Below are 72,089 nucleotides of genomic sequence, written 5' to 3' on the forward strand. Positions count from 1 at the left end.
ACTCTATAGAGGCCTACACCTACTCTTGAAATCTGATAAAATGCCAGAGAGAGAGAGAGAGAGAGAGGGGACACCACGACCTTGACAATCATATAAGTATTCCATAATTATTTTGATAAATGGATCTGAATAATTTTTCTTTTCGGATTTCATCACTCGTCATATTCATCACTAGGCGCGTTAAGCAGCTTCAGATAGTCCATGACACGAAAACCATAAACGCTTCATTATCCACCTCAATCATGAAGCACGCGCAGTAATGCTGGTGGAAGCGCCGCAGTGTAGCACTTCTGACTCTCGCCTTGTAATCAGAGGGTCGTGTGTTCGAATCCCACCATGGCCTAGCACCCTTGTGAAGCGCTTTGAACAGTCGTAGATTGATAAAGCGCTATATAAATGCCAATTATTATTATCATTATCATTAAGGGTTCCTTTTAAACAGTAATAGATTCAGCGTCAATGGATGGGAATTTAATACCTACTCATTATTATACTTCTACAATGCAAATTTTAAAGGACAAATATAAGAACATCACAAAATTTATTGTTATCTCATACGCAATATCAATAAATATATTTTGTACATTATCTATAAGTCTGTCCTTCAATATAAATATTATATTCATACAAATTTCTATAACTAACAGCTGGACAAAATATACCTTGATATTTTAAAGACATGACCCCTGTCTGACCTTTCGGCGATACCAAAAGCGTGATATTTCAGTACTATCACTTGTTAAAATGAATTTACTTATAAGCATCGGTCCGGATATGAGCCAATCTATGGTAATTGCAGCTTGAACTCTAGACACAATCCGATTTGGTAATGGGATAAATTACCCGCATTGTCTCCCTCGGCAATTTCGTATGATCGACCATCACATTTCACTTTAAAACCCCTTAGGATGCTTAAAATTTGAAAATCGATATCTGTATTTCTCTTCCAAAAACCGTTTCTCATATAAATTCACTTTAATCTATAGGCCTAGACGTTGGTTTGTTATTAAATTCCCGCCATCAAATTTGGATTCATTAAATCCGTCGCCTGGTGGAAGCGATTACATTATTTCGCTCAGGGATTCCGTTACGGCGTCGCAGGTGGTTGCCCGCGGTTAAGGCGTCACGACGACACTGTCAAAGTATCCAGTTACTCTGGTATGTTGAAGAAAAATTGTCAGAGAGCTTCACGAGAGAATAAAGGAAAGTGAAGGTGAGAAAGAAGAATTAATGGTCCTATTTCGATGAAGTTCAGTGCATATGACAGGTGTATGGCCACCTACGCAGGGGGCATGAAAACAACCTTCGTATATTTGCACCATTCATTATTCTAACATACAGAATAACGTGTCGTGCGCATTCGTTATCGAACCATCTTCCCAGTTTTACTACAATATTCACTTTATATGCGGATTGATTCAATCTCATATAAGATTCCTGTATATCTAAATATGCACTCGAGACATACAAATTAAATGGTGTATCGAATTGAACAAGGACAGGGTGCCATTTTTGTCGATTAAACTTTGATCTTGTTAGCTTTTGTTGATGTTGTCCAGAATCATACACCGGCAACAGCGTCAACAATCAACATCATAGGGACCAGTCGAAGGGCAGAGATGAAGAGGCCATGCATCTTGTTGCATTTCAGACAGAAAAGAACAGTTTACAAATGAAAATTAAGCTTTCGCTACACACAGGTATAGAGGCAGAGATGTATCATTTTACAAACTCAAATTCTGTGTTGGAGCCTTGTTAAACGTCTTAATTCTTGCCCTCAAAAACCTACATTAACATGAAAACTTTCTAGATGTCCAATGTGAATTGGTTAGCTTTGCAATAGTCTAAATCAATTACAACAACGTACAAAATGAAACCAAGAACAGATAGATGTTCGGACGATGAATTATTACGTCATTAAACACCTTGGTAAAAAGGATGCAGGGCATGCGTACTGTGAAAGTAGACCACAACCCTCTTGACTACCTCGTTCCCTACAGACATGACTAAGAGATGCAGACTCACATCCTTGCATTAATACTAACCTCAAGACAATATAGGTAGTATCTAGGATGGTGGTAACAAGTTAAAGTGCATTCCTCTCTTAGTTCTGCATCTATGTTAACAGTATCTTTGGGCTGTAACCATGATCGATAAAGCCAGATGAGATAGTCTCACCCAACAAGACCTCATTAAAATGATAGAATACACACTTCACAATATTACAAAAAAAATTACCAGTATTGAAATCAGAAATCATAATGTCAGTGTCGGCCGTATTCACAATTTTAGGACGTAATCAAAATATGTCTGGGTTGAGAAAGAATGAACTTTTTATTCAGGTTATTACTTAACATCTTCGTATTAAGGATTGACGTATAGGTTTGAGGTATATCATTAACGCCCATGGATGTAGAAACCCCATTTTATGTTTTCCCTTGTAGCGATATTGATCTATTTACCAATTGGTGCATGTCATTTCAAGAGAGGTCGACAGCCTGGCATGTGGGTGGAATTTCCTTTTCTAACCAAACATCACGTCTACCACGATAAAGGCCCTCAAAATCCCGACCTCGAATGCTTTCTTTCTAGCGATTATTTGGCGAGGAATGGACTAGAGTCTTATTTCATATTAATGCCACAATGCCAGGATTAAAGGGGAATCCAGCCTTGGCCATCGAATGTTGTGTTGGGAAGGGGAAAAATGAATTAAACAGAATGGTGAAAGTTTGAAAGAAATCGGACAAGCAATAAGAAAGTTATAGCTGCTTTAAAATTGAGATCACTAATACCATGTAGATATCAAATTGGCAACTGGGTAAGTAAATTATGACAAGGGGCAAGGACAACTTTCCCATAGGCCATGTACTTTATTATCAGGGATTTGTGGTTTTCTCCTAATTACCCATTCCCCTGGGGCAGTAATCTAAATATAACCAAGGTAGTATATTGTTTAATGTCCTCATGAAAGAAAAATACAATTTCAAATCAAACTTTTGGGGAAAATGACATTTTAGCCATAATATGTATTGAAGTACACGGAAGAGTAGTCCCTGCCTTACATCACTATGACACCACATAAGCGGCCAATTTGAAGTCTCCATAGGTATAGTGATTACCAATATTTACAAATTTTAAAAATTAATAACTTTCTTGTTATTTGTCCAATATTGTTCAAACTTTCACCTATCAACTTGTCTGATTTTTCTTTTTCTTATAAAAACAAATTTTTATTTGTTTGGGTTGGATTCCCCTTCAAGCTCATAACATCAAAAAATCTAAGCAGAGTCCCTTGGATTGCTTTATATAATGCTCGAATTAAACTGCCCCAATAAAGACACTTAATTCAGCCTTATTTTCTATCAGATTTATCGCCAAGGTTGGGGGGTTACAGAAGAAGAAGAAGAAGAAAAAGAAGAAGAAAATAAGAAGAAGAAGAAAAAGGAAAAGAATAAGAAGAAGAAGAGGAGGAGGAGAAAGGTAAAGAAAAGGAAAGGAACTTTAAAACAAAATCAACAGGCGAAAAAAATAAAGAAAAAAAAGTTAAGAGGGTGAGCAAGAGGCTATGCCGAAATGACCTTGCACACCTACCTCATGAAAAAATAAAAGAAAACAAATGAAAGCAAAATAAATAAATAAATAAATTAAAACACAAATATGAGCTCAAAGAAGGAACAGCCTCGTCCTCATTCTGCTTACTACGCCCTGTAATTTAAAATAGGCAGAGACTATGAAGGAAAGTAATGGAAAGAAAGATACATTGTAGAAGTGAGGGAAGAAAGAAGGGAAAAGAGAATGAAGAGAAAATTAAAAAAATAGCAATGAAAAAGGAAATAGTTTGCAAAGAAGAGAGCGTGAATAGAGAAAAATCATCATGTGCTTTTATTTGTGAATCAAAGTGCCTAAAAGCCATTGGTTCCTCATAATACCAAGCAAGCATTAATAATAGATTAGGAGGGACAAGGCAGATCTGAAATGGTATAGCAAAATAAAAAGAGGAAATGAGGGAGGAACGGGGAAAATAAGAAAAGGAAGGCCGGGATAAAGCAAAGAAAAAGAAAATAAGAAAGAAAAGGAGGCAGAAAAGTGGAGAAAACGAGAGGTTAAAAATAACATATACAAAGTAAAAAGTAAACTACATCAAAATAAAAAAAAAATCTGCTAGCGTTTCCTATCCAAAATTAGTTACATGACTTAGGATGTTACACACTTAAAATGAAAGCCATGTCATATTCTTGTCTGATAGGTTAGCTCGCGCATATAAAATTCGATACAAGAAACGACATGTAACGCGGGTATGAGAGAAAGAGAAAGAAAGAGTATTAAGAAATGGCGTCATGTGTCAATAACAACGCATTCTTTGATTATGGGGGCGAAGTGCCTCTGGTGGTATTCATAGATATGGGAAGCAATCAAAATATTGATTACAGAATTCCTTCAACGTGACCTCCTCCTAACTAGAATCTCGGAAGATGTGATATTAGAATAGTCAATTGTCAACATATAAGTTTGTACTGCAGTGCCCTACCACCCAATCATTTACCCGAATTTAAACAAAAATCATCAACCAATTAAAGTAGAAAAAAAAATCGCGAAAAAAGAATTTAATTCTCGTTACCAATAATACGTTTAATCATGTTTTCCTTGTTGATACATGGATGTGTCTTTTAACTTCACGGTTGACACTTGAATTGTTATGTGCATAAATTGACAAGATTGGTTTACGGATACAACTTAGTTTTACGGCATGTAGTGATTATTGCCTTGGAAATTGTTGTTTTGCTGATATCACGAAGTACAATAAAGGTACACCTTCGCCAGAGGCAAACGAGATTTATTTCATAGTTCATTTCAAATAAATTCCAAGAGAGTCTTAGTTGTTGTGCTTTACCTGTCCTACTTTCTGATTTTGTTTTTGACCCAGTAACAATGCGAACCTTAGCTCCCAGTAAAAGTGTGGAAGGCCCAAAGAGGCTCCCCCCCGAAAAAAAAATCTTTGAAGTTTGCACTACTACACTATATTCATGAGGCTCTTCTATTATACTATGAATGAATATTCATGAGGCTGCTTCTATAGGCCTATACGTTTAATATACTTTGTTTTGTCCATTGTGAAGGTGAACGACTGAAATGAGAAGAACAATGAACTCGTACACCATCCTTCATTGTCAGTTTGGAGTGTTGATTGACTAAAGAGAGTGTTCAATCCACTTCAAATTGACAATAATGCGTGTCCCATGTTTAGTTTATATACCCCATTCATACTCACGTAATTCGTGTCGCCTCTCAAGTCCAGTCGAAGTTCAATTGCAACATTTCACTTTTTATTGAGAAAGACTACATTTTCAGGTCATCATTATTATGAAATGCCTGACATTCAATTATGTCCACCATTTTGAGTTGGATATTTTAATGAAAATCTATATGTATTGCGGGTGTAAAGTTTGTGGTCGTTGCATTTCTTCTTTGACTAGGGGCCCGTTGCAGAAAGAGTTGCGTTTAAACGCAAGACAAAAAATCAATCGCAAGTCCCAAATACGCACTGTTGATTGGTTGAAATTCAAGTTGCGCATGATTTTTAGAGTTGCGATTGATTGCAACTCTTTCTGCAACGGGCCTGTGCAGATACGCGAGTGCGCAGACAATAGGCACTATGCAGACTTAGGACACCTTACCATAATATTTTCCCCCATGAAAGTAGCTGCTCGCTTTATTTTGTGAAGGGCACTAATTCATGGATCCAAGCGGACAGTCAAATTTGTTTAATGCGCTTACCACATGCAGTTACGTCCTTCCAAACCATACGCAGAGATGTTCCAACCAGATACCCGCCCGCATGCGCGTTTCCGTTTTACACCCTGGCGAAGGCATTTTCCGGAAAAGTAGCCAAAAAGCGACTAGTGAAGAGTCTACACACGTCCCTGGTTGCATGCAGCGTGCGACACAGGCGAGTCCACCACCGCATGCAATTTGCACAGTAACTGATCAGAGCACAGAGTTCCTCGGCACTTCATGTACAGAGAGAGCGGCATGCTTTTGCAGTTGCGTTGTTTATGATAGTTTTTTTCTTTCTAAAAATAAAGTGACTAAATGAATAGAATGACAGACAAAATCAAAATAAACAGATACTTATAATGGAAAGACAAATTGAAGTTTGATGGATTGATACACTTAGAAGCTGCCGAAAGATAGATGTAGAAGACTGATAAATAGATAGAGACAAGAGAGACAGATAGATAGATAGAAAGAGTCAAAGAGAGAGAAAGAGGGAGAGATGGATGGATAGATAGAGAGAGGGGGAGAGACATAGAGGTCGATATAAAGAGGGAGAGGAGGAGAGAGAGAAAGAGACAGAGATGTTATATATAGAAATATGGACGAACAAAGAGAAAGAGAGAATAAAATACAGACAGATGCTAGAGAGGGAGAGAGATAGAGAATTTGAGAGACAGATAGACAGATGTTAGATAGATAGAAAGATAAAGAATGAGAGAGACAGAGAAGATAGACAAATTAACAGATAGATAGATACATAGATATATATATAGATAGAGAGAAATAGAGAAAGAGAGACAGAGGATTTGAGAGATAGATAGATGAGAGATAGATAGATGTTAGATAGATAAAGAGGGAGAGAGACAAAGAATATTTACAAATTAACAGATAGATAGATACTGTATACAAAATTAGATGGATGGGGGAGAGAACTTGAGAGATGGAGATATGTTATAGATATATGGACGGAAAAAGAGAAAAAGACAGACAGATGGATGGATAGAGGGAGGGAGAGAGAGAGAGAGAATTTGAGAGATTAATAGATGTTAGATAGATAAAAAAATCAGAGAAACAGAGAAGATTAACCGATTTCATAGATAGATAGATAAATAGATAGAAGAAAGACAGACAGATGGATAGAGAGAGAGAGAGAGCTGGAGAATTTGATAGATAGATGTCAGATAGATCAAGAATGAGAGAGAAGAGCGACAAATTAACAGATAGATACTGTAGTTACATAGGTAGGTAGAGAGAGAGAAATAGAGAAAGACAGACAGATGGATGGATAGATAGAGAGAGATAGAGAATTTGAGATAGATAGATGTTAGATACAGAATGAGAGAGACAGAGAAGATTATTAGATAGATAGATAGATAGATAGATAGATACTGCAGTTACATAGATAGATAGAGATAGAATTTGAGAGATAGATATATAGACAGATAGAAAGACAGACATCAGCAAACCGGCAAGGCAAGTGATCAAGGCAAACATTCGTATTGAACCTGGAAAGTATAAGCTCAGGTATGTTCTGCGGATAACTTCGGTTCGGACTCGACTTTGGATCGCGCGCCCAGCTGATAATGTAAACAAACGTAGACGTAGACTCTTCACTAGTCGCTTTTTGGCTACTTTTCCGGAAAATGCCTTCGCCAGGGTGTAAAACGGAAACGCGCTGCCCGCACAATACATACATACACACACCCACCCACATATAGAGTATACAAAATATTTATATATCAGGCTTTGAAAGAATGTATAGAAATTATTTTCCGAGGTTGGACTCGCAATTACTATTTTTCCCGAGGGAAAATAGGTATATTGCCTGTCCAACCAAGGATTGATATTAATTCCCACTATGCTATCGAAGGAAACGCCTGATATTTTTGTTTTATATCCCTCTTTATCTTTTAGACCTAGTCTTTGCTGATGTCTAGACCAATTCTAAGGTTGCCGGACATAGTCCTACAATGTAGGCCTGTCGAGCTTATGCTAACCAGTTCCTGAGTAGGCTGCGCGCCGCCTTTACCCGACTGCAGCTATTTGGAGGTCCGCTGCGCAGTTGCACTCAAGATGTAAATTGTGAACGCGCAGGGTAAGTTATTATAGTCTTAAGTATCGGATCTTGATTCACTTTGTTAGGTATAATTTGAATAATACTGTATGAATGGCCGTCATGGAATTACATTTTCTGCATGATAACCTAGAACCAATTCCACACTTTTTTCAGATTGTTGGTAAGTAACTTGAAAGAGAGCTTGTATTAAATTTTGTTTATTTATTTTCGCGGATATCGCGATCGCTACAGTTTTGGAGATTCGTTGTCAGGGAGCACGCGCAGTTCAACATTGAGAGACATATCGAGCACGAACATGCGCAGTTCTCCCCTTGAAAGTATATCGAAAAATACCGAGCTAGAAGAAAACTATACGGAGCTTTTTGCAGCGATGTGCTTTTCTATTGAAATCTTACCTTGTCACATGATCGCGAATTGACCAATCCTTTATCTAGAATACTCATGAATATTCATAAGGAAATTAATATAAAAATAACCACATACGAGCTCAGTGATACACATGGGGGAGATAGAGCTAGCATGTGTAATGGAAAATAAAATGTAAACTTATCATAAATTGAATCAATTATTAAATACCTTTCAACTCATCACATGACCAGAATGTTTGTATGAATAATAATGATAATGATGATGATAATAATATTAATAATAATACTAATATTAATAATAATTATGCATGTGATAAATCGAAATTGTAATCATAAGCTACAGATAGAGAGAAAAAAATTCCTTACCAGTTTTTGGAATGGATGCCCTCAAGAAAGCATTTCCTTTCAGGTTGAGCTCTGTGGGATAATTATTTCTTTACACCAACTTGAACTCTTCAGCTGACGTCAACCACTTCAACATCGTTCTTTTTATCTCACCCTTAATGTGTCGCAACACGCGATTCTATACGCTTTATGGAATATCCTAACCATTTTCCATTGAAGACACTATTTTTGCGCGGTGGGGCTCTATGGAAGCAACATACTTGGGGCCCCGAAGTATATATTATAATGTGCTTGAATGCAGCCGGGTAACACATCTATGTCGTGCATGGATGACCAGTCATCAAGTGCACTTGTATTTTAATATAACATCTTAAGATGGGTATTTCTACAATCTATTCAGGCAACAAACATTTCAGCTTAATGAAGAATGTGTTTACGATCATAGGCAATATAGTGTGCAATCTGAATATTTGCATAAATAACACAGGTATATACAAAATCAACATTATATCAAGATAACTGATTATATTAACACATCTACTATGCTTAAACTTACAAATTTCATACATCTAGAAAAAAAAATACAAATTTAGACTGTATGCCGAAATAAGCAACTTCCGCAAGCTGTAATGAACATGTAGCATACTAATATCTTTTATATGGATTTTTTGGCCTCAATGATATTCATAATCAATAACCAATGTATTATAATATGCTTTGAGACATGAATTGGAAATAACAACATCGAATCAATCATCCGGAATAAGTCGTTCGTTTTGAGCTACTAAAGCTCATGATCAAAATAACAAATGTACTTTCAACTTACTAGTGATTTGACTAAGTATGGTCCTCTTTTACGGTCCGTCTTTATAGTTGCATTCGATCGGTGAAAATTACTCCAATTAATCAAATTTTGGGTAAATATGAAGTAATTCACTTTCAGATTTCAGATTCAGATTTTATTTCCAACAGAAATAGCAAATATACAAATCATTTTCATACATTTTAACAAATATTTACAATACATTAATGATAATAACATTTAAAAAAATACAAAATATTTTATAGAAAAAATTATAATACTTTGGAAAGAAAAGTATCTGTGGAAATGAATTTTTCAGCTATATTACATGTATATGTTTAAGATGATATGAGAGCAATTTCCCAAATGAAACCACATGGTGTCTTTCCTTCTCTATTTATGACCATCTGAGGCAGTGTAATTGTTTTTCTGGAGACAACGATATTAACTAAGTAATTTAACGAGTATAATCATCGTGAACAGAAATGGTGGAGATTAGGGCTATTAACGAAGTGGTAAATTAATATCGCATTTCTTGCTTATATCTTATTGTGTTCTTAGATTTTCTTTCCAAATGTATACATTTATATATATATATATATATATATATATACATATATATATACATTTTTTAGTTAGTTTGATCTTGTCACTCAAATTTCTTTCAATCTCCTAAATTATAGCACTCTTGAGAAATATTTCATCACCTATTGATCTCGGCATTCTTTGATTAAATAAATCAACTTTGTTGGTTTATTATCTTGTTAAACTTGAAAGGCATTTACGTTCAATTGTGTTACTATAAAGTATGGGTAAAAAAGGAGTGCAGATTACGAACGTGTTTAGCTTAATTACTCATTTGAGTCATCCAGTATGTCAGAATATAATCATGGCCCTGAATATAAATATAATACACTATTTAGTATGTTAACTGTCGTTTAAGTGCCAAAATTAACTGATGAACTGTAAGCAACATTTAGTTAAACAGATCGTTGTTATAATGATGTCAATAAATGTCGAACAAATAGTTGACTCAAATTACATTTATTTATTCAATAATTCTAGAATTTACTCAGTAATTTGATTTAGTAAAATGATCTTAGGAAAATAAGAATTTCCACTTAAAGGGATGCTCCGGGCTAAAAATATTTATATCTAAATAAGTAGAGTAAAATTCACAGAGCAAAATGCAAAAAAAGATCATCAAAATCTAATGACAAATAGCGAAGTTACATGGCATTTTAAGGATTTGCATTATTCCATTGAAACCGTTCTAGGCATGTCTCCATGGATATTCAATGAGCAAACTGATGATGTCATATCCTCACTTGTTCTTTTTATTTCATTATATGAAATAAGATTTATTCATTTTTTTTCCTTAACCATAAATATTAGAATAGCAACTGATTAAGTGCATATATATATATATACATACATACATACATACATATATATATATATATATATATATATATATATATATATATATATATATATATATATATATATATATATATTGCTGCAACCTTTTTCATTACAAGGGAGGCATATATCTACATGTATAAAAATGAAAGTGGGGATGTGACATCATCAGCCAATCTAATGAATGACAATGTGCATATAACTGTTTTCACAATATATTGCTAAACTTTAAAATTCAATAACTTTGCTATTTGTCATCAGACTTTAATGAAACTTTTACTATTTCGCTTTATATCTATTTAGATATAAATATTTTCAGCCAGGAGCATCCCTTTAAATTCAGTCAAATTCTATTCACGGTATTTTGTCTTACAGTGCAAATTTAATGTCAACCACATTTCGTTGCTATACATCACATATTACGAGTGCATGGTGTTTTGAATGAAATAAATTTGACTTCTGAATAAAGCTATAGAAATAATATATAACCGGAACTGTTCCGTTTTGTGGTATATGCTTAATAACACACGGTGCATCGATTATTCATTTATTTTCTTACCAATTTTTAGGCGAATAAATAACATTCTGGCCTCGAGAAATAGATTTTAAAATTTATATTGCTCGTCTTTATTTTGTTTGTTTGTTTAATTTATTTCAATACGGGATATTAAAAAAACCTGCCAAATCAGCTGTTTTGATATTTATCAGCAAGTTAGTATATACAAATCAAAACCACAAAACAGAAATACAACAGAAAGTAAGTTAAACATAAACATAATGACAAAATAAAACATACATAAACAAGTAATTAAATACAAATGAAGAGTTTGGTTGCAAAAGGGGCTAGGTCCACTTTGGACCATTCCGAGAAAAATCATATTTTTATTCTCCCTTAATGCAATATTCTTATGAGAAACTAATTTGTCATGATGTACTACTCTATCATGTGAACATAAAATTATATATTAAAAACTATACATGTCTTAATTTTTTCTATATATGTTAAAAAAATTATCATTGTGGAACTAGCCCCTTTTGCAAGCAACCTGAAATGAATCCAATATCTTCTGAATAAAAAAGTTAATATTCTTTGCTATTTTTGCTAACATTTTAATGTGAATTTCAAATTGTCTTTAATATAATCAGAGCGACATAAAATCTATAGGTTTTAAGATAGAAAACCAAAAAAAATATTAAAAATGGACCTAACCCCTTTTGACAAATGAGCTCTTCGGAAGAGTTTGGTTGCAAAAGGATTAGGTCCACTAAAAAAAATATATATATTGCAATATTCTTATGCGAAACTAAATTTTCATGATACCCTAGACCATGTGAACATAATATTGGGTATAGAAGAAATCTACCAGTCTTTTATTTCTAATATTCTTTAAAAAAAAATCATTTGTGGATCTAACCTCTTTTGCAACCAAACTGAAATGGACCTAACCCCTTTTGCAATTTTTGTTCAATTTTAATGGGAATTTGAACTTGTCCGTGAAATCGACAATCTACATCAACATTAAATGAAGATCTTCGAGATAACATGGTTTGAGTCCGTGGTTTGATATACCCATGCATGATTATTTGTTCTTTTGTTATGTGTTTGCTTGTGCAGATGTGTGTTCATGTTAATGTTGATGATGTTTGGAACCATAATCATATCATGTAGGGTATCATTTTAAAGATATGCATTGTGTAAAATTGAGAGTTGGGAGAAATTAATGGCTAAACCCAGATTTCCAAACTTTTTTTGAGGAGTTTATATAGAAATCGTACAATATAAGGGTAAAATAATTATCAATGGTTATGGACATGCTTGATTTTGGGTACTGCATGGGTGGTTGGTTGGGATGGGATATGAATATTGTTTGACTTAAATACAAAATCACTTGCAGAATGAAACTTGTAAGGAAAGTAGGCCTTTCTTACTGTCCAGACATTTTATTTACACCTTTTGCTCATCATGTTAATTGCTCTTGATTTGCTATTTATTGTAACGTGCAGTTGAGTATATAAAGAAAGAGAAATTGCGCTATACATAATTATGTCTTCTTGTTTAACACTGACGTGGATGGTTGTTAGGCTTATTATTGACTTAGATGGCTGTTTGACCCTGAATATAGGTGGATCATTGTATTGCAATTGAAGAGTTGTTTGGATTGCTTGTTGAGAAAGATGGATTGACTGTTAAGCTGTTTATCTAGAGCTGTTGGTTTGTCCCACCAGTTCAACGCTAACATATATTGCGCTATTTATAACGATATTTATAACGATATTTCCGATGGATATAATAAAGATTTATAAAATTCACTAATTTATTCTAGAAATTTTTCCTTGTGCTCAATCTAAACGAAGCTTAGAATATTCAGAGCCCTTTAATTCATGAAAAACTGCACATGATTGCCTAATGCAAGATGAGTAGTGTTAAATACAACAGATTTTCAATGAAAAAGAAACTGACAATTTGTATCGTCAATGTATGCTGGAAAGATTGTTGGGAAGGCTTCATAAAGATCTATAGCCATTGATATTTACTGATGAATAAACTCACAACAAATCCGATACAACCATTTAAGAAGCGTATGCATGCCATTTTTAGTGAAAATCACTGACAGTTCACTTTCTCATGTTCAAGAAATGCTTCAAGGTCTGATTATTCATCTGGTCGTAATGTGAAAGTAGGATGGAGAAAACGCAATTTTTCATCGCATTCGTCACGTTACTGGGGATTGGTTACACTGCCTATTTTCTCAGACAGACCCAAAGGCTGCCGCCATCCGCGTAATATGTAATGAACGGTTCTTTGACGTCAAAGTGTTGTCAATGTGAACTTTTGAAACACACCTGCTCGTTCCACGAACACGATGCCCAGCACTCAACAGATTGGACTTTAATGAATAATGTGCTTCGCTACAATAAAGTTCGCTTACATAATCTGCTCAATGCGCCAATGCATTGATTGTACTCAGTAAATGATTGATTTTTAGTCAAGTTCATATTCGTGAGTTTTCGCCCCATTTTCGCATATCGACGCAGAATGAATTAAAAAAAACACAGTAAAAGTATTGAAAATGCCCGTCAAATGACAATGAACAACAGGGAGGTATTTGTCGAAAACTAGTGAACCGGGACAGACGTTCTTCCCAGTTTCGGAGCTTACGAATAATTACAAAAATGTAGTTTTCCCTCAATCCAGGGGCCGTTTCATAAAGTTGTTCTTAAGTTAAGAGTGACTTTAAGAAAGAGTTTTAAGAATGACTGGTGATCATTTTCTGTGGGAAATGATTTTCATCATTAAATGCTAATTGGTGGTTATTTAGCGCGTAAGAAAGGTTCACCAGTCGTTCTTAAAATAGCTGATAATTTACGAAAAGCTTTTTGCAACATCCACCAGGACGAAACTGCTCTCTTGATTTACTAATTTTCGACAAATACTTCTTGGTTGCTCATTGTCATGAAGGGCATTTGGCAATACAATTTTCATGTTCTCGGAAGCGGTGCGAAGTCACCACGCAGTCGCTTTCAGGTTGCATGGGCCTAATCACAACTAGCAGGCCATAGATATTCATTCGAGCCAACCCATTGCTCAATTTTTGAATTTGATATGCTGATTGACAAAAATGAATGAATATGACTGACAATCTAACACTGATTCTAGGGAGGGCACACTTACTTTTTCCAAATTGGAAAGATATATCACCACTATTGTGGTGAAAACTATATTTTTACTGGCGGAAGAATTAGGGTCATTTTACTCTCTCAAGTGATGAATTTGGTCCCGTCAGGTGTAGTCTTCATAAATGCTGATTTATTTTTAAAATGATCCGGTCGAGGTACACTTTTCTGGTCAGATATGGAATGTCAGACATTTATCCTATCCACTGGTAGTATACATTCAACCCTCGAATTTCCTCCTTATTTTTTATGAATTCTTTTTAAGTGCCACTTTTACACACGAGTCTATGGGAAATGAATTAGGCGTGTGAGCATTCAGAAAATATTTTTTTCAAAAGCCCTTCAATGACAAAACAACCTTTGTCTAAATCGATTAATCAAAACAGTGCAGTGTCATCCTGTTCTCTGGACAAACTACATATTTGCCTTTTTTTTCGTCCGGTCCGAATCTTCGGACGAACTGCTGTCACGGTCAACCATCTTTCGACAAAAAACTTCTCAGCTTTCGAATATGATTTGGCTTGAATTTCCATAGAAATTTGTGCATTAAATTGTAGAAAGTATCTGTGCAGTGATTGCGAAAATAATGATAATAAACACCAATAGTAAACTATTCCGAGGCGCAGAGGGATGGGGGATTACAAAAAATTCAAAACAAAAAAAAATTAAAATATTTAACAAAAGTAAGAAGAAAACAGAAAGGATTTTAAATACTTGTTAAATGCTTCGAGCGATTCGATTGTTTAATACGTAAATGTAGATCATAAAAGTTGCTGAGGAAATCAGCTAAGTGTAAATAAAATGGCAGACGCTCTGAGGGTATTACTTCTACCTGTTTATCCGCAACCGATGGATTATTTGATTAAATAGCGTGCTTCAATTCGTGAATCGTACTTCACCTACATTAATGAAATCCTCATATCCCTTAAACAAATTCAACCAACGGATATGAAGGCTGTGGAGAAAGATTGCATGAAGTTGATAAGCCAAAGTGTTATTCAAATAAATGAGCAAATAATGTTATTTTCACATCGATTTGTAAGATAGGACGGCGCCATGAAATGAATTTTAAATGCTTTGGAATCGTGTATTTGGTCTTAAATTTAGGTTTGGGGCGTGGTTAAGGCTTAAAGGGTGAATGTATAAAACTTAACAGGGTTTTAGGTAATTGATCCAGATGTGTGAGAATATAGTTACTCTCTTTTTTGCAAGATTTTTTAGAATTATTTTGTAATTTTCTTTAAACATTTCAGGTTTCACAATTTTAATCTCCTTCATCCTGATCATCATTTATCACATGTTTTTAATGATTTCAAGTCATGGATAGCTGAATAAACAGAAAAATATTCATAAGCAAACGCAACCTGAGACCCGTAACACATCCATAAATTCTGCTTCGGCATATGGAATAAAATAATCACAAAATCAGTAAAAAAAAATATTATTATCATAACCTAATCACAAATACAATAGCCAAAACGACCAAACGAATATCATTGTAAAGCTTATTATAGAATCTCTTCTTTCATCTGAAATTACTTAAATTATTTCTTATTCACGCAAGAGTCAGCAAAAAACAATTTGAAGAGGGGATACCAAAATGTCACTTGGCGGGCTGTATCTCGGTTTCAAAAAGAAAATCACATTTTACAAAGTTCAATAACTGCATTTGATAATTTGATACCTCAATTGTAGGAAATGGTCGAGAAACAACAGAGTTCTGGTTATTTGAAATAAGGTTTGAATTTCAATAATTTCATAAAAATAAAGAGGTTTAAAAGGCTATCGTTTAGACTCACTCAACACTGCGTTTTGTTGACGATCAGCTATGTATAAGTCTTCTGTTAACCATGCGATAGCTTGTTCGGGTTCGGGAAGTTAATTCAATGAAATTATGGAAATACAAGCATTGTTTCAAGGGAACGGAACTTTTATTCACTTCTTGACCATTTTCTGGTACCAGATAAAAGAGCAGATATTGAACTTCTCAGGCATATGATTTTCTTTTTGAATTTCAGATACCCCCGCCAAATGAGTTTTTGGTATTCTTTCTTCAAATTGTTTTTGCTCACCCATGCGTGAATGAGGAATAATGTGGAGCATTGTGGCCCAGTGGATTAGTCTCCGGACTTTGAAACAGAGGGTCGTGGGTTCGAATCCCAGCCATGGCGTCATTTCTTTCGGCAAGAAATTTATCCACGTTGTGCTGCACTCGACCCAGGTGAGGAGCATGGGTACCCAGTAGGATTTATTCCTTGAACGCTTTAGTGCCTATAAATATGGCGGCGCAGCAACATCCGGGGTTATATGATACCAAGTATCAAAGCGCAGTTGAGTATATGCACATAGTAACTATATATAAATTGACATATTATTATTATGAATAATCTAAGTAATTGCGGATAAAAGAGATTCTAAGCTTTAAATTGGTAGGTCAGTTGTCTATTTTATCTATGATTAAGTTATGATAAATTGTCGCTAAATTTAGGTTTCGTTTTTTTGTGGGACGCACTGGATATATGTATATATATATACACACACACACACACATACATGTCTTTGCTTGTATACTGCAAATGGAGTTGAAATTAACTGTTGAAACCATAGAACAGATTCCTTTCAATGTCTCCTCAATATAAATTGTTACTTTTAATTTCCAAACATCATAAAGAGAGGGTCTGATCAGACATTCGTTTTGAGGTTGATAAATGGAATCCAAACGTGCTCTTCTGGTGCAAATAGTAACTTTGATGTACATAACCTGTCATTCAGTTTGCAATGATTACACATTTGTAGATTTGATTATATCTTAATGGAAGAGGTCTTGTCATTATAATTAGATATCCAAATAGTCTGTGATGTACACGCGATCATGCATTTAGAGGAAGGCATGTTAACATAATGATGCTCGACAGAAAACATGCCAATGGGTCTTCGTCCACTTTCTAATGTCCCTTTGATGTCATTATCCGTCTTCTAACCATACAGTCTAACTGCATTATAGCATTTTTATCATTTTGTCTATTTGAAGTTCGGCTATACCCATTTTTTCTTCAAATATACACTCAGTCTAACATAGTCTATGTGATCAATGGTGATAATAATGATGGTAATAATAATGATAATAATAACAATGAACATGATAATGATAACAATAATAATAATAATGATGATGATGATAATAATAGTATCAATATTATTATCGTTTTTATAACATGAAGAAAAATAGGACCATTTGGGTATATTTACCTATGATAGACAAGTTGAGTGCTAGACCAAGGATTGTTGGACCTTACGTTATCAGATTTTAGATTTTATTCATTTTCCGTTCACAAAGCACAACAAAATCAAACAATACATAGTCAATTTTAAATTACAACATCAATAGGAATAATGCATAAGAATTAGAAGGTATAAACAATGAGAACTGATGGGAACTAAAGTAACTTTGACTATAATAGCTATATAAAACAGAACGGAGTGGCTTGCCAGGAAAGCAAAGCTTGTATGGGAGGCAAGCCCCTGTAACTTAGTTTCAATACGTATATTACACAACTGTATAAAGGAGAGACGGAAGACAGTTTAAAATGAGGCTATAAAAGATATCGACGGTGATACGAAAGAGTGACACAAATTAGAATAAATGATAATGATAATTATAATAATAATAATAATAATAATGATATTAAACGCAATAACAATATAGTTAGAATAATTGTGATAATGAGGGAGGAACAGAGAGGCAAACCTACTAAGTCCCTTTTTTCTCTTTTGATGATAATCGAATGGAATGATTCTCTCTCTCTCTCTCTCTCTCTGTTTCTCTTGACAATGCACCAATAGTAAGACTGCGAATGGGCAGTATTTTTTTCATAATTCCAATTTTCATTCAATTATTGTCCCCTGGTTTTTGTTTATCAGAAATAAAAAAAAAATCATTATGATCTGAAATAGAGGCTTGAAAGTGCAAACGTCCTCATTAGGTCGATAGATGTGTACAATACTAAGTTCCACTTCACAACCAAACCGTTTCACTTATGATATGATATGTTTTTATACGGTAGAGACTAGGTCATGTATGAAAAATATCATTGATTTTCACAGAGATTTGTCAATTTCAGTGTTTCTGTTATCTCACAAACCAAAAGAATTGGGTATAAGGTGTTAGAATCAGTGGTTGCAACAATAGAAAACCCCCGTAATAATTCATAATTTTTTTCGTGAAAAGGAAAAATATTGATTATTGTACTGTTACTGTTGAGTATCAAGATATATGCAATAACTGAATAATTATAGACTTCATTATAAGCGTAAGTATTCACAAGAGGTAACGTTATCAAATCAGTTAAAGTGCATTAGAATGATTAGTGGTAAGGTGGGCTTACTTACATGTGCAATACACGTGTACAAAACGCATATACCAAACAAACTTATTGAAATACATGTGGAATTGTTTACGGGGACCGTTGATAAGAAAGTATTAGAAACCCTTCATCAAAATCGTGTTTTATTGAAAAATTGATTTATTAAGGCTAAAATCTTAGAATTCCCCCGTGATTTGAATAAAAATGATTCGCTTTCATCAATATTTCGATTTTTTGTGTGAAAATATCAGCGTTTTAGGGAGTTCATGTCTATCTCTCTTCCATTTCGCTCTTTAAAATATATATGATTTATTTCTTGAATAGACTAGAATAAGAAATGTATCTATAATTGTCGAAACGGATAGATATGCCTTAGCTATCGTAGTCCCGTCATTTTATCAAATTAATTTAATTTGGTACTGGCATTTACCTTGCACCCGTTTATTTTATTTGCGGTCTTATGATTTGTTTGTACTTGTTACCAGTCTTTTCCCATCTTCTTTCTCACTTTATTTTGCTTTCGTACCAATCTCCAAGACTTGCCTTCCCTCATTCGTAAGCAAGACTGGCATCTGAAATCTCACCTGGATCATGTGGTGAATATGGTGGAGTTGCATCCACGCAATAAAAGCCCTTTAAGTGAAATAACAGGCTTGCCGCAGATAGCGATCTGATTCGACTCCGCCACAGGGATAGTCAAGAATTCTAATTCTGCGGTTTTTTGTCGCAGTGACAGGAACAAGACAAAGAACAATCTACCAGTGTATTGAAAAGCGATACGTGTGCAATCAGAGACGAGCAATATTTTCTTTCATATTCGGTTTCATATTGACGTAAGTCTATGCCGACACCTCTTTTTATCGTCAGCTTTCCATAGCAAAGATGTAAATTATAAGAATAAAAAGGGCAACATCCAGAAAGAGTAAACGTTGGTCAAAGCGTACTTTCCTCAATCTCTCTATTTCTCGCTTCCCATCTCCCTCAAATTCAAGCATATCAATGCACACCCTCACCCTCAAAAGAAAACACACACGCACACGCACATCCGGACACACACCTCACATGCACTACCGCACAGTCACACCCGTCCATGTACATGGGGACACCTATTATTTTTCACACATTTTCTCTGCTTTCAAAATGTGTGTGGTAATCAGGAAAAGGTATTTTGAATGAAAATACACTGCAACCATGGAGTTGCGGAAGCTATATAGCGACGTTTGACGGATGTTTCAGAGGTGGTATGGATTCGGGATTGAAGTTGAGCTGTGACATTTATGGTGATATTATGCACTTTTTGTTTTGTTGTCGAATAGCATTAGTAAGCCTCTTGAGTTTGATAAAAACCCTTTGGAAAGACGACAGTAAAAATATTAAAAGTCAATTTTTCTTCCGATGAGATCAGAGATGGTTTTTAGCGGTTCTCTTTAATTCAAGTTCAAATTGGATGATATAAACAGGTCGTAAATATCTGGTCAGCAAGCCATCCCTTCAGCCATCTGCAAACAGATTCATCAAATAGTATCGATGAAAGCTTATCATCAAAGCTATTTTCCTGTAAGTTATACAGTAAAGAGGACAATTATACTACTGACCCGGGTTATAGCAGGAAACATTAGACGTTTACAAACTAAAGCGATGATGGATGCTGGTAGGACTTTCCACACATTGTTCTATTCCTAGTGACGCCTGTGGGGTTTTATACGGCATAGGCTTGCAGCATTTACAAGAGTAGCAGTGAGCCGGGCAAAAGGCATCATTCTTTGTTTTTTTTCTCTTCTAGTTATCATGCTCTAGTAATGAATATGTTTTCCCTTGCTGCACATGTAAAAACAATTAGCATGTGTTCTTTCTTTATGTCAATGAATATTACAGTCGCATCGTTGATACTAACTCGAAACTGATTAGACCTTTCTTGACAATTTTATCTCGGAAGAGGATTTATCATAATGTTTAATGGACCATGTGTTGCACGAATCGGCATGATTTGGGCCTACGTATTGTGTGTGTATCTCGTTTTCTATAAGGTCTTATTAAAGAAGAGCGACTCATCAAATACATTTTGAATAATTCATAATTATATTCGAAAAATACTGAAAGAAAGTTTTTGTCTGATTGATAACAAGTGAACCGCGTGATAGAATAACTCTTAAAACACAAGGTTTTCGTGTCACTGATCTTGCGAAGTCAAATATATTTTTGACCTACATCCATGTGGTCTACGCTGTTAGAAAATGTATCCTTAAGATAAAAAAGTTCCTGCAGCCGAGTCTCGAGAACACCTTTAATTTTACCAGATTGCGTAATCTTACATTATATCATGTAAAATAAAAAGAAATGGGTATTTTATGTATGGAACCTTAAAATTTCTATAAATAAAACTCCATTTTCCCCCTTTTAAACAGACCTGTTCTGTTAAAGGGGAATCCAGCCTTGGCCATAAAATGTTGTGTTGGGAAGGAGAAAAATAAATTAAACAGAATGGTGAAAGTTTGAAAGAAATTGGACAAGCAATAAGAAAGTTATAGCTGCTTTAAAATTGAGATCACTAATACTATGTAGATTTCAAATTGGCAACTGGGTAAGTAAATTATGACAAGGGGCAAGGACAACGCATAGGCCATGTACTTTATTATCAGGGATTTGTGGTTTTCTCCTAAGTACCCATTCCCCTGGGGCAGTAATCTAAATATAACCCATGTAGTATATTGTTTTATGTCCTCATGAAAGAAAAATATAATTTGAAATAAAACTTTTGGGTAAAATGACATTTTAGCCATAATATGTATTGGAGTACATGGAATTGTTGTCCTTGCCTTACATCACTATGGCATCCCATATGCGGCCAATGTGAAATCTCCATGGGTATAGTGATTACCAATATTTACAAATTTTAAAAATTCATATCTTTCTTTTTGTTTGTCCAATATTGTTCAAACTTTCACCTATCAACTTGTCTGATTTTTCTTTTCCTTATAAAAACAAGCTTTTATTTGGGTTGGATTCCCCTTTAAATTGTAGAAAATTTCCTGTTTTTTAGAACAGTTTACTATCATCTTATTTCGTTTACTCGGGTCAACTTCTTAACTTCGTAAGTTTATTTGGTGTGTAGCAAGTCGGAGGTATTAGCGTTATATCCCTCTTATGAATATGCTTATTCGTGATCATGTGACAAAGGATAATTTTAATAGGAAAACTAGTAATAAATGCAAATAGCTCCATATATTTTTTTTATATAGGCCTACTCTCATGGGGAGCATTGCGCTTGCTCATGCTCGATATGTTCTCTCAACGTTGAACTGCGCATGCTCCCTGATTTGACGGATCCAGATCCGTACCGTAAATTATCCGCCCAAATAAATAAAATAAAAATATAAGCTCTCGCTCAAATTACATACCGACAACCTGAAAAATCGTTTTGGAATTAGGTCTAGATTATCATGCAGAAAATATAATTCCATGACGGACATTCGTACATGATATATGTATGCCTAGCACGGCGAGCCAATATCCGATACTATAGACCAATTTCACAACGTGAGAGGGCAGCAGACTGGTCGCCATGCTGCGGTGGGCGAATCAACTTTTATAGTACACAAGTCATAGGGTATTTGGTACATTCGTTCGATTTTTTTTTTTGGACCAATTGAGCAGATTTCTTGTAAGATTCACAATGAGCATTAATCGGAGAAGTTCAGGTCGCAGCTGTGCTGTGTTCAATTGCCACAACAATTGGAGAAAGCTTCAGGATTGGAAGCAAAGTGAATGTGAAATTCACTCGCCTTGGACTCATGAAGCCTGTTTGTGTGTGAAGCCGTACTCCCTGCATAGGTTTCCAGGCGGTGATGAAGGAATGCGTCGCCAGTGGATCTCTCTTCCCCTTCCTCCTTCCTCTCTGTTTTATTCTCTTGCCTTGCCCCCTCCTTTTGGATACTTATAGGCCTGCATAAAATGTGGTGGTGGTGGTTTTTTGTGGGGGGGGGGAGGGGGGATTTATTTGATCATGCTTAGATGGAAATATCAGTCCCTCTTTCTCTCTCTCTCTCACTATCCCCTTCTCTGTATTACACTATCCCTCTCTCTCCCTCTCTCACACACTCTCTCGCTAGCCCCCCCCTCTCTCTCACTACCCCCCCTTTCTTACTATTCCCCTCTCCCCTCTCACTATCCCCCTCCTCTCACACATACTCTCTCCTCTCTCATCCTCTCTCTCCCTCTCTCTCTCTCTATGTCTCGTTCACTCTCCCGCTACTCTAACACAATTTACTAGCAACAAGAAGTGAGCTCCCTGATGAAAACCAACAGCGATTCTTGGTCATCATCAACTCACTTTTACTGACAAAACTAAGGGGAAAAAGTAGCCAAAGTGCAAAAATTCATCATACCTTCATCGGTCAGATATGGCCATTGTCTTACATCGTCTACCCAGGTGTCCATGCTTTATTTTATTGATTTATGATTAATTTAATTACACAATATCAGAGCTTATCTGTAATCTTTCATTGAATTTGTACACAGAGCCAATCGCGGTCAGCGCACTTGCCCACCGCAGCAATGGCGTCGCCGATAGAGGGCCAAATACATAAACCGGCCGTGAAATTGGTCTATAAATTCCGAATAGTAGACAAAATAGCCTGCGCGTTTACAAAGTATACATGTAGCAGCATGCGCAGCACAGCGGACCTCTTATTGACTGGAGTCGGGTAAAAGCCGCGCGCAGCATATCCATACCCATGAACTGATTATCTTAGCTCGACAGGCCTATATGACTAGGTCCGGCGACATTGGAATTGGTCTAAATTGGTTATACATCAGCAAGGACTAGGTTTATAAGTTAAAGAAGGATATAAAGCAAATATGTCAGGTGTTTCCTCCGAAAGTATAGTGGGAATTATTCGTCCTTGGTTATACTGGCAATATACCTATTTTCCCTTGGGGCATCGCCTGTCGGGGAAAATAGTAATTGCCAGTCCAACCTCGGAAAAATAATTCACACTATAGTTTCTTAAAGCCTGATATATTTTTCAATGTACAAAAGCATAGTTTCGTTCATGTAGGCCTACTTGAGACACCAAACCTCGACTGATTCAGGTATGTGAGATACCGATCAGGAGTTCTTGTTAACATTTTGAAACATTCGTTTAGTTAAGAGTTGATTTAACATTGGAAAAGAGTTTATACATGTAGTTGAACTCAATCCCCAATTCGAGATGTATGATCCAATACTGTAAAGGACATATCTTATTATTATACAACATGGAGGGGATAATTTGATGCTGTATGAGTGTTTGCGTATGTATGTGCGGTGCGTGGGGTGTGATCGTGTGTGTGCGCAATCAAAGGAGATGGAAAAGTTTACTCTCAAAATAGATATCTTATTCAGAGCAGTGATAAACATCAATAAACAATTTGAAATGATTATTGAAAGAATAATGGTTGCATGTAATAATGTTTAAAATAGATGTGTGACTTAAATTTGCGACTACCCAAAAGTCGGGATATGATTACATTGAAGGTTGGAGAGCTTAAGATACTGGTTAGTCTCAATCTTACAAAGGGTTCAAATCAAATCGAAAGGGTGTCAGTTCAGGACATGATCCTTATTGAGCAAGCTTTAAAGAAAACTCTATGAGATAAAGTGGGTATGGGCTGTATGTTTTTCATTCAGCGAAGATTGTCAATAAGTCAATGTCGAATGGACGTCTAAATCAAAATGATGAGTGTAATAGGTAAAGAAAACAGGATGATAGATGGGTTTATCGGTTATCGTAGATATTATTCAAATAATACTGTTTGCCCTCTCTGCAAAGAGCTGAGGAAACATAAGCAACAAGCTCATGATAAAATAATAAGCCTAATAGTATGTTTTTTTTAAAGGAAAGTAAGATCCAGGGACACAATTAATTTGAAAAAAGAGTGAAAATAGATGGTAAATGAAAATATAGTTTTATCAAAATCTTTTATGACTTTAGACGGTTATGGACGTTTTACAGTCTTGTACTTTCTATGGGTATCCTCAAATTAGCAAACATGTTTAAAAATGACTGATATTGTGGAAGATGCATTATTTTATTTGTGCACAATTTTTCAGATTTTTCCCATAATCGTTCAGGAGCACTTGCCTTATGAGCGCAACATACTACCATGGGAAAATATAATTCACCCCACATCTTACAATGTCATTATCATCATCATCATCATCATCATCATCATCATCATCATCATCATCATCATCATCATCACAACCAAAAACTACCTACATTATGATTAACTTCTATGTCATTGTCACCAACATTCCTGATTTAGAAATGTAAACCCTAATCACTATCATGAACGCATAATGTTATTTTAAATCATTCAATATCGGAATAAATTGTCTGTGTTCAAATGCAAATGGGCATGAAAAGTGGGGTCAAAAACTTAATAATGACAGATTAAAGTGAATTCGAAAGCTTTAGTGATGGAGAAGTTTTTGAAAGCTCATATAATATTACTTCATATCTACTCTAGATAATAGGATAGACATTAAGTGGAGGACAAAATGAACATAGATTAAAACATTGGTTATTATTAATAGGGTCTTTTTTAAAAATATTATTAAGCTTTGAAGTCGTATTTTATATTTCTAAGGTCTAATTTTCTCAGGGTCTTGATTTTTACAGACACAGGAAACAAAAAGGACTTCTTGCGAAAATTTCTTTGAAGGTCGAATCAATATTAAACATTGTCCTTAAGAAATTAAATTTGAAGAACTAATCTCCTAAAGATTCAAGAAAGACATTACCTTTATGCTTTCACATAAACAAATATCTACAAGCAGAGTGATTTGAAACAGCGAACACTATTCTCGGGGAAACTTGTTTCCCCATCATTTCCCGAATGAAAAAGTAATGTGTGTGTATGGATGTGTATTGTGTGTAGATGGAGAGGGGGCATTTGGGCTCCCTTACTATTCGTCGCATTGATTAGAACGGGTATTGATACTAATAAAATTATAAATTATGTCATATCTGACTCTTCTGTTCATCCTCAATTGTATAGATTAGTTGTTTGTTGTAGAAAAAAATAAAGTATCAGCCTAAAGTTTAAATACGTTTATATGATGCCATTATACAAATGCATTCAAAACGAATGATAAACTTCAATTTTTGTGAGTTCACGTCGATGTTGCAGATCGGCGTTCGTAAATGGAAAAAGACGTAACGCAGGTATTGCTTTAAATGTTTTTAAAAAAGCAAAAACCTAAATCAAGTGTAGCCAACGAAAAACTTGAGCGTAAACTTTATACTGCAGTAACACCAACAAAACCGATTCCAAAACCGATATGTATTTCATTAAAAATAATGTAAACTATTTGGTCGACCTGGATTAGTATGACTGGAGCATTATAAAGTGATCAGTTAGGGTTCAGTAAAGAGTTGAGATTTCAATGTAACAGTGACGTATGAATTCAGGGTACTCAATATTAGATTTGGTCTAACATAAAACGGTTCAGCAATAAAGCGGGTAGTATTCCTATTGGGCGTGCTTCGGACGAGACTTTGCTCGGTGCTCTACAGATATATGTACAGCCGCTCTCTGAAAATCAATACCAGATGCAGACTTACACCCACCCCTAGACATTTAAGATGTCATGAATATATTACCTGAACTTATGCAATGGAAAAAATAAGAGACAGAAAGGAGAAACGAGGACAAAGGAAATGGGGAAGAGAGTAAGTCGAAGACAAGCAAGGGAGGAAAATTAAGGGAAGAAGAGGGAGAGAGAGAGAGAAGGAATGGAGACAGTGAAGACGGTGAGAAGGAGAATGGGAGAGATTGATATAGGAGGGGAGGGATGGAGAGAGATAGGGAAAGAGCATGAAGTTTTAGAATAAGTTGTTGTTCACCCGATTCAAAGGTCATCGGTGATTTTGATCGAGTACTCAAAAATTGAGCGAAAACACTTCAAGAACATTTTTGTTTCCCTTCAATAAAAATAGAGAGAGTATATTATTCCACATGACATTACTGGAATATATACAAAATAGAATATCATTTTAAAGATAGACTATACCTGCTTCTTACAGCATTTTGATTCTAGCATATACCTGCTTCTTACTACTCTGACAAAGAAGTAGGTCCATGATTCTACTCACATTCGTGATACTCGGTGGCTTTGGGGACAGGGATACGTCATTATCATAATGATGACGTCTGATAATAATAATAATGATAATAATAATAGTGATGGTAGTAATGATAATAATAATATTGATCATTGTAATAACAATGATAAACAATAATAATAACATGCGTTTATACCGGGTGTTTCTAAAACTGAAGTTCAAAGGTCAGATATAACACGATTATATTATTTATTCTCGTGATTTTTTTATTCTACATGACTTAGTGTAACTCATCAAGATTTTCTTTTGATACCTCGCTTGCGTTATAATTGTCACATGTCACAGAGTTATTGTCCATCGAAGGCGTAGGGTACAAAACCTACTTTTTCTAAGTTTTTGGTTTTAATCATGTTAATGTTCCTAAAAAGCGCCTTGAGCACTCAACAGAGTGGATTTGTCGCGATATAAGTTTAATTATTATTATTATTATTAATGTACATGCATGAAACCAAATTTGTTATAAGGTTTTGATTTCTTCAGTTTTTCCTTTCAATGTAGAGAAATTCTATCATTCAATTATTTATCTCCGAATGTTGCTTTAGTCTTGAGTGGGGGTACTTGCAGTGTGAGTGTTTCCTGTGAACTACGAAGGTGATGGTCATGAGATCGGGATTTTAATTTCAAGAGATCTGAGATATAACTTGGGGCTTGACTATTAAGACCTTTAAACACAATCATTAGGATCTTAGGATTATTATCTCCCCAAGCTGAAACTTAGTGCTCCAAATAATAAAAGAGGTGTGTTATTACCGCTTTATTCTATTGAAAAAGGTGTTTGGAATAACAGACATTCTCCTTCACACAAATTTACACTGGTATATACAGCAGCACGACTTTGTAAAGTGTTCATGTGTGTGTGTATGTGTGTATGTGTGTGTGGGGGGGGGGGTTGAACATGCCAAAAAATGCACAAATTCACATTTTTATACTGTACATACAGTAGTTGGAAAGATTGCCAATTTTGATTCATTGTTACCTATTTAGTCAGCATACCTCCTTGATAAGATATGGTGCTCATCTGGCAAGATATTTATGCACAGTTTGTTCAAAGCAAACGAACGTTATAAAGGAATAAATGTATTTAGATTATTCAAACATCCCAAGCAAGCCTTCAACATTCTATTACAATTAACGTGTATTAAAATGGAAAACACAAATACACAGGATTTCGTGTGCATTAAGTTCAGATTGTATTAATCAAGAAATGCAAGTATCAAAATCGTTCATTTACAGGGGTCAGTGTTAATTTTGATCCTATATACAATTATGTTATATAATTCATTTTAAATATTCATAAATTTCTCATAAAATTCATTCCTCGCACGCTTTTATTGACAGTGTTTATACGAGTTCCTATTTCCAATGATATTAATATTTCAACACAGTTTCAGTTAATTCTTGTAGAAATTATATCTTACTTCAATCATGTAATTCAAGTAACTAATTTTTAGAGATTAAAAACATCATAGAAAGATGGATTATTAGACATGATATATCTCACATATTCATGTATCATTAAGCTTTAAAGCTAGATACAATTCAATCATTAGGGTATTCTTAAATTATTAGTATCAAATTAAGAAATCAGATTGTCATCAACCTAATTAACAATTACTTTGAAGACATACCATGTGAAGGACTCATTGCCTTAATATCATTTTCTAAAATTCTACCAAGCTGCCAAAACGTGAATGAAATAAATTCAATAAAAGATTGGTAAAGCTGTAATAAACATTTATTTCAAATAATAGACAACTGGATCCATGTCATACTTCATTTTTGTTTCTTTTATCGTAACAATCAAAAGCAACGTTCTTGAAAGATTTATATATAAATCTGAATCTGAAGTAATTATAAAATAGCAAGACCGTTATTTTGAAGAAGAAAAAAATATTGGGAAAAGTGATGGAAATAAAAAAGAGGATTAAACAGACGCTATTTGAAGTATTTCACAGACAAGCAGATAAATCAACAGATCAACCACCATAAAACACTAACTGTGAGATCATCAACCATTTATCACACCAGGAACACGTCCCTGATAAAAACAAGTGAAAAGATTCGAGCATTAATTTCGGGTCATTAGCCTTTATTGTATGGCACAGACTTCTCTGATCATTATATTAGTAATACGCTTGAATGTCAGGGATCTACATCTATTACAAGGAGGAAAGTTATCAAAGCCAGATTAATTCTCGGTCTCAAAATGTCATGTTACATTATAAAACAACATTCAGGATGTGGTGAAAATGAAGAGTAAAATTGGTATTCAATTCGTCGATGAATGTGTTGATGAATATGGGCTCATTTTTATCGTTTTCATGTGTCAAATGACAGATACAATACCCGTAGATCTAATACCCCTGGGACCAATGTATGAAGTCCATCTTCATAATGTTGTATGAGATTTTCGTCAGTACATTCGATACTTCAAAATTACACTTTTTTTCTTTGAATAATATTCTTAATCCTTTCTTGTATTATATTGTCTACGGCATAAAGTTTGGGACATGTATCAATTACCACGTGTATTGCCCCTCAATGTATTTTACTGTGCTCATGCAGTCGAATCGTTCTGTAGAGGTGCAGTGTACAAAATTTGGTAGGATATAGTTGATTTCACAACGACTGCAGTGTAATATTACCACATGGTTTGGCAGAATGCTATTCAATTTCAGAATGCAGAAGATATGAGCGGAATGTAAAGACATGATTCACAATGTGAAAACATTCGAATTAGCCATGTTAAGTGAGCACTTTGCGCCATGTTTTTTTTCAATTGAACTGTTGTGTACATTATAGATTATATACGCTTTCAACTGTTTGAGGTAATCTAGTAGACCTATGGCCATGATAAGACGCAACTCTGTAAAGAATTGTGATTTCCGTAATTGCTGTTTGGTACGAACATAGAGCTATTAAACGTGCAAAGACAGCATTTGCAACACATTAGAATCGAAGCGTTTTAGTTGGCTTTATGAATCATCCCATATGCTGATAGAACCAAGTGTCAATGTCTGGTAAACGATGGTATCATAAATTTTAGCTAAGACATGTTTACGACTTCATCTTTACGCGGTGATAAAATTTTCAACAATGAATGTTCATCCATCAGTCAGAAGAATGTGCTCTTAGTATTTTAGAGATGTTTGTAGCGGATGTAGACGTGCCAGACTTGCCCATAAGCAATTTAAGAGTAGTCTTACAAGGAAAGGGCCAAGTAGAGAAACGGGCCAAGTATCTACTTTAAAAGAAGACTGGTGAAATAGCTTTGCCGCTCAATCTAGTATTTTACTTATTGATGAGTACATCAAGTTTCCGTAAAATGATGCATTCATGGTTATTAAAGTACGGTATGCGTTAAAAAGTATCTTCTGAACAAACTCTTTCTAATCCCCCCAAAATACTTTAATATAATCTCTTTTATATGGCTTTACAACACTATCCAGCCATTCTCAGTAATATTACTGTTAAAACTGTTAAATTACAAATTGTGTAATTACATCGACAAACCGTTTTTCGCGGTTAAGCGAAGGCGGAGAAAAATCATGGAAAGCTTTCCATTATAAAGCAGGATATTCAGCACAAGACAATAATGAAAATGAAAATTATTATCACGGCGACATGCAAGATATTTCCTATGGATATCGTGTCATTGTACGCCTTTTTCTTTTAATAGGAATGAACAAAGTCGGGATTTACCCCAAAAGTCAACCATGAACAAAAAGGTTAATAGGAAAATACGCAAAATCATTAGTAAATGCGTATTTACTATTTATTACTTCCGTTTCATGTGTTTTACACTAATTGTTTAACAGATATTTATCTCGTTGAATACTGAATTCTGTTTTTCCATATTGGTTTGTGAAGGGACCACCTGATTACATTAGCTATTTAACCGATGTATGGCGGTGTTGACTCCACCTGGCCATGTAATTAATTATAATGCTCCAATTAAGTTAAAGTCACATCAACGAAACTAACTCCTATCCGACCGATGAAATACATTAAAAAATAACGTAATATATTTGGTCGGTCTGGAGTGGTAACGTCGGTGAGACTGTCCTATTAACAACATATTCCAGAAGCTATAACGTAGGATGCAATTAAACACCATCCAGTTGAACGGTCATCAGCCATTATTAAAAAAATATACTGAACGTAGCGATTAAAAACTTATTAGACGGTCCATTAGCCAACATCAATCATCATTACTCGTGATACAACTTATATTACTCTATCGGTTTTATTAAAACATCGTACAGAATCAGTATTACGGATCGTGCAATCTACAGAACGCATGAACTCAACTACGTCAACAGATAAATGGGGTGCAAGGAGATAAATGATTTTCGACAATAGTGTGAGTAGATTGGGTGAAGGAATCCTATCGACTTTAACATCTATTCGGTTCAAAATGGTGAAACATTTAAATATCAACCAAAATCAATATACCTCCGAAATAGATTTTTTGACATCATGGAATAATGCTTGCCGAATTGAAACTACATACGTTCAATGGGGCTTTGTACATCAAGTACAAAGTGTCAGTCTCAAATGAAATTGGTAACCCAAATAATATCAATATAACAATGTGTTGAAATTGAATAGTACTTAGAGTAATAAAATTGCACTGACAGTAATTCAACAACGTAGTCATGTACATTTTTTTTTCCTGCAGGGAAAAAATAATGATGATGCAAACATTAGAAGGTATCTGTTTTATTTTCGATAAAATATACCAAATCAAGAATCAACACGCATACGGCCACTAATTATTCGTTCATTAGTAACGTTTTCCGTGAATTGTAATGCAGCTTCTATATAATCCATCGCAACCGTATGAGCCCAGGATTTTGGGTTCAAAGAATCTTGAAGAAACCCACAATGACCACCGCTTTCAGTTGTCATTAATAACAAATTAGGTAGCGTAGAGAATAATTCATTTGGGATGTCTTCCTTCTTAACGACGGGATCATCGAATGAGTTGATGCATAGAAGTGGAACAGCGATTTCATCAGCTTCACGTAAGGGTTCGTTATGTTCCCAATATTCCACCATGTCTTTCATCTTATACATAGGGCAATCGACACTCTCTAACCATTGTGTTAAAGTGCCCGAGGAAAAGGCAGCATCTAGATTGAAGAATTTTGGCATTGTGTTGACATGATTCGTAAAATTCAATTTGAGTAATTGAAGGGTGAACCATTTCAGAAGAGAGTTACGTCGATTCTTATGGATGGTGGACTCTAGGTCATAGATGGGTGATAAACAAACCGCCGCGGATAGTCTGGAAGACGAACCATAATTTCCTAGGTACGACAAAAGCAGACTCCCTCCGAATCCAAGACCGATAGCACTAATCCGTCTCCCAGAACGAAGTCTTGATGAGAGGTAGCACAGTGCATCACGTAGATCTGAAGGATCTCCAAGGCTTTGGCATTTAGGAGTACTAAGGGGCAAACCATTGGTCCCTCTTCGGTGAAAGACGACTGGTTCGTAACCATTGTTGTATGCATTCGAGCAGAGACGCGATACATTTCCAGATCCGGCAACCAAATCCGGTATGATTACAATCAGCCCTTTAGACAATGTTTTCCTCCTTTTACGTTTTGAAACAGAAGAATTCTTCCAAGCCCAATCCAACGCTACTATCCCACCATCAGACATTTGGAGAACCTCTCTCCGATACCTAATGGTGCCATCCGAAAGGATCACACCTAGAAGAGTTTGAAGGTAACCGAAAGACGCCCAAGCCGTTGGGATAAAAGGCTCTCGTAGGGTGTAACATGATCTGAGTACATACTTAAGAAGGGATGATGCACGAAAATTGAGATGAGGTAATGATGGTTGCGGTTTATCTCTCGAGCCCCAATTCCAGAACCATCGAAAAAACAATACCATGAGCGTGCAACCCAAGGTTACTCGCTCTATTACAGGGGTGATAATCGATCGTTGGACATAGCCGCTGCTGACTGGACTAGGTTCCTTCGGACCACTCTGCATGGTAACTTGCCTGCACCAAGTTTGCTGGCTGTTTCTACAAAGAGGGTGGTCAGAGCATAAGGGATCGATCTGGGATAAGGTGAGTTCTGTTGGTATCGTTGCGGCTCCGTAGTAAACAAAACTCATTATGAAGCCGACGAGAGCCGTGTAGTACTCCGCAGCTGCTCCGACTACTGCAAGCATCTGGATCAATGATTTCCAGCTCGCTCGCATCGGACACGACGTACCAACAACCTTGAGTAAGCGCCGATTCAAATCGCTTCTGTTGTTAGAAAATTTGTTAGAACATTTACTTCATCACATCGAAAATAATCTCAAACACCTTTACCACAAAGTTTACTGATGTCGATTACTGTGCAATATGATCCAGAGCAAATTATCCAACGCTACAACTAATGAAGAGACTACATTACAAGGAAGAACAAGCAGGAATAAAACGTGTGTTAATGAACATGATATAGCAATAAAACATGTTTCAAATGTCAGTTTTCACCCGTCTTGCACCGTTTTGAATTATTGCTTCTTATGATAATCCTTTTTTTTTCAGAACATGTAGAAACGTCTTTTGTAGTTGCAGTAGACAATATATATCAGATATGTAATCACAAGGAACAGTTACTAGGCAATGAAGATGCGAATTAAAATTTATCTTAACCTGCGAACAACTCATTTGGTGCTCATCCCAATGCAAATGTCTATTGATAACTTGACGTAAAATTTGTAATTTTGCACGTCAGTAATCATGATAATCTTCTTCATACCGTAATGTTGGTAAAAAATGATAAGAGCTGACGAAATTAATTTAAAATATCAAAATTCAATCCCTGTTTCCAGCGAGAGATGGCTTGGGAAGGGTTCGTTTATTTCCGACCGAAAATTCCGTCAACTGTCTTAAATCACCAAAATTAATCCAGGTAAATAACAGAATATCAGAACTGACAAGTCCTTCCCCGAGTAATTTCTTAGTCGCTTGTAGCTTCAAGTAAGACTTACGATGAAGGATAATGTATGATGTCAAAGTGTAGACCTTCCGCAACTGATGAGAGAGTCTGGTAAAATGTTCTATACTTGTCTGCTCCCTTTCATTTAACGCGGCGAACCGTCATACTTTGGGCGTACTAAGCGCTCACAAACTATGTAAGAGGTGGCGTCTGTCTCGCGAGTACATGGAAGGCTTTGTACAGCATGACGTAAAGCGAGAGTATAAGCCTTGCTCTGAGGCCAGCCAGTAAGCAACTGACTACTAGACGAAAGAACAATCAGCTATCTTTGCTAACGCACGCGAATGACGCATCAAGTTTCGTTTTCCACGAGTGCTACTAAGTATATTATTAAAGAGCACTGGGATTAATGCAATAGACGTTAATATATTCCCCGGAGTTTTATTATGTCAATACAATCATTATGATGTATTAGATGATGACATCTCTAGACGGTTTACCATCAATGTTCCTCCATCGACGGCTGCTAATTTGTTAAATATGGACAGATAAAAAAGATGATTTCACAATTTGCTAAACGTATCGGCAGCTTTCGTTGTTATGACATTTGAAGACAAAATGACATTTTACCTGGTATCACAATGACCTTATACGGGTTTGAATTCATTGTATTAAATTATCAATCATATTTGACGTTTGCTCAGCCAATATCAGTTGCCCTATTGTCGGTCTATTTTCTTTTTCAGGGCTTTTGTAAATTTTGCACTACGTCTTTTATGTATTTTCTTTAATTTATCTTTTTTCTAAATCTCCAAACCATACTTCCTCCATATGTTTCTTTTCCTTGTACACGTTTTTATGTAGTTTTTTCTTCAATATTTAAGTATATAAAGCATTTTTATTTATTTTCAAATAATACTCGAAACATAACAGAAGTCTTAATAATATTGAGAGGAACATAATTCTCCAGAATCTTTTTCATAATGTACAAAGTCAGTTTGAATAACTAAAAATGATATATTTACTTCAAAATACTCAGTCACGTATTATGAAAGTAGCTGGTTTGATAAAGTGTATGGCAAATTCACAATGCTTTTAGATGCTCATGCAGATTACAAGTCTTTGTGTTATTGCAGTTAAAAATGAATAGGAATGACAGTCATTTTCTTTCAAGTCATGAGTTGCCATGTATGACGGTACAGTGCGAAGGACTCCCAGTGGGTATTACATAATATATTGCCACGGTGGAATTTGATCAAGAACATCAAGGTTTACCCATTAATTTAACTACATTTATTCCTCCTTTTTTACCACAGAAGCAAATTCAAATTAATTTTCTTTTATCAAAGAAGTACCCTTTTCTCGTATTTGGGATAACCATAGTTTCCCGCGTACCGCTTCCTTCTTATCGATTTACTTTTCATGACTAGCAGTTTGAAACAAATACTTGACTTTGTCTGAAAAAGCGAAGCGCAGTTTCATGACCTTGTATGAAGTTCTGCATTATCTCTCTATTTATGGCCTTCGAAAATAACACTTCTTGGTATCATGCTCCTGAATAAAATGCACTGCCTATTCTTACTTTCAATCGTAAAAGGGATTTTGCTTTAGTGAGGCCGAAGTGAAATAAATCCGCATCAGAGATTTAGCAATGGTATAACAGCTTTCCATTCAATGAATAAATAAAGGAAAACGACATAGAAGAAACGGATAACAGACTTTATGGTGAGAGATATGTTTCTGTAGCGCAGTGTTTGCACACTTTGTATCTTGTTTTCATAGTTTTCAAACGAGCAAGCCAAACATAATCTTGCTTGACGAGCGGTGAGCATTGTAAGAAATACCTACAAGTGTAATTGTATTTTCAATGCATTGTATCGTGTCGAACATAAATACGGTACAAAAGTGCGTCAGCTGTATCGTACGTGTTTTCCACGTTACAACAATAATACTTTCCCCGAATATTTTCGATATCTTGTTTGTCTTAAAAGGGAAACCCCGTGAAATGGTAAAAAGAAATCATTTGGTATTTTCGTGACGAACGCCCCAGACGGTACAGTCTCAGACGCACCATAACGAGGTTTAGTTTTAAATTAGTAAAATAAAGTAAGCAAATTGACTTAAGGACTTTCTTAGAAAGGTAGAACGATATTAAGACGGTAACATGGAAAGGATAATCTTCAAATAATACTACGGGAAAAAGAAACAAGATCAATATTAACAAAACAGTGTAAAAATTATACCGCTTTTTATTTGAGATTCCATATTTATACCTTCCTATCTGCATCAATATGCTGCGGTGAATACGATTACATAGGCCTACATGTAGTTCAAAATGATTGATGATAAATTGTGCCATGGCAATATAATCATTTATTGAGTCGTCGAAATATGTATTGTATGTTTGTTTTATGTCGGGTAAAGTAATACAAAATATAACATTATACACAAACACAATAAGAATTGAAATATTTTCAATATAGGATTTTTTTTATTAAGGATTCGATAAGAAACGTATTTTGAAGAAAAGGGGTTTTCTGAAATACACAGACGTTGGGGAAGGGGTATCAAAACATTTAACTAGTGTCAAATGTTTTTTTTTTTAAGTTCCTATCTTAACAGATTTTTCACATAAGTCTTAAAGAAATTAGTTTCCATGACTGTATTCATTTTCTCTTGCCAATCAAAATATAGCCGGTTTCATTTTTACAACAGGAAGGCTAAAGATATTCATTCGACCCAACTCATTCGATTTTTTTTTCAGTTTGATATTGCTAATTGACAAAAGTGTATGAATATAATTGGAAATATAACACCGATTCTAGAATGGTAACTACTGAACTTCCTTTTGCCCAAATTGAGATGATATATCAATGACTTTGGAACTATTTTTTTAACTGAGAAAGAATTAGGGGTATTTTACTGATTAAGTTGATAAATTTGTTCCGATCGTAATTATCTTCATAAATGGCGATTTGATTTTAAAATGAGCTGGCTATGATACCCTTCTTTCGTCAGATATGGAATGTCAGATATGTATCCTATCCAATAGTAGTAAACATTTGACCCTCTAATTTCAAGTTTATTTTTTAAGGAAATTTTTAAAAAGTGTCATTTTAACATACAAGTCTATGGGGAATGTTTTACGCGCGTGACACTAGCCATGAACAAACGTTGATCATATCAAACTTCATCAAAAAGGAATATCTACAGGTGGCGCCATTCTAACAAATACGTCTGTGCCTAAAATAGAGTCTGATAGTTTTACTATCTTTGGAGAATAAATTCGCTCTTGCATAGAACAACACAACCCCTTCTCGCCCTCGAAATATCACTTGGCTTAGTGCTGCCCGAGAAGACTGTCATATTGAAGGTTTATCGTCAACACAAATCTTAATTCCCCTTTTTTGTTGCTATACAGATTCGCTTTGTAAGTTTCTATGTGTGAAAACGGATTCTTGTTTGCATTTGAAAGCCTCTGCACGTAACAAAGACCTATATTTACCAACCAAAACAGGAAAGTCTTGCGAGACCACTGTCACTTGCCTATTTTCGAGATAACGATGCTGTGACTGGTGCAGATCTGTTCACTTTCTCCTACTTGTTCCCTGTCTTTTATTCCCTCTAACGCTCGTGCATTCTACTATGTTTTGCATCTGAACTGTATTAATTGTGGCTAAACAATGGAATAACCATCTGTGTCATAATTCATTCGAGAAAAGGATAGACTCAAGTTGAAGATGGACGAAAGAGGTTAGAAAATCTAATTTGATTGTACAATGATATTTTAGTAGGAGCGTACTAGGTCTATGATAGGAGGCAAATGTCTTACAAGGGTATATTTGTAAGACAAATGTCTTACAAGGGTATATTTGCCCCAACGGCCGGATTCCCGGTGCAGATTTATTTTCACGACCATAATGCATATTTGGAATGCATAGCTGGAAAGTAAGATTTATCAATTCCGAGTGCTAAATTTTACTCTTTTTTTTTTAACAGAGGGACGCTTTATACAGTGATTGCGATTTTTCGGTAGCCAGCGAGGAAGTGTAACTTCCGAGTGAAAAAAATGTATATTTTGGTGGTAAAAATGTTGCATTTTTTTACATTACAGACCAGGGCCCGTTTCACATGCTTTATAAAGAACGTACAACTGTTGTAACTTTGCCATTATGGCAACTACCACGGTAACAGGGCTCAGTAGCCAATCAGAATCAAGATTGCCATGGTAGTTGTCATAGTACAAAGTTACAACAGTTTCAAGTCCTTTATTGAAACAGGCCCCTGTTCTTAATATGTAGCACAATTAAAAATGGCTTCGGAGGGGGGGGGCTGCCATTTATAAAACTACATATCATAATAATTTCCATTATTCCATTAATGATAATTATCATTAATGATAATTTTATCACAATCAGAAATACACAATCAGTATTATCAATGTAGGCCTACATTTATTATTTTAATGTTATTATCATCATTATTATGATTGTTTTTTTATCTTAATAATAATCATTATTGTCATTATCATCCATTATTATCATTAAAAGGAGTAGTTATAGTAGTAGTACCACTTTCATCATTATCATCATTACCTATTATTATCATTATTACAATTATTATTATAATCACCATTATGGTTCTTATTTTTGTTTTATAATTATCATCATCATCATCATCATCATCATCATTCGCTAAAGTATCACCATCAGAAGTACTTGTATTATCAGAACAAGTATTATAGTAGTAGTGGTCGTAGGAGTAGTGGTATTACTACTATTACTACTATTACTACTACGACTACTACTCTACCACAACTACTACTTCCCCTGAATACTGCCTATATTTTCTTATCCTTTCCTTTACAGGCTTTCAACAGTGATGTCACTTCGCGATGGACCTGGAATCTCGTCGTATAAGCCTGTGATAGACAGCGAACAAGTTTAGTAGGAAAGATGCCACGAGATACTTTCAGGAAAAATCACAAAATCGGTATAATTGTCATTTTGTTACTTCTTGTAGCATTTTACTTGTTTCCTCCAACTCATAGCGTGTCAAAGAAAAATAGCGAAGGGGAACTGGATCAGAAAAACGTAGAAGAGAGACCATTATGGCAGAAAAGGGGAAGAAATAAAACTGAGCCTAAGAAATTATACGTTAGACATCCATCAGTAATAAAGAATATCCGCAAGAAAAGCCAGAGGTACAGGCCTAAGTCTAGAACTAGAAAGAAACCATCAAGGATATTCTACGGTGACTGTTACGCTTATTCATCTGCAGGAGCAAGGCTACTGCCTTTAGAAGTATTAAAACGTCATGGATGCGAGAAGCGCCTTCCAAAAGCCATGGTAATAGGGGTTAAGAAATGTGGTACGATGACTCTAACGCACTACCTTTCACTTCATCCTATGGTAGTCATTCAAGGAGAAGTAAGTGTTCCTCAAGGAACATACCTTAATGCTGATGATATTGGAAAATGGCGAGACCAGATGCAATGGTCTAGCCCAAGAATGTTTCCTATGATCGGTAAGCCCATTAACATGGCAAACGCTACGTTCAGATTGTTAAAATATCTGCTGGATAGAAACGCTAAAACGATCATGATAATCCGTGACCCGGTCGTTCGTGCTGTCTCTGATCATGTCCATACAGCTGGCATACTATCCAAAAGTACAGCGAGGACAAAAATTCAATCGTTTGAAAACATAGTAATTAACCATTGGACAGGACAAATCAATGAGGACATTCCTTATGTTGCGAAAGGAAGATACATTGAGATATTTCGAAAGACATTGAGGCATTTTGGACGCGATCGAATCCTTATTCTTGATGGCGAAGCCTTTGTTCAAGATCCTCTCCCCATCATGATACAAACGGAAAGATTTCTCGGTCTTCCGCCATTTTTCGAGAGGAAACATTTCATCCATAACCCAAAGACAGGGTTCTATTGTGCGAATGTTCCCCAGAGACCAAACTACAAGTGTGCGAATCCTAAAATAAAAGGACGCCCTCATCCTGAAATACGTGCAGTTGTATCAAAGAAGCTGTACGATTACTACCGTCCATATTCTATGGAATTCATGAAAGAAGCAAACGTTTCCTTCAAGTGGCTGTTACAGTAATCCATTAGAAACATTGTTGAATCATTGTAGAGATTATTCGATAAGGATCTCACCTTGTAACTCTACTTCGTGAATACATGATAAGATATTACTCCAAACACGATTCTTACCAATGAAATTACTCAAATTAATTTTTATTCGAAATTCTTGATGAAATAAACATTAAATCAAACCTTACCACTTTCAACAAATACGCAAACCACGTTTATTAGAGAGAATGAAAATTGTTCAAAGATAAAAAAATAAACATGAAGCTAGTTAAGACTAGTTAAGCTAGTTAAGAATTAGAAAATGATTTAGAAATACATGTATGTTTATTCCGATTTTTTTTAAATGGTGTGATGACATGTGATGTGTTGCGATGCATCAATTTGTAGCATGAATGTATAATATGTATTGATGTCAATCATTAAAGCAGTAGAAGTAATGTTCTGGGGAATTATACCCCAAAATATTTGTGTGCAACATAATCTAAAAGATTTCATAAATCTTTGTATTGCATGTTTTTTGTTAGTTGTTTTATACTTGCTATGAAGCTATTAACGTAAATATCACACATGATTTTTAGCTCATCCAGCCCGAAGTGCCAGATGATTATGCCGTGGCGTGGCGTCCGTCCACAATTTCAAACTGCTTCTTATTCGTCACTTCAAGTCTGATTTCAATTCTGTTTGCTTTATATGATAGCATTAGGTGGGGGTTTCAAAACTTCTACACAGAATTTTGAAACTCATTAAATATGCTAATTTATGCGTATTTTTAAAATTCTCACATTTAATGCTTCTTTTTCTTCTTTAAAGGACAAGTCCACCCCAACAAAAAAGTTGATTTTAATTAAAAGAGAAAATCCAACAAGCATATCACTGAAAATTTCATCAAAATCGGATCTAAAAATAAGAAAGTTATGGCGTTTTAAAGTTTCGCTTAATTTCACAAAACAGTTATATGCACATCCTGGCTGGTATGCAAATGAGGAGACTATGATGTCATCCACTAACTATTTCTTTTGTATTTTATTATATGAAATATTCTAATTTTCTCCTCATTGTTAAGTAATACAGCGACTAATCCCGTCCTGAACATGTGGAATTAGAATTGTTTGATACTACTGCATATGGTTCAGTCAAGTTGGTCCTTATTGTCAAATTTATAAAAAAATGAAATATTGTATAATTCAAAAAATAAAAAAACAAAAGAAATAGTGAGTAGTGGACATCATCGACTGACTCACCTAGTTGTGCACATCACTTTTTTGTGAAAAAATAAGCGAAATTTTGAAATGTCATAACTTTCTTATTTCACATCCGAATTTGGTGAAATTTTCAGCACTATGCTATAGTGTGATTTTTCTCTATTTATTCAAGTCAGCATTTTCCTGGGGTGGACTTGAGCTTTAATGGTTGACCGATTTTGATTTGTTTTCTTTCATCTGGTAGAACTTTATGAGGTTCGCCAAACTTTTAAACATAACTTTGAAATTTTCAGTAGAAAATTAATTATGCTAATTTATGCTAAATTTATTCATAAATCACAGAAAATGCCTCTTCTTCTTTATTTGCTGACCGATTTGGATTTTGTTTTCTTCCATCTGCTAGAGCTGCATGAGTTTTACCAAACTTGTACACACAATTTTGAAATTTTGTCTAGAGAATTGTTTATGCTAATTTATGCAAAATTTATTCAGAAACCACAAAAAAATTCTTCATTTGTTGATAAATTTCAATTATGTTTGATTTATACGATAGCTCGAGGTGGTGATACAAAATTTCAATACAGATTTTTTGAAACTCATCAAATATGCTAATTTATTAATATATTTTCTAAACTCATATTTTTGTTCCATCTGAGAGCTACACGAGATTTACCAAGGTTCTACACAGAGTTAAGAAATATTTACTAGAAAATAATTTATGCTTAATTTATATGAAATTTATTCATAGATCACAAACAATGCTTCTATGTCATTTATTCATCAAATTCAATTCTATATCCTCAATGTATGTCACAAATATAATTCACTTCAGTGTCAACTGGGCTGAAATTAAAATTGTGTGAAATTTCATGGCGAGATGCCGGATGAGCTCCACATCATTGATTTGCTAGTTTTAATATCTGCTCACAAAAAGAAATATGTCTGTTAAAAGATTTGTAGTGATTGTAATATGTGTTTTTGAAGTATATTATTCACCAATCTCAATGAGAATGAATTCAGTGAAAACGTAAGTGGTAACATGAATGCAAAGTATTAGGATATCAACAGAGAATAGCGGTATAAGAGCAATATGTTATTCTGTTTCTAAGTGTGACAATTCGTAATCAGGAGGAGAAAAAAAAATGTTTTCGATTATTTCGCAATACAATGTACTTTAAGTTTAATTGCAAATTGAAAACATTCCATGTAAATACATTCTAGTTTCTTTTTATTTTAATAACTCAATCATAAAGAGCTATATACCTCTCTAATTTAAGTCAAGTTTCAAGTTCATTTTCATTTCTACAAAATATTATACATGTCATCAATGTAGTAACAATAAATTAACAAAAATCAAAATGCAGAAGTGAGGTGATCTATTAAAAGCACAGCTTGTAAGACATAGTCCTGAGAAACATACATATACAGTGCAAAGATACATTAGAAAACGTTATACATCATTTAAGCGAACTAAGAAAGGGTATAATAAACATGATAAATTAAATAAACATTAAAAATTACATAAAATATTATCATCCATATAAAGCGTTTTAGCCAAACCTAAGAAACGCGTATTTTGGGCTGCATCAATTGCCTGTACAGTATCAGAGCGTATTCCTAGAATGACCGAAATCCAAAGAATATAGGCTCCAGTACAAAATTTGCTATTGACTATGAGAGCGTATTCAACAGAATAGCGCGCATGCGCGAATGCGTGAAATATAGAACGTGTAAAACAATGAAACGTAGACAAAAAACAACAAAGCAATGCGATGCGCAGCATAAGAGCACACCGACACTCAATTACATCATAATGAACTACATGCAAGTCGCATGTCAACGACCAAATTTGATATTATAAAGTGATGATGCCACTATGTGATAAGTTGATATGACTTGTTCAATTAAATTTCTGTCTCTCTTTTTGGTTGCTAGGGGTGGGATAGATGATAATAGTTATATTGGATGGCTTTATTTCATGGAATACCAGACATATTTCACTCATTAGGGCCAATATTCCACTCATCTGCGATTTGTGGAATATTTTCACTAACTTTTGGAATATTTCTGGTATTCCATGAAATAAAGCCATCCAATATAATACAATTATTTGCAAGACAGAGAGACACATACACAAAACTATTTGAAAAACATCTTCAAAATTGAAAAACATATATGTGTAAAAAAAACCTGCCCCCTTCTCGCTCACCTTGGTTTAATGGTGAGATACGTAATGATAATGATAATAACATATTTACCAACGGTAGACACTTCTGTTCCGAAAACTGTTCTCCCAGCGGACCCTATTAACCCGGCTTTAGCTCAGCTGCCTAGGCGCTCAAGCATGCAAGGAATTTCTTCCTACCGGTACCTGGGTTGAGTGCAGTACAATGTGGATGAGTTTCTTGCTGCGACCCTCTGTTTCAAAGTCAGAAGAATAATCCACTGGGCTACAACAATCTATGTATATGCTATTCATGAATTATTTTAAAAAATGTAAAGTTTCAGGTCTGAATATAACAGTTTTTAAGCTTGCGCTTCTCGCTGAAAATGTCATTAATGAAATACTTGGGCCTGTTTTTTCTTGAATTCCTACAAACAATCGCTTTTCATTTATGAATATTAAAAATTTCAAGCTCGCGCTTCGCGTTCGCAATATCTAATTGTCAGAAAGGTCTCCCGTTTATGATAACAAAAAAGCTTAAAATTTTCCTGCTTTTTGGGTCTCAATCCGACCAAAAAAACGCGCTTCGCGCTCGTATTATCATAGTTCTTGTAATTATGTTAAAACATTTATTTTTTATCTGTGCATCCTCTTTATCCCTTCCCTTTATTATTATCATCATGGATGGCCACATATATGACTCGTTTAAGTATAGTTATTTTCATAACGTACGGAATGCCGCATATATGACGATAAATGCACAGACGGAGGTCAAAAGAAAGGCTGAACCAACCCCAATAGCGACGGATGTATAATAACGAGCATCATGAGAGGCGAGTACTGCATTCGATGTCTGCCCAGATGACATGTACCTCTTTACCTTAAAAGGGCAATAGAAATATATATAGAAAATAATAAAAATAGGTGTCAAAGTATTTCATTCAAAATATTTATATTATAATCATAATACTCAGATTCATATAGCGCAAATAACAATGAAAAGTCTCTTAGCACTTTGATATTTGAAAATGGTAAAATAATAAGAAGAAAACAATGAGCCTAACATTCTAAAAGTCTTATCTTTGGAAAAGATAAGACTTATATTTAGGCTTTATTGAATAGGTCAAGAAAAGAACATCTCAAATGTCAAGTCCACCCCAGAATAAATATTGATTTAAATCAATACACTAATAAATGTTTGAATCCTAATGAAGCACTTGTACCAACCTTTAGGGGTGTAATCTTGCACCCTAAGTGGCAAAAAGTGAAAAAATGCACCTTTTTATCATTAATGCACCAAGAAATGCTCGCTTGCACCCTAATAGGTGCAAATATGAACCTGTTAAGGTGCATAGTACTTGACATTAAAAAGGGTTCAAATTTGAACCTTTATCACATTGTTCAATTTCGTACCCTGCAGGGCACTTAATATAGCTAAATGCACCCTCAAATGAGCATAATTACACTCATTAGCATCCATTTGGGTGCAGCTTTTGTACCAATCCGGAGGGTTCAAATTTGATCCCCTATTTCTTAGTGTGAAGAGAGAAAAATCAAACAAGCATGATGCCGAAAATTTCATCTGATTCGGATGTAAACTCAGAAAGTTATAACATTTTAGAAGGTTCGCTTATTTTTCACAAATAGTTATATGTACAACTTAGTGACATGCAAATGAGACAGTCGATGATGTCCCTCACTCACCCTTTCTGTTGTTTTTTTTATTATTTGAATTATACATGAATGGGTACCCGGCAGGATTAATTCCTTGAATGCATGAGCGCTGAAAGGCAGCTCGAGCTAAAGCCAGGGTAATAATAATAATAACAACAACGCGCCTCGGAAAAGAATATTTCTAGATAGATGGCGCTATAAAATGCCTATTATTATTATTATTATTATTACATGTACAATATTTTAATTTTTACTAATTTGACATTAAGGATCAATTAAACTGAGCCATACAATGTTACAACCACATGCATTCATAATTCCGAAGCTTCGTTATTCCGAAGGTTCGGATATTCCGAAGGTTCGTTATTCCGAAGGTTCGAATTTCAGAAGGTTCGTAATTCCGAAGATTCGTTAGTCCGAAAACAAAGTGAGGTTCGTAATTCCGAAGGTTCGTCAATCCGAAAACGAAATGAGGTTCGTTAGTCCGAAAACGTATCGTTTAACGAACCTATTTCGTTTTCGGACCAACGAACCTTCGGAATAACGCCACAAATGTTCGGATTAACGAACCCTGTTACGTTTTCAGATAACGAACATCGAGGTTTTGGCAATTTACGTGTTTCAAAATTACGAACCTTCGGAATAAAGAACCTTCGGAATTAAGAAGTGTAACCGTTACAACAAAGGTAATATCACACGTTCAGGGAGGAATAAAACTTTGACAGGACAATGAGAAGAAAATTTAGAGTATTTCATATTTCATGAAATGAAATAAAATACAAAAGAAATAGTGGTTGAGTGATGTCATCAGTCTCTTAATTTGCGTAGAAACCAGGATGTGGATATAACTGTTTTGTGAAAATAAAAAATGTCATTACTTTCTTATTTTACATCCGATTTTGATGAAAATTTTAATATTATGCTTATTGGATTTTTCTATTTTAATTCAAATCAACCGTTTGTTGGGATTGACTTGTCCTTTAAATAATATCAGGAAGTTTGTTCCAGAGATGAGAGACAGCATATTGATACCCTCTTTGGAACCTCAACTTAGTTACCCAATCGGAAGCTGCTTTAAGCATATACAGGGGCCAATTTTATGCTGACATTGAATGCAATCTTTAAGAAGTTTAGGTTAAGGAACATTTTCAATTTATCTGTCACTGTAAATTGCGACATGATATTAAAACTCCAGACAATGCTTTAATGATTCTTTTGATCAATGTATCATATGTTGCATAAGATAATCCATTGCAATTATCAATATCGCTGATTACAAATACATTAATTAAAGGGAATATATAGGCCTACCTTAATGGACTTTGTGAGGGCGCAAATACCAACCGGGAAAAAGCAACACAAGCAGGCGAAGAGAGCCAAGTAAAAATAATCAGGCTGTTCTATCTCGTTTGGCTTTCCATATTGTAAAATATCATGTACTGTGACAAGCTCATTGGATACCTGACAGAGAGATATATTTATAGATAAAATATATTGATAGATAGATAGAGATAGACAAGTACATTGATAAAAAGGGGGGAGATTAAAGAGAACACGCAGATTTAATGTTTTCCTTGAATAATAATAGCCTTTATTGATACTTTATAACAAATTCTTGCAGCCATGGCTGAATTAAAAATGGCATTACACTGATTCACATAAAAATTGATTCAGTTGTAAATATACAAAAAAGGTGGTTTAACATGAAATCAGTACACGTTAAAGGGTTATCTCCATTCGACTTTACAAACATTATCTGAGAAAAAAATGTGAGATATATAGGTCAAGGAATTGACATAAAATTCATCCGGGAATATATGGATTATTGGTTAAATAGTATACACTGTTAAAAAACCCTGATTTTACAGAAAAAAAGAAAGAAGATTTTGCAAAAAGCAATAACAGAATCATTCTGTTATTTCATAAAATAGGAATTTTTCTGCAATTTAACAGAACAGTTCTGTTTAAAAAGGGGAAAAGAGTGTTTTATTAAAGGAAGGTTCCATACACCAAATATCAATTTCCTGTATAAGATTACGCAATCTGGTAAGATTACAGGTGTTCTCGAGACTCTGCTGCAGGAATTTCTTTTATTCTAAGGATAAATTTTCTAACAGTGTAGTTGAAAAAGTATATCGACCAATGATTATTCAATGTCTGTTTTTCAAAGGGAACATCAAACATCTCGTATTCGTATAAGAGAGTCCCACTATTATCATTTTGTGGAGCGGGGGGGGGGGCTAATGTTTTTCCTCTTCACATCACTGTTTTACAGTCTCCTTTGTGAATCTTTCTTTTCTCCCTTTTGAAGACAAGAATCAATAATAAGAAAGAATGCATCCCATGTGAGTTGATAATTCACCATAATAAGACAACACCCCACTTGTACTTTATTACATCAACCTTGCCAATTGTTTCTGGTTTTGCAAATTTATACCGCAGATACCGAATCTTACATGTTGGTGATTATCAGGCTCAGCGATGATGATGATTTGAGACAACTCAATTTCCTCTGGTTTCTCTTTCATCCTTTTAAAGCATTCTGCTTAAGTACCCTCACCAGTTCATATACCTTCTTTGACGCCACAGTTCTCTTCTTTTCAAAAACCCTTGGAGTGAAAAAAAAGAAAGGTTCTCTTTTCATTCGAAGTTTGAATATCAAGAAACTTACCCCCCCCCCCGTTAAACATGTTTTTTTGTATACCACAATATACCTAAGATATGCCATATATAACAAAATACTTTTCGACCAACTCCCTTTATTTCCAGAATCATGTTGATTTACCAAATAATCAATAATGGATTCGTATACTTCACTGCGTTTATGTGTTGGAAGGGAGTACTGAATCATTATGTTTGAAAATACATATATTCCAAAAAACTCCTGTAAACTTTCATCGTCATTCGCCCGAAGAAGTCAATTAATAATTTGCGAAACGTGGCAACATATGAGCTTATTCCCATTTTAAAAAATATAATTTCTCATATTGAACAAAACTGGATAAATGAGAAGAAATTACATCAGTTTATTCTGTAAAATGTATAAGGATTTTTTTTTTTGGGGGGAGGGCAAACTTAATGGAAAATCGATATAAGAGCCCCTAAATTTTTACCAAACATCATAAAAATTTTCGGTGGATAGTCGCGCAGCAAGTGGCAAGGAATTTCACCTATTTTTATTTTGACGTTAAATGTCTGCCAACCTGCTGCGCCACTTTTTACCTTAACACTGGGGACCTTTACACTTATTTCACCTTTAATTAGGATCTTCCAGGGTAAAATTAGGCCAGAAAAATTACGGTTTCCCCGAAAAAACTACCATAGACTTTTTTTGAACAGCATAGACCCCTACGATAAAAATTCTTAATTATAGACCGATGCTATCAGAAAAAATAACACCTGCTATATCATTAATAATTACATAACAAATTTTGAATTCCCTGCATGATTCAACTTTTGTCTAGTCCATGTCAGTCAGAGAAAGGCAATTGAAAAAAAAAATAGAGAGCAAGACTAGAGCAAAAAAATGACATACACCATTAAATAACAGCCCAGATTAATATTTTCTTGTGGTTAGAATAGAAGATCGCCCTCTGTTGTTCTTATAGTGGCATATTTGAGTGTTCAGTGTCTGAGATGATATGTTTTTATCTTTGCCATAAGAATAGTACGGATGGAAATCTAGCGTCTTTCAACATTTGATCGAATAAGATCTGCGGCATATAATGAAAAATATTCGAATTTTTTAACAATGTCAGCTATATACAAAGTTTGGGACAAAGTAGCAATTTCTTCCTATTTTTAGTGCTTTGTGAGAGGATGTCTAAAATAGCAACATGAAATGTACTGCTGTGGAGTAGAAAAGTTGATAAACAGACGATTTCCCTAATATTAAATATAATATTTACAATTACAATCCCATGATCTATATGACCCCTCCCCGCGTTTGTAGCCCAAGAAAATTCATGAGGAAATATATTTGAGGAAAAATATATTTCAAATTCACAAACTAGTTTTCAAACTGTACAATTTATCTGAACATCAAAAGGTATTTCAAAATGAAAAAAAGATTGGTTAAAACCACAACGGCAAATAGATTTCTCATGATTTAAGCGATCTATTATCTTCTGCATATTTACAATAACATTATAAAATCACCATTTGATTCTGCTCATATGCGTTGGACTTTGTGAGATCAAAGTAAAGAAAGGTGCATCGACATGCTGTGGAGATAGCATTGACAGGTACAATACTAAGACAATGGCGAATGTACATCCATTATGACATTTGGTCCTTTTTCATGTTTGGTTCAAAGTTTAATAACCTTAACTCTAAATCCGAAGTAAAGACAAAACCTGTATTCGGTTTTGCCCATTACCTAGGTATAATCCAAACAAAACTCTTGAAAGCTTTCAGGTTGGTCAAAACTACTATATAGATATATCATATTGCATAAGTAATATGCTGTACATTCAGACACTATACTAGAACTATTAAGTTAACAATAACATGATTATAATCTCAAGGATCAGTTTAAGAGTGAATTAACATGGCTTATCGATAACTTACCATGCAATATAATGCAACTCCCAATCGTTTTGGTGTGATGTTTCATGGTAGGCACCAATTTACTGTTGGGATAAGGCCTTGTATTGATCTTGTCATTCTTCAAATATTGATACTTCACATGCACTTCATGTTTGCACGTAATATCTTAGAATGATTCGATTCACATTAATTTTAGGTATGCAAATCCCCCAATTCGTGACAAACGGATTCATGAAGTAAATCAGGTTTAATGTGCAAATTATTGGAGACTAATATTTGTAATCAGGAATAAAAAAAAAAAATAAAATGAATTAGAAATATAGTTGTCATGCGCGATTATAGGTTATATGAATATGATATATCCGCATACATTCGTAATTCCGAAGCTTCGTTATTCCGAAGGTTCGGATATTCCGAAGGTTCGTTACTCCGAAGGTTCGTTGGTCCGAAAACGTAATGATTAACGAACCTTATTTCGTTTTCGGACCAACGAACCTTATTTCGTTTTCGGATTATCGAACCTTCGGAATAACGCCACAAATGTTCGGATTAACGAACCCTTTTACGTTTTCGGATTAACCAAACTTCGGAATTAGGAACATTCGGAATTACAAAGTGTAACCGATATATCTACAAACATGTAAAAAGTGCATTATTTTACTCGTATAGTGCTTATCAATACAATCCAGATTAATGAATTTGATCTTTAAAGATCATTTAATATAATTATTCGATTTTACATAAAAAAATATATATTTCAGCTGTTCACTGATAAACGTAAAACTTTCATTGTTTTTAAAATTAACAGGCTGCAATAAAACTTTATCGGATGCATCAATCAAGCGATTTCTTCACGAAAAAGCAACACGGCAAATTTAAAGTAATTTGAGAATATTTGTTTTTCATTGTTCTGTTTGTATAGCTACACTCTGTTAATCATTTGTAGCCCTGGCTCGGTACCCCTTTACAGCCACTTCTTCGTCTGGAAAAATCAAATGAATTACAACTTTTTTACCACCGTCTTTAAAAATAAATTGTTTCAGTTCCTTCTTTCCGATTTTAAAAAACAAAATAAAACTAAACTGATTAGAAAATAAATGTGAAATTCATACTTACCTCTGTTGTTGTGTGCAGACTGTTTACTTTCAGTTAGACTATCTGAGGACGCATCTTGGTTTAAAATAATAATGATGAAAACTCTTTTCTTGACCTTGCAGTGAGCCTGTAATTCTTAAATATGCAAGGCATGAATGGAAAGTGATTGGTTTTGTAATTCGATATGAGGAAATGAACTAATTATTTGAATTCATATTGACTTGGTTAAACGAAATCAGCATGATGTATTCAATGGAAACCACTCATGTCCAGAGAAGCGGCAATCTAATGATTAGATTCGGTTTAGATTTTGTTTTATTGATTTTATTGTGTGAAATAACGAAATTCAATAGATGATTTTTTTTTGGTTAATTTCCTCAATAATATTTCCCTTCTGTATGTGCAATAATGATGATAACAATAATACATGAAATGGATTTCTCTTGAATACATTACAATTTAATCAACATTTTTCTCTTTCTCATCTTCCTACAATAATTGAATTAAGCAGATAAATGAAATAAGTAAATAGTAAATATTACCGCTGTTTACAACCAATAAGGATATGTATACTTTTTCAGTCATGAAATTTTAAATGATTAGCTTTTTAAGATATCAATTACTCCAAAGCAGCAAAACAAATGTAATTCTTCATGTTTACACTCTTAAAGAGTTTGGGCAAAAGATGCCCAAATCCTTAACCATCACAGGGTAACATACTGTCCACACAATCGGTTAAAATCTGCCCAAATCATGCAAATTGGGCAATAAAAACTAATAATTGGGTAATAAATTTGCTCAATTGGATAGTATTTGCCCAGAATATATATATTATTTTACCAACGTACATTACCCAACACAGTAGGTATGTTGCCAACATTTTCATGTGTGTATATTTTGATATCTTTTTTCTTAACATACAGTTTATCATATATATAGTGATTCACGTAAATGTATAACATACAATTCACTGATCAAAACATAAATAACTATCAAGATAGAAATTGTCGTTTAGAATATACAGTATTCTGATAATATAATAGGTCCACAAGAATAAAAAGGGTATTTGATCAGTGATCTAGTTTGTCTCTACAACACACTGAACCGAAATATTGGGAGTTTCATAGTTTATTAAATATTAAACATCCTATCAGGGTATCAGAGTAAATGTTTAAAGAAATCAATATAAGAAAAAAACAATAACAAAACTGCATTCAGTATTTGTGGATGGGTGAGGGTGTGTGGGTGTGGGTGTGTGTGTGTGTGTGTTTTTTTTTTGGGGGGGGAGTGGGAGGGGTCCGCAGAACCATAACTCCCCGTAACTACCAGTCACTCATGTAGCGCATGCATACATGTAGAACAAGCCCTCTTTTTCATAAATATACAATAGTCTTGCGTGGGAAAAAGTCTCTTGAGTTCGCATTTCAACAAAAGGGAGTCAGACTTCGCCTTTATTCGCTTCACTTGATTTGCACCCCCGGTTCCTTGATAAGTACAATACAGGGAAATAAATTTCTTTCATTCCCTTACTAAAACATACTGGAAGCTAAGAAAAATATGACCGAGTTTTTGTAAACGTGTTTTGTTCGTGACGTATCATTTGAAGGATGTTGGTAACAAAAAAAGAGGAAAAATTGCTTTTGGGAGTATTCTAAAGAATAAAGAATAAGGGTCGTTGAATTTCTTAAAGACTATAATAAAAAAGTGTCATTTATCTTTCATGAAAATAAAATGCTCCAAAGCAATCATTTCGTCAAATTATGATAAATCTCCTCAAATGTCAACCAACTAAGTCATGTAAGTTGACTTATCATCATATGCGGACAACCTTTCAGACACACCGGGGAAGTGTTGCGGGAGTGGGGGGGGGGGCTATCAAATTTTGTTCGAGCATCATATGAAAAGATGAGGAAGAAGATAATGATAAATAAAATCGGGACACCAAGAAAGACGAATGTCAAATTGAAAGGTGTAGGTCGTGTATCTTTTATTTATACTATACTAATAGTACCTATATACATTTTTGCCAATAAATTATTATTTGTATTTATTTTGTAAGAGGAAATGTATCACAACTTTTTTATGTTGTACATTATATTTGTTAATAATTTCTATTGGAAAAATGCTGAAATCAAATCAAATCAAATATTACCCCTGTGATTCACTTGAAAAAAAGACATCCGACGTCACTTAGGTGGCATGAAAATACCCTGGGACTGCCACCTGAGAAGCATCACTCCAATAACCATCTGTAATAATTTAGTTATCATGGTCACTGTTCATTTATGAAACATTATTCATTAAAATTTCAGCTTTTCATTTGTACTTTTGAAAACTAATTTCCATTTATTAGGATCTTTCTTAATTTACCACCGAATTAAAAATGTTGATTCTTGATTAAACGCTATTTCGTGGCCCGAGATTAAAGAATACATTAACATGATAGAGATATGAGTGGAACATTGATGATAATAATAATAATAATATAGGTTTATTTACCCAGGGAAGCCACTTCAGTTCTGAAAACTGTTCTCCCAGCGGGCCCTGCTATTATTATTACCCCTGCTTTAGCTGGGCTGCCTATAGGTTACTCCTCTGTAAAGAGAGTTGCATTGGCTTCCAGTGAAGCAACGTATTGTTTTCAAGATTATGACCATTGTTTTCAAGATTGTCCATAATGAAGCTCTCATCCGCCTACATCAGTCAGAACGTCCCGGGCTTCGCTCGAGTACGGTCATTACTCTACTCCATATTCCACGGACAAATACTAAAGCAGATGACAATGCGTTTCAGACATGTGCCCCAAGCATTGCCAAGACTCTGGAATGACCTTCCAAGATATATGAGACTTTCTCCTTCTTTGGAAGTATTTAAGAAACATCTCAAGACTGCTTTTTAATCAATAATATTTACATGTATTAGTGATTATAATTGTTTTATTCCATAACTGTGTAAAGCGCTGTGAAACGATTATATATTGTAAGAGCGCTATATAATATAAATGAACATAATTATTTAGGTGCTCATACATAGATTATTTGTGAAAGATATCTACCCATGATATTAACTTTGCAATCAAAAGTGACCTCAAAGGTAATAATAGCCTATTAATCGAACATTTTACCATGATAATTACCGGAAGGTATTGACAATTTTGTCAACTAACCCTGCTGGAAAGAAAATAGTGTCACACAGTGTAACCATAGTGTGTTCACATGGTGGATTGTGAAAATATTATTCGCACTGTTAAAATGCTCAGATTTCAACAGTGTAAAGCTTTCCACACTGTGTGGACACATCGACAGTGTGACTGTTCACAGCATGTTCACATGGTCGAGTATATATGTGAGTCACATTGTTTAAATGCTCAAATTTAACAGTGTGAAGGTGATTTCACATTGTGCTCCACACTGTGAAAACTCTGTGGCACACACAGTGGGATACTGTGTTATTTCCTGTGGGGAAGATATCACCTTTGAGCTTTTTTTAGTCAGTAAAGGTAAAGAAATTGTTGACGGAAACAATTTAAAAGCGGTTAGTTTAACCATAAACCACAACCCTGAGGCAATGTTACATTATATACGATATTATTATCTGATGAAAATATTGTGTTTTCGATGCTCTTTATCGCGTCACTGATTTTGTCACCCTGGTAAATACCACAAATTAAATCACTCAAAAGCTTCTATTACATATCTAAACCTGAAGAGACTAACAGGGGACGAGACCTTGGATCTCGTTGACATTGACTTCGTGAATATTTACAGTGTTTCTTTGAATTGTGGTACACTTTATGAATATGACAGTCTTGTTTGGTTGTTATGTTTGTTACTATGGGTGTTAAATGTTATATACCCAAAGATGGTTTTATGTTTATGCATTATTAAAGTTAATGAAAATCTGAAGATCTACCAAAACCACAAGGCTTACCATCAGAAAAAGCAACATGGAATAAGCTTTGTTATTCTTATTTTATGAAGACTATGGATTTAACTGTCAACATTAATAGGTTCAATGTCATAATTTATGGTTGACAAAGATTGCGTAGACACTCAAAATCTTTCATTACATTTAAAGCTGAAAAGGTAGCGTTATTTATGTTATTTGTATAAATAGATGTCTGCGTAAAGGTCAACGGTTGTGTGCGCGAGGGTGTGGGCGCGCGCACGTGTTTTTATTATTCTGTTTTATTATTAATTGGAATATCATGCTTGGAAATGTTTCCACACCATATGAAAGAATTAGAATTATATTTTGCTATGGCAAGTTATAGAAGATATTCGTTGGAGACTGCGTCGATCCGCATGCAGGGTTGTATGAAAAATGTTGTACTATATTCAACCAGACTCCACGAGGTTGAAAGGAATATTCCTCAAAATCAAATCATTGATGATTATAATTTAATGCTATTTGATACAATATTTACATATACAATATTTTGTTTAAAAGGGTGCAGAATCAAAATACTATTTTACAAACCATCCTGCCAGACTTTTCTATTTCAACAAATAAGATAAAAGACAGAAGGAGATATGGGTGAGTTACAGGGAATGAAATAAAAGAAGGCGGGTATTTTCTTCAGTGGAGCACTGAAGCATCTTAGTTTGTACCCTTTGTGTTTTAACAATAGTTGGTCTTTTATGATTGGAATTTCAATCGATTCTACCAAACACGGAGACTCTTTAGAACCCCAGAAGAGATTATCAAAACATTGGGATGACAATTTAGATTTACATGTCTAATCTGTCTAGTTTCCAATGAAACTTTTCCTTTTAACAGTACTTAGCGTATTTACGAGTAGTGCGGCTTAAATGTTTAAAAGTATTTAGCTTTGAGAATGTTTCTTTTATGCACTTTTAAATGCCCTTGTTTCAAGAGGCTCTCGTGCTACCGATGATTTATTTAGGATTGTATTATTGTGGTACTTGTCTGTAGGTGTATCCCACGTCTACATCAAGAAAAAAGCGTTCCGTGTAAAGCCATGAATAACAATTGAATTTACACAGCTCCATGGAAAAAAAAACAAGCGAGAAAATAAGAGTGAAAATCAAACTCACGTTCCTGTACCTTCCGTACTCCTGTACTATATGAAGTCTAGTCCTACCCTTTGATGTCACGTAAAAAAGATTTTGATTTGATTTGATTTATTGTTTTCTTCTGAATTCATAACATTCGTATACAATACAATTTCATTACATAACAAACATTATACATTGACAATTGATTTTGGTATGAATCATAATGAAAAGAAACAAAAATAAAAAAAAGTCATTTTAAACAAATAAGATCTACTACCAACAAAAAATATAACATTTACATTTTCCAGGAGAAGGATTGTCATTATAAGCACATTGCTTGAAAAAAGATGACAACCCAGGAAAAAACTCATTAAATTAAATAAATACACTTGTAAAGCAGAATGGAAATGTTATTTTGTTCATGATTTCTTAATGATGAAGATGGAGATAATAAGAATGAGGATGATGGTGATAACGGTGAAAATGATCCATCAGTTTTCAAGACGTACTTCATGTACTTTGTTTTCTGCAATTTCTTGATAAAGATCTTCCAAAATGGGTATGTGATCTCGAAAATGTACTGAAACACACCAAATGGGGCCTGTTGCAGAAAGAGTTGCGTTTAAACGCAAGTAAAAAAAATCAAACGCAAGTCCCAAATGCGCGCTGTTGATTGGTTGGAAATCAAGTTGCGCATGATTTTTAGAGTTGCGATCGATTGCAACTCTTTCTGCAACGGGCCCCAGCTCGATTGCTTTGGATCCACGTACACCGTTTATTTTTGCTTACCCCGAAGAGAAAAAAAAAATCATGCTCAAGAGGCAAACACAAACAAAGTTCCAGCTTGTTTAGAGTAATTCATCACTTTATACTTATGTTGTACACAGGGATTGAAATTAATATAAAGTCCTGATTGTGAATACATGGATAAACTCCACTCAGTCAGTTTCGCATAGGCGAATCTATTAATTCAATTCAGCAGACGATCATTTCACAAGCAGTAAATTTTGATGTACGTCACTCAGGGTCATTGCCATGGCAATCTTTTCGACGAACTCAAATTTGGTATCCTCCAAAAGGTATAGATCGTTTCCAGGTATCATATTTTTATTGATCCCCAAATGGAAAAGAGTTTAGAATTATCATAATTATACTCATTGCCTAAATTAATTGGCATTATGGTATTACAGAGTTTTCATGTATTAGGATTATTACTGATATTTATAACGTTATATAGTCAGTTTATTTATATGTTCATAGCAGTAACTTCATGACTATAGTAAAATGTCTAGTCATTATAGAATAAGGTATAATGTGTACAAATGGTCTGGCTGAGATATTTTCTGATGAAATATACAATGAGTAATATTTTGTTTGTGTGTGTGTGTGTGTGCAATAGCAGAAGAAACACGGAGAATACCTTTTCTGACAAGGTCACTTTGGAAAATTGTTATATTTGGTTGACTTGAGAAAGTTTCCCCTATTCCATCTAATTGCATGATTAGTATCTATTCAGCCTTTCAATGCATAATCTCACTTTTTTTTACCTTCAAACTTCTTATAAGATAATACTGAGACGGATTTCTCTTCATTAACTGAGGATTAGAATTAGATGAAAGGAAACAGTTAAAAGTAAAGGACACTCTCCTACCGAAACAAGATGTAATCCGACCTTTCAAAACCAGACGAATAGAAAGAAACTCGCTTCATCGATTGCATTGTCAACTCATTCCAACCATGCCTTCTAATTTCCCCGAATTCAGATGAAAGTGTTTATGTTCTAGATTCTATCAAAATAATGAAAGAGTTAACATTTTGCTGAATATTATATCGTTACTAACAATATAAACTCTCATTTCCGCGATTATTTGATGTAAATCACATGGACCGGATTTCAAGAGACGAATTCGTGTAAAAGTATATGCAAAAGAATAGGAGCGAAACAAGGAGGTAATGATTTAAAACATTAAATATATAAGCCCAAAGAGTAAGAAAACAGGAACTCTCAAGGAGGGATAAGTGCCCCCTGCATCCGCTTTTGTTTTTCATTATGATCCAAGCCAATAGTTACGCACGGTGTATAACACATTTGATAGAAATATCGAAATTTGACGAAAAGCTATCAGGCTTTGGAAAATGAGTTTAATAAAGACAGTTAAGAGTATTTGAAAGGATCTATTGACGCCTTATTTTCATATTTGTTTAGAAGATTAGAGATCGTAGCACTGAACAAAATACCAATTTCTTGAAAAGCGTTCACCTTTCCTTCACCTATTTTGTTCGAGTTAACTCCTTTGGTCTCTTTTATATTTATTCTGTCAGCCTTTAGCACTTCACACAAGTCTCCATCCCGTTAGGCATGTTGTTAGATAATATGAGTAAATATTGAGTGTTAGAATCATTATTATTTACTCCCACTCCCTTCCCCTGTCTCTCTATCTCCCTCTTCATTTCTATATCTGCCTGTCGGATTCTCGTATCTACATGATTGTGTGTGTGTTATGTATGAGGGTGTGTGTGTGTGTGTGTCTCTCTCTCTCTTTCCCTCCATCACGATAGCTTATTTTGCGTGTTTGTACATGTGTTTCGAAGGAGAGTAGGCATGTGTGAATGATTAAAATGATAAATCATGTTTATCCGTTCTTTTCGCTTAGCACACCATTGACGATCTGAATCATATTTTCATAATTCTTTTCACCCACCACATTTTCTGATATCAGTACGAGCGGGTAACATGCCCAGATTGGCTAAACCTAAGATTATCCACCTGGTAGTTATTAATATCCGATCATAACACAATGAAAATTTGCTTGGTCATCTTATACTTCTAATCAAACTGACATTCAACTGCCCATCCTTCAATATCAAACACAAAAACTATATACCCGACATCGATATACCACATCTCAATTTCAATCGACAAACAAGCAGGCATCGAGCCTGTCTTTCAGTCTTGTTCTGTATTTCATGTCATTTTGAAGCCTTTAGAAAACGTGCTTTTCACTGTCTATTCTGTGTGTTTTTCATTTGTTCCTCTGGCGTGAGACAATATTGACTCTATCAGTCGGTACAAGGAGACGCCAAATTTGTTTTGGCGTTACGCGTCGAGCGCATCCCATTAGGATAGGTAACCTTCAGTATTAAACCAGAGGAAAATGTGTTGTAACCGTGAAGGTCAATGATGCTTTTAACCCATTTCACGATAGATTTACACATTGTTAATCATTATAGCCATGACCTTTATTAATGGTGAAATGTACATGTATAGTTCAGGTGGAGAAAAGGGGAATAAATGTGAAGGGAAATAAGATGACAGACGTATGGGTACATTGTATTTTGGCATGAATAGGGATCATTTTTTCTCAAAAGATGTTTTTTATGGAGGGGAGGGGGCATTGTTTTCTCAACTCTCATTGTTCCTTTCTATCTTTGTCATTTGTGATATCCTCCTTTTCCTTCTGTCTCTTGCTCTTCAGCCTCCCCCTTCTCTATCTCTGCCTTCGATTTCTTTCCCTCTTCTCATAATTCTCACCCCCAATGTTCATCACGCGCTACACACTAAGAAAAAAGGATGCAGTTTATTGTCACCTGTCAAATGCAACACTGGAAGTGCAACTTTTTGGGTGCTACTTTGAATGAGTATTTTTTTATCTGAACTATGAAGATAAGTACACTTTGCACCCTTCTATGGTGCAAAGTGGTAACCCTTTGAAAAACATTTTTGGTGCAATTTTGCTCCAAAAGGTTGACGCCGATGTAGCATTTAGAGTGCAAAACTTTGGCCTTCTATCTGGCGCCATAGCTGTTCTTGAACAAAACGGATTTGAGTCTAGGGCGAGTGAATACCTCAACGAGTTTAGAGTTTTAAGCTTTCTTAAACTGCTTTTGAATATGTTTCCAGTTAGCTTTTTTTGTCTATATACCTGTCTAAATTTATCATTGGAAATAAATCTGTATGATTTTATCAGTTATTATTGAAAGAAAAATAAATATTCTACGTTGAATAGTGTGCAACAGCTATGACGATGCTGTCATCTCATGGTGAAATTTCTACATTTTTAGTAGGGAAACTATAGAGTTCGTTCAAGAAAAAGAGTAAAACACGACATATTGTTCCTGCGCAACTTGATTTTGGCATTGAAATTCCAAACTGTCTTTGTTTATATTATCATATATATCATATATTATCATAGCTTTTCACATTCCTGTGTTAGAAACAAAACCAGTGAGAAACTTGGTTCTGTTTTGCTGGGAGGCATTGTATAAGAAGTCCCAACTCTACACAGCCAGTAATCTGATATAGAGAGCAGGTGGATGGTGGAAGTCGATGTGGGGGGGGGGGGGTTGGCAGTGCATGGATGAATGCTACTCACGTACTCCAGATATACCACCACACGCTAATTAAAAGCCCCTCCAGATTGCTATTTACACAGAATGTTTCATTGCCATTAATGTTTGCCTAGAATCAGTCTTCCATGTATATCACGGCTGACGGCCGGTTAATAACATCGAGTCATATCATAAAAACAATAATTGTGATGTAATGATACAAATATGGAATATGGATATAATTTCATTGTACATGTTTGAATGTGTGTTTTTTTTGGTAAGATTTATGGGGAATTTCCAATTGTACCAACCATCCCACGTTTGAATGATTAATGAATAATTAATTGTACTCTAATTCAAATGTTAATAGATAATAAAATGGTGTTCGTGTTATTTTTTTTTCAATTTTTAAGTGAAAGTAACCTTGTCTGGTTCATATTTGGGTTGTACAATCTTTTATCAGCGTAATGCGGTGGATATGTGTTTATACCACAGCGATAATAATTCCGCTAACGACATGATATCCATGATAATGTGGTTTACATGTGTACAAATGATGTGGTGTCATGTATTGAACGAATTTGTGGTTTTACTTTTCTTTTAAAATGGCCTTGACAAAGTTCATAACCATAATCATGACACGATATATACCCTATTTATTTCCTTAAATTTGTTTGTTGCTTTGCGCCGTTTTATTTCAACATATATATATACACATGTATATTTGTAAACTTGTTGATGCAACCATAATAATGTAGGCAGAGGGGGTCTCTATTAATACTTTGCTAAAACGAGGGTAACAAATGCCTCTCGATCGATTATTTTTTTCTTTCTCGAAAATTGAATGATGTTAAGAAAGGACATGCTTTGTTCGTCTTTTCTGTGGTTGTGTTTCGGGGTCTCTTTCTTTGCAAATAGAAGAAATACGATTGATATGCATTGTTACGATGACACGTCCAAACTGTGAATGGTAAACAAAACGCCCTCGTGTCTCATCTTCACCTTTCAAAGTTATCTCTGCCAGAACCGTGACCAGCTGCAAATATTCGGATAATTTCTTCAATATTACATCATATCATACACAATATTATAATGTTAATGCATGTTTCTTTCTCTGTGATGATTTAAAAAATGAAACCATTCAAGCTATCATTAAGGAAAATAAAAAATTAATACGAATTATAGAATTAATCGTCACAGTTTTGGGTTTGTGCATTGTGGTTTAATAAAGTAAAATTTGAATGTTAAGGGCTTGCTGGGGAAGTTTCATTATATGTAAATGCAATTTTTGGCTTTCAACCCAGTAATCTGACCGGCAATCACTAGATGAGAAGTTAAAATCCTGCTGGTTCATATTTAGTTTTTCTGATTTATGAGATAGATTGATCAATGCGATCTTATTTACTGGGTTGGAAGCCATCAACTGTATTTACATATAAAGGAAATTGGTTAAAGAATCCAAACATTTCAAAAATTTTAAGCACCTTGCATCAATTAACCAATATGGAATTCCATGTCATAGAAAATATTTAGGCATTATGCATAATAAAACAAAATTCACTCATTGAAGCTGACTCTAAAGGGTCGCACTGAGTATTTGACGCATAGAATAAGATTCAATGCTACAAATGTTGAAATTCTATCTTCAAGATTTCTTTAATAATTGCTTCACTTTAAAAGATCTTTCATACAGATATATTTGGTTATATGAAAATAATAAAAACACACATTTCATCTCGCACATGAACATCATATGTTACAAGCATAACATGTTGAAATTACAAACAATATGATCATTTGACTTAATTTTTGGCATATTTACCCCAAAACATCATTGCCCAGGTCAAGAAAGTAACAGTCATCTTTAAACGCGAACCATTTACTCCTTAGGCTACGTCATCACTCATAATTGAAACTCTGAATACAAATTAATACATTCACTTGTCTGGGGGTAATTAAACTCTGATAATCAGAGCACAACTTTCCATATTATGTTTCTTTGACTACTAAGGTGATTTAACATTTCAAAGTTACGGATGACTTAACGAACGACCGGAAAAATTGCGTATTTGTAGTTTTTTGTTTTGTTAATCACATTCAGTAAAGCTCATGGCAACCAGGTGCTAATCTAGAATGTTAAATTTTCTGTCGTAAAAAATGAAACCATATTTCAGAGTCAATATCATTGAAGTTATGGAATACTCCTAGACAATATTATGATTGAAGTTGCTCTCTAATTAGTGAAATTTGATTGATTAACGCATATCATCCACATCAGATAATCTCAAATACGAAGGCCTATGCAAAGTATAGATTTGGCAATTATTTCACTGTCGAGAAAGAAATTGTCATTATAAACCAAAACAACATGATATATTTCAGTGATCAGATGCTCTGCTTATATACAATTTTGTAAAACACAGAAATTCGATATTCAGCACGTTTTAAATGACGTATTAATTTTTGTTTCCCTAATCACAGCGTTTATACTGGATGAAGTGTGCATTCTTTTCTCAGTCAAAATCCAGATGAACTAAGCAAAAATACAACAACATAGTTTTCAACACGATGAGGTTAAGCAATTGCTTAATCATCGTAATTTGTATCTCACATCATCTTTTAAGGCAGGTAATTGACGACAATTAGTCAAAATTTCCTTGTCACCATGAACACAAATGGCTTTCAGGACACATGTATATTGGATGACGCATCTTAAACAAAGCACTAATTACCATGATTAAAGGGCATTATTTCTCCATAATATGTGTTTTGAATCAATGTAGCAGTCACATCCAGACCGCCTTTACAGTAGACCCATCGAAATGTTATATCTTCAATGGCATACAATCGGTCGTATTGGAATCCATTTCATTGGTGTATTATACCTTGGTCACATTTGCTCTACGGCTCCCGTACGGCGAGTCGAAAACAGCCATTTTAACATTTTTTTTGTCCAACTACATATGGGTGGTTTGAATTAAAATTAATAAAACGGCCGTTTTCGACTCGCCGTACGGCCGCCGTAGAGCAAATGTGACCAAGGTATTACTGCGAAAGCGACATTTAAATGGGTACTTCGGGCTGAAAATGAGACAAATAGAACATTGAAAATTCAAGTAAAATCGGAAAAGGAATAACAAAGGACATTTAAAAAAATGCATTATTTTTGTGAAACAGTTCTATGCATGTCGTCATGAATAGTCAATGAGCAAATCGATGATGTCATATCTCCACTTGAAAATGAATACATGGAATTTCATTTTTTTCTCCAAGAACTAAAAAAATTGACCAAAAACTGATTTAATGCATTATATATTCTTGGTTGTAACTTATTTTATTATAAGAGATATATCATTCACACATGTATGAAAAAAAAATGAATAATTACGATTTCATCTAATAATTTAACAAGGAAAGTGGGGATGTGACATCATCAGCCCAACTAATGAATATTTTTGATGACGTGCATATGTTTTCACAAAATATTTCTAACGTTTAAAATATGATTACTCATTTGTTATCACATCTTGGTGAAGTTTTCGGCATTTTCCACGTTTAATATTTTACTCCATTTATTTAGATACAATTATTTTCAGCCCTGAGTACCACGTTACATGCTATCCCAAACATAAACTGTAATGACTCAATTAGAAAATTGACGTGATGTTGTACCAATGCAATGACTGTTACAGACTGTAGTCGTATGCTGATTACCATGCATTGGTTTAGAGAGTAATGAATACAGATTAGATTGTATTCATATTTTAAAAAGTCATTTCAAATTAACATAGGTGTTACTCTAAATAGTTTAAAAATATCATAAAGTTAATTAATTGAACTTTATGATATTTCTAAACTATTTAGAGTAACACCTATGTTAATTTGAAATGACTTTTGAAAATTAACACAGGTGTTACTAAAAATAGTTTAGAAATACCATAAAGTTCAATTAATTACATATTAAGTTAAGTTAAAAGGAGTTACATCGAAAATGGAATTACTGCTCAAACTACTTTTTCAGTTCAAGTTCAAGTTCAGAAAGATGTTTTTTCTGTAATGAACCTAAGCGAGATGATTACAGAATTAAAAACATTCGGAAAATGATGGCGTTTTCCTCTATTGAAATATCCGTGTTGTAAAAGATTCATCCTTACGTGTTCCTGGTGCTAGTGCTTAAAATCACTCATTTCCATTTGACAAGTCCACATCAAGATTTAACCAATATTCATTTGACACAGGTCGTAATCAAAACTAAATGGCGCGATCTAATTATTTTCAAACAGTCATAATAATAAATTTCAGAAACTTAGATATGTTATAGAACCTAGATATCCTCTTTGCACGTAATGGTTTTTTTTTATTTCATGTTCATCAATCATGTGACCCCTCTACCAGGAATGACATATACATCATCCTATGTGCACCTCTTCAACCGCGAATCGCACTGATTTCCTTTCTTTTCTGGACTTTTTCTGTACAGCACCAGAGTCATCAGGGCTGGCGCCCGACGTCAACGTTGATTGTGGTGATCGCCTTCTCAGGGTTACCTCGGGAGTTGTGATTCCTGAGCCCTCATTCTCCTTTTTGGGAGGACTAGCTTTGAGCGGAGGTGTCGAAGCAGGAGATGGGACACTCCTTGGAGATCCAGGAAGAGGGTTAGGTGATGTCTTTGGTGAAATAGGAGATGGAGTGTTCCGGCGTAAGTTTTCTGTTGGGGACGTACTCTTTATTTTCTGAAAGGTGGTTGATTTTGGTGTTACTTGCTGCCTGCTGTTATCACCTTGAACAGTGTTCAGTTGTCGAGGGGAATCTGGTGTAGTAGATTTTGGAGGGGATGGGGCCTTAGTTCTCTTGCTTATTTCGCTACTGTTCAATTTTCTTGGAGATATGTTGCCAGGAATCACTGACGCTTGAGGGGATGAGGGCGCTTTAACCTTGCCAGAATTTCTCTGTTGACTTGGTGAAGAGGATTTAGTTGGCGTGTACGATAGGGTTGGTGACGGTAACTTTCCTTCTTTTGAAAGATAGCTAGGTGTGTCAGGGGGGCTCATTGTCGTGATCATTTCTTTGGGTGACATTTCTCCGGAGCGAGGATCGAGAGTAAACACCGCATCATCCTCTTCGCCGCTGCTGATACGATCACCACGTGGAGATGTAGACTTCTGAGGCGACTCTAGTGGAGAATTCAAGTCAGGATTAAGTGCCACGGTTACCTCCACCTCTCTAAGACTATTGCTTCGTGTCATGTCTTCATCACTGAGGATGCCTTCCATGAGATCATTCTCCTTGTCGGAACTACTCGTCCCGACTCCTTTTGAAACACTATTTCCGTTGGATACATCACTGTCACCAGTACCAAGTTCCATTTTAGCACGTTGAGCAATGATATCAGCAACTGCTCTGTTACAATTACTTGTATCCTTATCTCCTAAGTCCGTTTTTTCACCAACGTTAAGGGTCACACTAACCGTTGATACAGGGGGTCTCTTTTTTCTCCTGGCTTGAAGTTGGTGCTCAGACGTACCTCTCTCGCGTAAAATGTGCACTGTTGTTGGCTTCTGGCTTTTCTGAGCCAACACCAAAGGGTCTTCTTTGCCAGAGTTTATTTTCTGAAAAGCCTTGACCAAATTCAGGGTTAGGTTCTTGGCCATGGCGGACGATTCACAGAAGACCGCATGGCAATCCCAAAAGTGATCATCAGCAGGGTTCTCGTTACGTGAAACGAAGCAGAAGATCTTATTGTGGTAGGGATCTGCAGCACCAAACGAGAGCTTGTTGATCGGGAAGAAAACACTGCCGAAAGGACCCTCTCCAACGAAGTATGGGGAATTTGCAAACATGGTTTTGACTCCGGCATCCAGGGGCTCAACTTTGATGCCGTTATTTATCACTTCAATCTGCATCTTGCTCACAGTTTTCGATTTATGTGACTTGTATTGACGATACATATCATCTACCGGTTTAAGGGTATTATCAAGGCCAACTTTACCCTGCATTTCCTCATATCCAAGATAAGTCACAGTGTAACGGCTCTGTGGTGACACCGGTTCAAAACTCTGGCTCCTTCTCTTCCAAAACGCCATTGCACCAAAATTTGGAGCCAAATTCACAAAATATAAATCCCTGTCTTCAGATAGCTGATCAGAAAATCACGTATAAACCGAAGGTATATCATCCGTCTCCAACGAGATACAAGATACTGAGGAGAAACGATGTGCAAAATGGTTTTGTCTTGTTTTGTTCAGAAACGATTCAGTTTACCGGTGTGGGGTAGTTTGCATATTGAACGAGTTGACAGACAATGCATGCTCAGCGCTCGGCTCGACATTTGATTCTATAGGTAGCATAACCCGCGCCTCGATAAGTCCATTGTCACCGACTGATTAAATGCAAAGTGGAGGTACGCCAAATCGAAAAGATCGGTATGCATGCGAGTGGTTAGCCAACCAGTGAAAGCGGGAGTGTACCTTCGGGGTAAAGTGTTGCCAAATGGTACAACATATAAAATTACCAAAATCATGCACTTTTCATTTTTATAAGAAAAATAATGACATAAAAAAATCCTTATTACTGTTACTCTAAAGAAGTGTATAGCACCGAATAGATTGTGCAGTTTAAACTTTACAACTGCACTGTTATCCGAATATGTAAATGGTATCAAATTGGCAACCATGTAGGAGACTGATAAACCAGCCATGTCAATAATTGCCTACCGTCTGAGCCCTGTGGCATACAGTTTTTTTTTTCATTGAATGGCGTAATGTATTCTATTGTTCAATACGAGGTATTGTTATCAACGTTGGAGTGTCAAGGGCAAACCTTTACCATACCGACTACGCTGGCATGACGACGACCTACATCTCAATTAAAAAAAAGAACATGTGTTGTTCTCAAGGAAGTAAAGATTCCCATGTGGAATAAGTGAGAGTGGATGTGGAATAGCATAAACACGAAATGAAAACCCCCTTTTTAAGTTTTCTATAATCGATTGTGAAATGAGAATGCTATAATCTAATCATTTTGTTTGATAATACCGATCCTGCTAATGGGGTTATTCTTTCCCCGTCTAAGCATAAAATATATTTCGCCTAACAAGTTATTAAAAGCAGGTTTTGTATCAATTATAATCATTTTATTATTTGGCTTCAAAACACTTGCGATGGTTAGTCTAATGTATTATATGTATAAAACGTTATGAATCAAGTAGTGATAATTGGAGTGACTTATTCTTGATTCTTGCATGGAATTAATGACAATTAATTCATTATTCTCCCAAAACTAAAAAAAAGTGAATATGGAAAACAATTCTCGAAGCTCTAAAGAACACAAACACAAGTAAATTGACTAAATAGCATTTAATTTGTTTTATTCAATGGGCTGATCCATAATAATTTTCCTCAAAAACTTCGCTTTTCATGAGGAATACATCACAATTTTTATTTACACTATCGTTCGTATTAATTCTTTATTATTGTAATTTTCAGCATTTTCCATACACTCAACAGCAAAGCTTGTACACTGGCAAACACTACAGTGGCAGATAAAAAATGACATTTATGATCTGTCATAAATTAAGACCATCTGTAGATCGATTTTTGCATGTCTAATAAAGGTGTGAGCATAGCAACGTCGTCATGATACGGATGGCTAAAATGAATGCAAGGGAAACAGCTGTTCTGGTTGTCATGACAACTAACGCACAGGTTGTATGCTTCTGGGAACATGTGAACAATTTCTTTATATTGTTCCATGCGCTTTATTTTTCAAATGATGATTTACTTTATTTATAATGCTTTTCTTTAGAAATTGATAGTAATGTTGAAGCCAGGCTGGAAAAGAGAATTTTTCCAATTTTATTTCCTTTTAAATTGAAATCAACTGATGCAGAAAGCGTGAATAGTTGTTCAAAAGAAGCACCTATAAATGTACCATAATTCTAAAACCATTAACGATGCCAATTAATTTTGATTAATCTCTTCACATTATCATTAATGTTTGGGAGTAAGAAAGTCTCCTTAAGGGATTGATACGTCTCCATTAGTAATTGAGAAAGTATCCATTAGAGATCAAGAATGATCCCGAAATAACAGATTAAGAAAGTCTCCATAAGGGGTAATAAGAACAGGTTGTTCTTGGTGTATGAAATGCAATAATAATTTCTTTACCTTAAAGAGAAATACTATCACATTCAGATTTGGCGATAGATGGTTCGCGTGGTTAACATAATGACGTGAAGGATACAGGTGCAGGTCAATGTATGGTTGTTTGGAATTTTAGGAAGGAATTAAAGGTCTTCATTCGATGCACTATATTTTGTTACAATATCATCCATATACATTTTCTTTTTACCGGCGGTCCATCTTATATGTATTTTAATAACTTATCAAAGTGAATTGATGACCCATTTCGCCCCCTAGAGTGATGAATAACAGACTTCATTTTTCTATCGACCGTTCGTTTGACAGGATTAGCCTGACCGTGGGGTTGGTATGACATTCACCGCAATCGTTAGATACAGTCACGCTAATCGATTGATTTCTCTTCTTTCATCACAATTAGATGCCCTTCTCTGCCGAAGAAGGGCGTATGCGCCATCTGTCACTTCTGAGCTATTCTAAAAGCACTTATCGGTTACAGTCATACAGGTATAATGCTCATGTTATTATGAAATATCTTTGAAAAAAATTTGATTAGGAGCTGCCTACACGATGTTACCTGATAGACAATGCTCCATTCTGGCATATTGTGCATGATAATGATATTCATCTCATTAGTAGTATTCTTCTTTATAATACACATTCTGTTGTTGAGTATAGATTAACATAGTATACACAGATCGATAAGTTTTTTTGAATGATAATGACCAGTATCTTGACAATGGGCATGATGGGTGATCAATGCACTCATTATTCTCCTACACACTTCTACCATGTCTACAAATAGAGTCAAGGTGGACTGGTAGAACTAGATGCAAGTGTGTCATAATTATGTTTTGTTCCACCTGCATTCTATACTCCTCTATTCTACATCTAAAAACTGTATTATATCCAATAAACATCTTCATTTGGCATTGCAGTGATATGTAATTAATCAAGGTGGAATTGGACCTTGGTCAACAAACCTTTACAATTATGCATAATGTAAATGTAGCCACGTTTCATGAGCCATGTACATACTTTCGCTGATGACATGATATACATCTTTTTTAATCCTGCATTGATCTTTGGTAATTCTAAAGATGATTAAATTTCATAAAAAATGAAAGAATGCCAAACGTCTTATGAAATATGCAATCTAATATACAGACTCCGACAACAATCATTTCAACGCTCTTTGGTATACATAATCAGTTATCATGTGGGACGACAATTTAAGGATAAAAACTTTGCATATAGCTGTCTGATAGAAATAAAGAAGTTTGGAAAAATAACATGTCTAAAATGTACTTGTCTTAAACATTAAAACACTCCTAGAAAATATCGGATTTAGATTTAGCCTATTCACTTCACATCATATTAACCTGATTTAATCTTTACTTGGGACGTAAAATTAAAAAAAAAATGTTTGATATAAAAGGAAAGAGATGTCTAGAACTGATAAAATTCCATTTCGATAAACAACGAGATAAAATATGAAAAGTTCCTTTTTCTCTAGCACCCGCTTAACATGCTTAATGTCGGACCCGCCCATTTAGTATTAGCAGACTGAGAAATGACGTACAAGATTAAGAAAGACAAGACAAATATATATATTTCTTCTTGGTATTTCGCAAATGAGGCAGGTCCACGCGCCAGAGACATTGTTATTTCCTATGCCATCGCTATTTTTATCTGCCTCCTTCTTTATTAAGCCATTCAATTCATATAACATCCAAGTTCTTGGGTTCAATTTTCACCTTGCATGCATGCCACGAATATCGCAACATAACTTGGCCAAGACATTGTCTTATGTTTCCCTCTCCTTTCCCTTCATTTATTCTTCTCGGCAATTCTTCTTTAACATGGTTAAAATGCATACTTAATGCACTTGAGAACGGGAACGGGAACTGTTGATATACGATAAAATTATTGCTAAAATTATGCATCATACTTTGATTAAATATTTTCTTCTGTATGATCTACATTGTCAGTATCACCAATCACCCACTCAATAAGTCTTCCTACTTTCAAATATTAATATAAAAACCGAATGTTGAATGTGATTGTATGACTGTATCTTTGGGCCTGATTCACCATTCAAATCATTCATTGAAATGAGATCACCAAGTAGAAATAAGATTTGAAGAGTAAGGTATAAAATGAAAGGGAGTGTACATAATCATAAACAAAATCAAACCCTAGTTGAATATAATTTGTCATGGTTGATAACATCACGAAGCGAATTCACAATGATTTAATTTTACGATCAAGAACGTCATACTTTTGATACGAAAAAAAGGCTTTTTGTCTTCAGACAAAAGAAGACTGTTTTGCTAGCAGGAGAATTGTCGCCTTGTGCAAATAATAGATTAAAAAGGAGCCTCCCTGTTTGTAAACTTCTGGGGGCACACCGTCAGATTTATGGGTGTAATTCATGGGGAGTTTGGTTAAGACCTACATAATATAATTAAAACGACAAGGACGAAGGTATGAGACAAATTGATAAGATGAAACTAGAGAAGGCAATAATGTGCTTATATCTCATGAAACTAGTGTCCATTTCTGTGAAATAAGAATACATGATAACATTTGGAATGGTAATTTCGTCGTATTCAGGCTGTTGAAATGGCGAGAACGTCTTAAGACGAAATACATTGATGTTATTCCATGTGTTGTTCAATATCTATCTTATGGTCTGGGCCCACTGACCGACGGACACAAAACTTATTCATAAAGGGCACAGCGGAAGAGCAAACTTTCGGGGGGGGGGGTGGCTCCATCCGTTTTCATCCGCCCTAGAAATGGACAAAACTAGCGAAAAGTTTGTGAAACATATTAACAACGGAAAAGGAGGACACGGGTAGTATGTAGCCATGGTAACGCGGATGTTAAACCGATGTTCATCGCAAACCTAGCACATGAAAACGGATGGAAAATGGATGACAGCTCCGAAGGGGTTACCGGGGTTTTGAATACTTTATTTACGAGATGCTCACTCTTACATCCTTTCTATTTCCGTGTTACTAACGATGTATAGACGTTCCATGGGCCTTAACTTTTCCCTCTCTTTCCGTTGTTCAGCTTCAGTGCTGGATGTGAGTTGCGAGGATACCAAGAGGATGTAAAGAGTGGACGTTTAAAGGACAAGTCCACCCCAACAAAAACTTGATTTTAATAAAAAGAGAAAAATTCAACAAGCATAACACTGAAAATTTCATCAAAATCGGATGTAAAATAAGAAAGTTATGACATTTTAAAGTTTCGCTTATTTTCAACAAAATAGTTATATGAACGAGCCAGTTACTTCCAAATGAGAGAGTTGATGACATCACTCACTCACTATTTCTTTTGTATTTCATTAAATGAAATATGAAATATTTTTATTTTCTCGTCATTGTCATGTGAAATGAAGTTTCATTCCTCCCTGAACACGTGGAATTCCATTATTTTAACATTTTGTGCTTCAGGCAAGGAGGTCTTAATCGTCAAATTCGTAAAAATTGAAATATTGTATAATTCAAACAATAAAAAACAAAAGGAATAGTGAGTGAGTGACATCATCGACTCTCTCATTTGGATGTAACTGGCTCGTTCATATAACTATTTTGTTGAAAATAATTGAAACTTTGAAATGTCATAACTTTCTTATTTTACATCCGATGTTGATGAAATTTTCAGCATTGTGCTTGTCTGATTTTTCTCTATTGATTCAAATCAACATTTTTCTGAGGTGGACTTGACCTTTAACGGATGCCAACGGACATGGAACGTTTGTTGCTCGTATATGTTGCGGATGTACACAGCGGAAAGTCAATCCGTTCTTAAAGTTTTGCACAGCTCATTTATTTTGCAGATGAAATCACAGT

The 72,089-nt window shown here is 34.9% G+C and overlaps 3 protein-coding genes and 1 long non-coding RNA gene across 4 annotated transcripts; 1 reads left to right on the forward strand and 3 right to left on the reverse strand.

Moving 5' to 3' along the window:
• Positions 1–28,000: 28,000 nt before the first annotated feature.
• On the reverse strand, positions 28,001–33,636 carry LOC121409150 (protein ABHD15-like). The gene has a single exon (XM_041600989.1). The coding sequence runs from the start codon at positions 33,213–33,215 to the stop codon at positions 31,743–31,745; it is 1,473 nt and encodes a 490-aa protein (XP_041456923.1). The 5' UTR covers positions 33,216–33,636; the 3' UTR covers positions 28,001–31,742.
• Positions 33,637–37,241: 3,605 nt separating this feature from the next.
• LOC121409645 (heparan sulfate glucosamine 3-O-sulfotransferase 5-like) lies at positions 37,242–40,131 on the forward strand. Its single transcript, XM_041601556.1, has 2 exons — positions 37,242–37,696; positions 38,812–40,131. The coding sequence occupies exon 2, from the start codon at positions 38,899–38,901 to the stop codon at positions 40,063–40,065; it is 1,167 nt and encodes a 388-aa protein (XP_041457490.1). The 5' UTR covers positions 37,242–37,696; positions 38,812–38,898; the 3' UTR covers positions 40,066–40,131.
• A 1,953-nt stretch (positions 40,132–42,084) lies between these two features.
• Positions 42,085–50,876, reverse strand: LOC121409646. The gene is made up of 4 exons (XR_005969190.1): positions 50,760–50,876; positions 47,552–47,704; positions 46,407–46,556; positions 42,085–44,301 (listed from the first exon to the last, which is right to left on the reverse strand). It is a non-coding gene; the product is annotated as an uncharacterized LOC121409646 (long non-coding RNA).
• A 12,622-nt stretch (positions 50,877–63,498) lies between these two features.
• On the reverse strand, positions 63,499–66,544 carry LOC121409151 (serine/arginine repetitive matrix protein 1-like). The gene has a single exon (XM_041600990.1). It carries the CDS (start codon positions 66,166–66,168, stop codon positions 64,495–64,497), a length of 1,674 nt encoding a protein of 557 aa, XP_041456924.1. The 5' UTR covers positions 66,169–66,544; the 3' UTR covers positions 63,499–64,494.
• Between the last annotated feature and the right edge of the window lie 5,545 nt (positions 66,545–72,089).

This window comes from Lytechinus variegatus, chromosome 2, assembly GCF_018143015.1.
Source record: "Lytechinus variegatus isolate NC3 chromosome 2, Lvar_3.0, whole genome shotgun sequence".
In the NCBI taxonomy this organism is placed as follows: Eukaryota; Metazoa; Echinodermata; class Echinoidea; order Temnopleuroida; family Toxopneustidae; genus Lytechinus; species Lytechinus variegatus.

Bases quoted from the DNA above. Each gene is read 5' to 3' on its own strand.
- LOC121409150 (XM_041600989.1), bottom strand. From the start codon at position 33,215: ATGCGAGCGAGCTGGAAATCATTGATCCAGATGCTTGCAGTAGTCGGA.
- LOC121409645 (XM_041601556.1), top strand. From the start codon at position 38,899: ATGCCACGAGATACTTTCAGGAAAAATCACAAAATCGGTATAATTGTC.
- LOC121409151 (XM_041600990.1), bottom strand. From the start codon at position 66,168: ATGGCGTTTTGGAAGAGAAGGAGCCAGAGTTTTGAACCGGTGTCACCA.